Below are 71257 nucleotides of genomic sequence, written 5' to 3' on the forward strand. Positions count from 1 at the left end.
GGAGAGAAAGGGAGATCCCGGCCGTCTTTGTATCCCCGCAGCGCGGGATAGGAGTGTGTATACGCTCGGGGAAACACCTCCACTTGAGTCAAGCACCACGATGGGAAATGACAGACCTTAGGTTACATACAGAATCATAACTGTGAAATGGTAAGGGACAAATGTTAAACTTTTTCCCATTTCTTTGTGCGTCAGTGAGGGTCGGAGGGAGTGTGCCCCTCCCTCCAGGTGGTGCAACACGGACAAAGGTGCCTATGAGACGATTTGTAACGTCTGTGTTTTGGTTCATGAAGAAGGCCAAACAAGAGATAATATCGCACCCAGACAGAGAGACGACCTCGAGGCAATTTGTAACACCTGATTGTTCGCTCGTGGATTTTATGGAGGGAATATGACAACGGAATATACCGTGGGTGATGCACACAAGGACACACGGACGTACGGACACACACATGGACACACCTACACACGGACAGATCCTGACACAGTAAATCAAAAGAAACCCCGCCTTGTGGGCAGGGTCTAAAGGGATTTTTCGGCATAAAAGAAAGGACCCTGAGCATTGGAAACCAGTTCGACCAGGAGGGTCAACTCATCAGCCGAGTTCGACCAGTGGGTCGGCTCAGGAGCTCGACCGGGAGGGTCGGCTCAGGAGTTCGACCGGGAGGGTCGACTCAGGAGCGAGCTGCGACCAGCGGGTCGGCTCGACTCATCTTCAGCTCGACCGGGAGGGTCGACTCAGGAGCGAGCTGCGACCAGCGGGTCGGCTCGACTCTTCAGCTCGTCTGGGACTCAGCCGAGTTCGATCGGCTCTCGGGGCTCGACTCAAGCGGCTCCCCATCTCCTCTGCAGGCGGGCAAGACCCGCTTGACAGCTCAACTCGGCCTGCGTGGGTCAACCTCTGCCGAGTCGGAGGTCTCTGCTGCAGCTGACAATCGCGGTTTGGCGACGAGGCGACGACCCAACACTGCACGCTGCGAGCGAGCTGTGGGCGCCACCTACCGACCGAGCATCCAAACCCATTCACCACGGTGACAGGAGAGCGACTGATACGTATGACGCGCACCGCCCCCTCACCACACGACCACCAGGCGTCTGTTTGACATAAAGAACCGACTCCGAACACTGACTATTCAAGACAACTCTTACCACTCAAAAACACTCGAGACCGAGTGATGGCCATCCGTCGTTTATAAGAGTATTCGTAATTTTTATCTTTAATATTTAGTGGGCTGTACTCTTAATCGCATAAATTCCCAACAGATCCATCAATACGAATTGATTCTTGGCACCTCCTTCCGCCGAGCCACGCTCACGTGGGGAGTGGTGGCCCACCAGATCCTTATCAGGTGATCTGGTCCCCAATTAGTAAATTTGATATGAGATAACGATCTTCGGAAAAGGAGCACCGTCGCAGGCCCTTACTCCGAGCCATTCTGTTGTCAGATAACCTGCCGATGTATCTGTTGAGATTGGTGCCTTTAAGAATAATAACTGTTTTTGATTGTGTTTTTTTTATCGCCGTATAATCTTTCAAGTATCTTTCAGTCATAATCGCCGCACGTACTCGCATCCTATCAATAAGGAGTACGGTACTGCGTGAACAATATTGAGTAATCATTCATTAACGTTAAGGTTTTTCTTAGCATAGTATTTGCATGTTTTAACGACTCTCTCTCACTAACAACCATCGCGTTATGCGGGATACATGTGCCGTTGTCAAAGTGAAATCAGACAATCATTGATGATACTGTATTGATGCCGTGTTGACGTTCCGGGATTGAGAGTTCGCATACTATATCATAGTTGAGGTTGAATTAGTAATAAATTGATTAATACAGAAGTGGTTGTGTGATTCTTTCCTGAAATCTATGCATAAGATCTGCTTCTGCGTTGAGATCTGAACTTGGTGACCTTAATAAACACACTAATACATACTCAGTAAATGTTAAAGCGATAACGGGGTGAACCGGGGACCTAAAATATAAGCGAGAATGAGACGAACCTAGACAACGATGCCGAGTTAATCTAAGTTAATCTTGCATACTTACACCACACCTGCATAACTGCATACGATTAATTGCCTTATTCCGATCGATAACCCACCCTCGTCACCGAGGCGGGGTCTGGTTATCATAACGACTTGCATTATCATAATTACACCCACTCACATAATTACTACGATTACCTCTCGAATTGGCATAATTAAGGGTGCATAATTACATAAATTAACATATTTCCGGATAATTACACATTTGGCCAAATTTCATTTGATTATTATTATTTTCACTGAATATTCATAACCCACATATACAACATAACAGAGGTGGGACAAAGTCATTGTTATGCAAGTCCAAGTCGAGTCGCAAGTCATCAAATTCATGACTCGAGTCTGACTCGAGTCCAAGTCACATGACTCGAGTCCACATCTCATAGGTGGGACAAAGTCATTGTTATGCAAGTCCAAGTCGAGTCGCAAGTCATCAAATTCATGACTCGAGTCTGACTCGAGTCCAAGTCACATGACTCGAGTCCACACCTCTGCAACATAATAATTTCAACCACGCACGCATACAACACATCAAAATTTTGATACCCAACATATACAACAAGGGCTATACCTAATAAATGAAACTTGAAACTACTATCCTTAACACGGGCAATATAATTCATCATTGATTTTTGGCTTTGGCCACGTTATGATTTGGACAAAATAAATTGCTGTCGTAAAACCCTCCACCACCCGACACTGCCAAATGGCAATTGCCACGATTAAGGTTCGTTAGGTCCTTCCGTGATAACTTTCTACTACAGCTGGTAGTGCTACTGCCGCTGTCACTCGCTTGATTGTGCGAAAAACACCATTTGAAGATGTTATTTGCAAATTTTCGCAATTTAAAAAAATCTCAAAAGGTTCGTCTCCGCTGTTAATTTCTCTCCCACCTTGTGAAAAAAACGATTGACATGACTGCCTCTTTGTGCACTATCCTTGCTATATAAATATATTCAAGAATATATCTTGGTAAGACATTATTATCATACAAGCAAAAAGACACGGGTCAACATTTTTCACGTAGGCCTTTTAGTTTTCGTAGGCCCGAGGCACAGTGCCTGCTGTGGCCTCGACCGACTATAAATCACCCAGGAATGTCCTTAACGCTCGTGACGTCACTCCACATCGACCAGCCCCCCTCGTTAATATTCATGAGCAGGTGACGTCCTCCAAATGGACACCCCCCCCCCACCCCTCATGAATAATAAACAGGTCCCTGCGGGGTGGGCTGGTAGGAACAAATAACCAAAGAACATAAACATCATGTATTATTACACTTGTTTAGCCAGGAAAGCCCCACTGAGTCAAAAGGTTTTTGTAGGGTCCTGCCAAGTGTTTGCAGTAGGGGGCGATGCTGCTACACCTAATCGGACGATACGAAGGGAGAGTTTGAGGCCTAGTTCTAGGCTTTAGGCCTAGTTGTAGGCTTTAGGCCGCTGTGAGTTAATTTTTTATTTAAATGTTTTAATTATTAATGTAAAAGCTGGGCTTTAGGCCTAGCTGTAGGCTTTAAGCCGCTGTGAGTTATTTTTTCATTTAAATGTTTTAATTAAAAACTATCTCAGGGAATGAGTTATTTTTTAATTTAAATGTTTTAATTAATAAAAACTATCTCAGGGAATTATAAGGGAATGTTACACTTGTTTAGCCAGGAAAGCCTCACTGAGTCTAAAGGTTTTTGTAGGGTCCTGCCAAGTGTTTGCAGTAGGGGGCGATGCTGCTACACCTAATCGGACATCGGACGGACGATATAATCTATTGTAGGCTGGTTCACTTCGTTCCTACCAGTATGAGCGGGTGACGTCAATCAATATGGAGTCCTCCCCCCCTCACGAACAATCATGTGCAAGTGACGTCACTCCATAGCGACCAGCCCCCCTCATTAATATTCATGAGCAGGTGACGTCCTCCAAATGGGCACCCCCCCCTCCATTCATAATAATTAGCGGCTGACGTCACTCCACATGGGGGGCCGAGGCGCCTCCTCCCCCCTCCTCGGCGTCAACTTACAACCCTCACTGCAAAGGCAGAACCCTCACGTCACGTGGTCTCCGTAGCGCTGTTGAGACATCAAAGTAAAAAGGATGTCACGATGAACAAGGGATTATAACCTTAAAATGAAAGAGGCCTGTGTTACCGCGCCCTTACAAATTGCACACGAATGGATGCAATGAATATCACGTCGCGCTCTGCTTTTCGCTTGCAAGTTTCAGATTTACTGCAATACACCCGTCATTGGACGGGCAAAAGGCTAGTTGGATAACGGCCTTAAATTTAGCCAAATAATTGTGGCCTGACCCAAAACATTGGATATGAATCTTGAACCATCCTATACAACCTTATCGGCCTACTTATCATTTCATGCCCTTTAAAAAAAAGAAGCAAACTGTGGCAAAAGTGTTTAAAACTGACTTTATTTGTATACTAATGCAACTCAGCGATAATCGCAGTGTTCCAACCTTGGTAAACATGACACAGGGCCTCTCCACAGCAACGCAGAGCCCCAAAACGGCAAACCCAGTGAACAGACAGATTGCATCGAAATACGCGACGTTATAAAATGACGCGCGCGCCGGTCACCGCGCGCCCTTTCACAACGATTATCTTGAGAAAAACCAAGACGTCTCAAAAGTCGCACAAGGTGTGGTGGCGGCGGCGCGCCTGGCTGTGGTACGGGGGACACACACTTCCCCAATCGGGGTGTTCGTGAAGGTGAAATGCAGTGTGATGTGAGATACGCAACCCCGGAGGGATGCGAGATGACATGTATATTTCAGTCGTTCCGAAGCAGATGTTCTCGCCTTTGTGCTGTGCAGCTTCTCCCCCCACCCACCCCCCCCGGCCGAGCTTCTTGGGGTAGTGGCCGCGCGTTTGGTTGGTTGGCACGACGTCCAACGTTTCGCTCCACGTGCCGGGTAATTCAGTTTCACTGAAGGCGCTCCCCTCGGGACATGGTGCCGAGCGTCGGACATTGTGGCGAACGGTACCAGGGAGCCATCAAATGTGCGTTGTCGACCGCGGGCACTCCAGTTCCCGACCACATGCAAAGACACGAGGAAATGGCATACATCCATCCCAGTTGTAATAATCCCCCCCCCCCCGCCTCCAACAGATAAATAGTGACTCAAGGATAATTTTCCAGATATAAAGGACTAATTTCGAAATAAAAAGGATGGAGCGTGGTGGCGCAGTGATTATTAAAGCACTCCGCTATAAACCCTGCGACCTGAGTTCGATTCCCGACCACCGGCTAGCATCAGTGGCGAGTGTGATATCGGAACCAGTCCTGGGCTCTCACCCCCCTTCCACCAACCGGCGCGGTGAAGTATGGTCAAACAACCCCCACGACTGCAGTTATGGGGAGGCCTTCAACGAGCAGACTGACAAAGGGGATGTACATGTTTATTATTTCTGTTAATTCAATTAATGTTTTAAGGTGTCTCCAGGTGGCCCTCTCTAGTTACCAGGACGCACAGACGCGAGGCCACATCGGTGTTGTGATGCCCTAAAAAATGGTGACGCGGTGTAACAGTCAAGCACACTGGACATGCAATTCAGAGGTCGCCGGTTCGATGCCATTTTTGTGGGCGAAGCAAGTTTCTTAAATCCCTCCCCGCTTGTGTTCACCCAGCGGTTATGAATGGGCGCGTGTACCGCACTTAGTCGAGCGAGCAGGTCGCATGCGGAGGGCCTACCAGTGCGAGTACTCCATCCTCCTCCAAGACATCTGTCCAGAGCGAAAGAGTAAACCCACCTAGTCTCTAGACGGGCTCTACCTCGTGGAGACGCTTCCGTAAGAGTTGTGATATTCTCCCTCCCATAAAACGTGTGGGAGCTTCAAATCCCCGGCCCCTCCCCCCGCCCAGTAAGAGGCCATGTGCAGAGATTAAAAAAACAGGGGTCCTACTCTGGAGGGCTCGAATAGCTTGTCCGTTGGTACTTGGAAGAGGGCCTGAAAGACTTTGGTTTCTCTTCAGTGTGGCAAGGCAATAGATGCCGTGGATACTTGGATGCTGACATTTAGCTTAGGAAAGAAATACTGTCCTTTGTTAGGAGCCAATTTCAGCGAGCCAGTGTCGCCACTGAATTGTCATGGGAAGGAGGCTTCAACCTCCAGTCGCCCAATCCAAGGCCTCACGCGCTCCAATTCAGATGAAGGTTGCTTAGCCCTTGGGTCACTCTTGCAAAATAAACTGTCCTGGTATCTTGACTTCATACCTGGTTAAAACAAATAAACTTGCAAGTGTTGGATCTGTGTGGCAAATGTCTCTCTAAATATATTATCTTTCAGCAAGCTCCACCACCTGCCAGCAACTTGGCTTGACCAATCCCGAGTCTCCTCTACAGACTTAACGACATAAAAACGTTTTGGTTAAGTTGTCCTCAACCCCCCAGACGAAAATCCTGGTTAGCACAGCGTGGGTAAGATTCACGCGAGCGGCAGGAGCTACTGCTGCTGGTGGCGGCTACGCCAGTTGCGCCACCAGCTGCTGTACCAACTGCTGCTGCACCACCTGCTGTTGCCGCTGCACGTGTTCCCACCCTGTAACAGCGCCGCTGCCGCCGCCAGTGACACGTGACTTCACAGTGGAGCGGCCGACGCAGAACCCCACTTCCGACGAGAGCGAATCCGTGGATTTTAGTTTTTACAGAAACACAAACGCGTCACACGCGCGAGCCGTCCCATCGCGAGTGTTCCATCGGCTAAAACAACATCGTGGGCCATCGACGCGGGTAACAGAAACCCCCAAGGAAGGGTTAAGCGTGCGGACCGTCACCCTGCGTACGATGCTGGGAGGGGGTGGGGGGGGTGGGGGGGTGGGGGGCGAGGATTCCAGAGGGAGGGACGAGGGCCGTAGCGATGGTCCCTTGCTTGTGTCGCTCCTGGCCAATTTCAGACAGCGTGCAATTCCTACGCCAAATACACAAATTCTACGCACACTTCCTACACAGCCCCCCCGGGGCATCGCGCTCACCAGCCGCACCCCTTGCTTGCTCGCGGCAATACTACCGCCAGCACGTGGCTCCCACTGAAAACCGCCTAAGCACCTCTACGTCTAGCTTCCCTGCATGGCTTAAAGTGCATCGACGCGTGAGCCACGACCGCGGTTGTGCCGTACAACTCCCCGATGCGTTTTCGCCGGGTCGGTGCCGTTCGCTTCTTCGGCGCGACGTCCGACGGTTCGCTCCACGTGCTGGGAGCTTTTTGCAGCAACCGAAAAGGAAGCTTCCCGGCGCGTACAGCGAAACGTGGGATAATCGCATAGGACCGGACAAAGCATCGGCGAGCCTGGTTCCAGCAGTGCGATAGCGTGCCTTGTGGGCATTCAGGCCGTTCAGGCTTGGAGAAACGGCCGACTTGTTCAAATGGCCCTAGCGCGTACACTTCAGGCCTAACCAAGAGGCACGTTACCTAAAGAATTTCCGTGCTGGTCAGACCCTTCCAGCACAGAGAGAATGAACGCTTCAGAAGAAATAATATATTACACACTTGGTCACTTGGAGTTTCAATGCAAATGCCAAGTGATGGAGGGGTGCGGGGTGGGGGGGGCAGGGGACAGCTGGCCTGCGCGGATGGCTCACGGACACTGGCCCCGGTGAGGGCTCGCCTTGGTTGCGATCCATTGGAGTTCGCCTAGGAGCTGGCCCGGAGCGCTATCCCTGGGCGAGCCTCATTGGGAGGAAGCTAGCTAGACAGGGGGTAGCCACCCGTCCTGCTCTTCCCAGGATTGTCCTCTTGTTAAAGACGTCTTCCGGGTACATTAAAAGCTCGTCGTCGCGGGTGGGTTTCTTCATCGGCTGTGCAAAAAATTACCGCAACGCGCCACTGGAGACGACTCGTTCGCACGCAGCTCGCCCACCCCCTCTTAGTACAACGACAATAACCGTGATAATTTCAACTCGTAACACGCGCCCCACCGCCGCGCACCACTTGCTCCGTAGACACGGAATGACTCGGAAGCACGAGGCGGAACCGCGGACGAGCGTGAAGGCGGCCGGTGCCGCGAGATATTCTCAGTTGTCCCGTTCCTGTCGCAAGCTCGGAGGCGGCAACCCCCGGCGCTAGCCTTTGTTGAGCGTCTCCAGGAAGTCGCGGCCCACCGTCTCCTCGACGCGGCGGCGGGCGCGGCTCCACTGCGCTTCGGCGCCCGCGCCGCTCTCCCCGCTCCCCGCGTGCTCCAGCGCCGAGGACGATGACGACGCCAGGGAGCCGGAGCCGCCAGATCCCGGGGGGCGTCCCGGGTCGCACAGGAAGGCCTGGGTAGTAGTGGGGGAGAGGCAGGGAATCGTCAGAATCTTTATAATAAGAATGCAATGTATAACGCGCGCAAATTTGCGGACGTAATGGCCGCAACTCAGAGGCGCGGAGCCAAGCTCAGAGTCACTCGAAAGTGTGGTTGTAGAGGTGGGTTTTTAAGTGTCTATTGAAGGAGGCGATTGAGGTGATGCTGCGAATGTGCAGAGGGATGATAGCGTTCCAGACTGTTGGGGCTGCCACCGAGAAGCGGCGCATAGACATGACCATCCTGGATCTTGGTATCAAGAGGAGGTCGTGAGTCGCACTGCGCAGGCATTTGCCGTGTGCCGAGCTGCAAGTTGTCAATAATGAAGAAAGGTATGGCGGGCAGGCAGATGTGAAGGCGCGGTGGCAGAGGCAGGCGATCTTGTATGTGACCCTGCTGCCAATGGGTAGCCAGTTGAGGGCACGGAGACAGGCTAGTGAGTCGAGACGGGGATGAGTGTGGCTAAGTATTTAGTCGGAAGATAAAATGTGAAGCCAGGTAGAACGAGCGAGGATAATCACGACGTGACGATGCTTTACGCACGGGCGAAACGATCATCGTGGACCTCATTCGTGCACGAGATTCGTCGACAGCCGCAGCTGGTCCAGCCGCAGCGCATTCCTCATGAACCGGCGGTACACGCACCACTTCATTAGGCGTTCATTCGCTCGTGCGTTGCACTGGGTGCGATGTTCATTATGATTAACGTAAACTGTAACGGTGCGTGCCATCATCATCGCGTGTTTAATAATAATAATTTCCATTTATTTGTAACGCGCCTTCCACTCGTGTCTCAAAGCGTGTGTCACTTTACACCCTGGACATCCTTGTAAACGAGGTGCTCCATTTGCGAGGCATTATTCCGGGTGAAATATCTCAATTCGTAAAATTACATATTTATATAAATCTAGCCAGAGACAGATGGAGACAGGAAAATACAGGTGGAGATGGGAGGCGATAGGAGGAGACAGCTGGAGAAAGAAGGAGGAGACAGTGGAGATGGGAGGAGACGGTGGAGATGGGAGGAGACGGTGGAGATGGGAGGAGACGGTGGAGATGGAAGGAGATGGGAGGAGACAGATGGAGATGGGAGGAGACTGGAGATGGGAGGAGACAGTGGAGATGGGAGGAGACGGTGGAGATGGGAGGAGACGGTGGAGATGGGAGGAGACGGTGGAGATGGAAGGAGATGGGAGGAGACAGATGGAGATGGGAGGAGACTGGAGATGGGAGGAGACAGATGGAGATGGGAGGAGATGAGAGGAGGCAGTGGAGATGGGAGGAGACAGATGGAGATGGGAGGAGGAGACGGTGGAGATGGGAGATGGGAGGAGATGGGAGGAGACAGATGGAGATGGGAGGAGATGGGAGGAGACGGTGGAGATGGGAGGAGGCAGTGGAGATGGGAGGAGAGAGATGAAGATGGGAGGAGACGGTGGAGATGGGAGGAGAGAGATGAAGATGGGAGGAGACGGTGGAGATGGGAGGAGATGGGAGGAGATGGGAGGAGGCAGTGGAGATGGGAGGAGATGGGAGGAGACAGATGGAGATGGGAGGAGACTGGAGATGGGAGGAGGCAGATGGAGATGGGAGGAGGCAGTGGAGATGGGAGGAGATGGGAGGAGATGGGAGGAGGCAGATGGAGATGGGAGGAGATGGGAGGAGGCGGTGGAGATGGGAGGAGACTGGAGATGGGAGGAGACTGGAGATGGGAGGAGACAGATGGAGATGGGAGGAGATGGGAGGAGACAGATGGAGATGGGAGGAGATGGGAGGAGACAGATGGAGATGGGAGGAGAGAGATGAAGATGGGAGGAGGCAGATGGAGATGGGAGGAGACAGTGGAGATGGGAGGAGACGGTGAAGATGGGAAGAGATGAGAGAAGACAGTGGAGATGGGAGGAGGCAGGTGAAGATGGGAGGAGGCAGGGGGCGAAAGAAGGCGACAACCTGAGCACGTGTGCGTGCGCACACCTGCGCTGCCCCCACCATGGGCTTGTTGCAGAAGAAGTGGCTGAGCGTGCTGAAGAAGGGCAGCAGCTGGTCGATGGAGCGCAGCGACGCCACGGTGAGCAGCGGCTGGCCCGCCTCGCACGGGATCATGCGCGGCGAGCCGCCCCCCTCCTCCTCCGAGCTCTTCTGCACGGGACAGCGGCGGAGGGATAGCGGGAGGGAAACGAGGGGGGAGACAGCGGACGGGTGGCGAGAGGACGGGAGAGAGGAGACCGGTGGACATGGGGGACAGGTGGAGAGAGGGAGGGAAAGGAGGAGACATGAAAAATATTACAAATCACAAGGTCGTCAACTTGTAACAACAGAGTGGCAGCGAAGGTGGCAGCCAGCTCAACAGGCCGTCCACCGCGGAGATGGAGTTATGAGGCCAGCTTGTGTGGCGGAGCAGGTTGGTGGGGTGCCACGCGCACACACAACACACACACACAACACACACACAACACACGCACAACACACACGCACAACACACACGCACAACACACACGCACAACACACACACGCACAACACACACACGCACAACACACACGCACAACACACACACACAACACGCACACACACACAACACACACACGCACAACACATACACACAATACACACACACACACCTTGCACTTCTTGCGCAGGAGCTTTGTGAGCCGCACCACGTACGGACGGAACTCGCGTTGGTGGTTTCCTTGGCGACGGACCTCCAGCCCGGAGTCGTCGCACGTCTCCGGGATGAACGCCCAGCGGTACCTGCGTGCACAGGTGAGGGGACAGGTGAGGGAGCTCACAGGTGAGGGGCACACAGGTGAGTGAGCTCACAGGTGAGGGCACACAGGTGAGTGGGCACCGGTTCAGTGAGCTCAAAGATGTGAGAATAGATCAGTGGTGGAGTGTACACAGGTGAGTATGCCCAGGTTGGTGGGAAGAAGTGGTGACCATGAAGAGGTGGTGATTCAGAATGGGTGGCGACTGGACACGAAGAGGTGGCGACTGCAAAGTGTTGGCAGGGCACGGAGAGGCGCAAGAGGTGTGGACAACGCGAGCCGTGGACGGACGAGCGAGGACGCGGGGTGGGGGGCGAAAGTGGGGGGAGTGCGTGCAAGCGGCAGGAGCGTACAGCTGGAACTGCGGGAGGTGGGCGGAGGGCAGAGCGAGCGCGAGGTCCAGGAACTTGCAGGCGGAGAGGTAGAGCGCGAGCCACCGCTGCTGACTGTAGGACGACGAGAAGCCGTTCCCCCCGACGTACGTTGTCTCCAGCCCCGTGATGGACGGACTGGCGCTCCTAAACACAAAGTCGCAGGCGAGTGACGTCAACGGTTGCCCAGGCTCTGCGGGGCCCTGTAACGAGATGGCTTGGCCAACTCCGTTCGTGATTACACACGCAGCGGTGATGAGGTCGGCTCGAACACGGCCTTTATGAACCCCCCCCCGCCCCCCACCAATACTTGTAGATTCCTGCACATCCCTTCCATCTCTCATCTCACCTGGTGATGTCATCTTCCGCCATGAGCTCCTGTTCCATCTGCATGAACACTTGCACCTGTGCGAGTGAGTGCAGGGGCGGTCGGCACAAAGGCGCAGAGGGAATAATGAACACGGGAAGACGCGCGCAGGTCTCGGAGGCTTCGTCGCATTGACTGTCACGTGACGTAAGTGGGCTTGGGCAGGGCGCGTCACGGCTAGCAGGGGGCGATGGCCGGTGCTAGGGACGAGCAATGGGATGGCGGCTTGGAGAGGGAACACGCCCGAGAGAAAAAAAACACTGCGACATCACCATGCAATTCCACACTATCACCACCACCACCTGCATCACCACTATAACCACCACCACCACTATAACCACCACCAGCACAACCACCATCATCATCATCATCACCACCTGCATCACCACTATAACCACCTCCATCACAACCATCATCATCACCACCACCACTAATATAACTACTACCATCACCACCATCACTACTATAACCACCACCATCACCACCGCCACCACCACCATCACCACCACCTGCATTATCTTCACCACCACTAATATAACTACTACCACCACCACCATCACTACTAAAACCACCACCATTACCACCACCTGCATCACCACCAAAAATATAACCACCACCACCGGGATCACCACCAAAGCACACACATTACCACCGCTACCACCACATGAACTAACACCGCCCCCATTGCCACCACCAGCGCACCGAACAATACGCACGCGCTCACACACCGCGGGCAACAAAAGGAACGCTGCCCACCAGCTCGGTGATCATGGCAGGCCACAGCGCGGTGAGGTGCTGGTGCGACACGCGCAGCAGCAGCACACGGAAGAAGAGGAACACCTGGGCGTGCAGCGTGGGCACCTGGGGCAGCCGCAGGCTCTCCACCAGCCGCTCTGCTCGCGCGCAGGCACAGACAAAGATCCCCCGGGTAGCCTACACAGACTGCTGTGGCAAGTGTTTTCAAACGAGGACCCGACGAAGGCCGGCAAGGCGCACGAGCATTTGGTTGCTATAAATGTCCACGTGATGATAAGCCACTTTGGTGAGCTGTAATTTTTTTTGCCAGGTCGCTCAATGGGCCTTACCTGGTAAAATACAAATAGTTTAGTGTAGTCTTAGTGTGTGTGCATGCGTCTGTGTGCGCGTGGGTCCGTCCGTGCGTGGGTCCGTCCGTGCGTGCGTCCGTCCGTGTGTGTGTACGTATGCGTGCGCGTACGCGCGTGCGGGGTGGCGGAGACTCACCCTGGATGTCGGGCAGGAACTTGTGGTACTGGTCGACCTCGCTGGAGAAGACGGAAAAGGCGAGCCGCTTGAGCAGCATCACGCGCTGCTCCAGCTCCGCCTCGCGGTTCCCAAACAGGTTCAGGGAGCTGCTCTGTGCCACCGTCACGCGCGCTGCGCGCACACAGACAAACCGACGCCTTCATCCAGCGGCGGATTGATTGTGACCGACGATGACGATGATACACATGCACACGTACACAGAGAGACCCCGTGTGGCCTGGCCGTTACCGGTGACCTATGAAGGGCGGCACCGTGCCTGGCCACCTTTGTCTCCTCCCAGCGTCGATGTTTCCGTACCGCACCGGGGTGCGCCCAAGACTGTTGTGGATAATCGCGATGTTGGCCAGCAATCAACCCCCGAGTCGCCGGCTTCGTTGCGCAGTGCGCTAACCGCGGCAAACCCTCCGATACGTCGAACAATAATAGAGGACATGGGATCTACGGCATCAGAGAGGGCTCATATACTAACACAGGAGCCACAGACTGCACACGACACGTAAAGTTACACTGGACATTATGTACGCTCCATATACTGTGGATGATACATGTGTGCGTGCGTTTGTGCGAGCAGTTGACCTTCACTCACTCATGAGGTCGCGGAAGGTGGTCTTGTCGTGGGTCATCAGGTGGTCGATGATGGAGCGCCACCTGCGCACGAGCAGACACGCACAGACACACGCGCAGACACACGCACAGACACACGCACACACACGCACAGACACACGCACAGACACACGCACAGACACACGCGCAGATACACGCAGACACACGCACAGACACACGCACAGACACACGCAGACACACGCACAGACACACGCACAGACACACGCACAGACACGCGCAGACACACGCACAGACACATGCAGACACACGCGCAGACACACGCACAGACACGCGCAGATACATGCACGGCGATGTGTTAACCGAGTCAACCCCAACGCAGGCTCCACCAGGGCTCTCGCAAACGTGTGCGCATGTGAGCACGTAAGCGGAGAGCGAAGCACTGTGACCTGCACTGCGGTGAGTGAGTGAGTGGGTTGTTGGAACAGAGCTCTCAACACGGGTAGTGAAGGAATCAACGGTGAAGTTCACGGGAACAGTAACCACCGCAGTAGTGAGAGAGGAGCGATAGGTAGGCGACTGGCGGTTCAGCGAGAGGCCCAGGGAACTTGGTGAGACTCCCGGACGGGGTGGGACTCACTGGGGGACGCAGCTGGCGTCCATCTGGAAGAAGGTGGACTCCATGAAAAGGTCGAGCGCCTCCTTCTTCCAGGCGCGCCGCGTGTACTGGTACCCGCTCAGGCTGCTCAGCAGCTGCACGCACGCGCGGAAGCTCGGCGCGTTGTGGGCACTGCAAACGCACGCACGAGCACGCGCACACACAATACGCAATGCAACACACACGTAACCAAGAGAAAGATCCCGGTATAGCCCTAACAGATTGTTGGAATAAGTGCTGTTAGCGAGCACCTATGAAGGCCAGAACGGTACACGAGGGGGTGGGTGGCCAGCACCATGCCCGACGGCCTTTGTCTCCCTAGTGGCGATGTTTACACACCGCACCAGGTACTCATTTGAGGCTGAGTCGACCTAGGAGAGGCCCAGAACCGAATCAGATAATCGTTACTGGTGTCGGCCGTGAGCGGGAATCGAACTCGGGTCGCTGGGTTCGTAGCGCAGTGCGCTGACCGCTACACTACCGCTCACACACAACACGCACTGCAACACAGACACAACACACACTGCAGCACACAATACACACATAATACATATTGCAACACACATACAAGATATACACAAAATACACGCTGCAACACAAACACATATATATATACATTTCCCCTTGTAAGGCCACAGTGCATTATTGGCCAACGTGTTTAGTTCTTTCGCTTGTGCACCGCTGCCAGCATCGCAGTAGCAGCAGCAGCAGCAGCATCACCACGCAATCAGTTGCCGAGTTTACAGCTGCGTTTACGACCGCGACTTGGAGCTGAGTGGGGGCCAGGGGAGCGAGGGGGGGATGACGACGGGGGGGGACCCTCGCTCACCTGTGGTTCTTGAGGTAGGGCACGACGTAGTACATGATGTTGATGAGCAGTGGCACCACCTTCTCCTTCTCGTCGCTGCGGAAAACCATGTCCAGGAGATGCGCCAACACCTGCAGGAGGGAGGCACGGCGCGCCGTGAATACCGGCGCGGAGTCAGAGTTACATCCGGCACGGAGCGTGCCGCAAATCCCGGCGCGGCGCACAACCAACGCCCGGAGTGAAGTGCGGGTAAGTTCCGGGTAGGAGCATGGTGCATTCCGACATGGAGCGCAAGGCAACACATGGCATGGAGCACGGACATGGAACGCAGTCAATCTTGGCACGGGGTGTGAGAAAAACCTGGCACGGAGTAGGTAAATCCTACTCTTAGGTTTTTTCGGTAAAGTCACGTAGGTAAAAAATAAAATTAATAAAAGTAATAATAGAAATAAAATAATAAATCACGACGTTTCGGAGGCAACACAAGTCTCCGTCATCAGGTGGGACCGTCACAGCTAGATTTACTGTATCAAGAGCACGTGACGGTCCCACCTGATGACGGAGACTTGTGTTGCCTCCGATACGTCGTGATTTATTATTTTATTTCTATTATTACTTTTATTAATTTAAATTTTATTTTTTACCTACGTGACTTTACCGAAAAAACCTAAGAGTATGAATCCTTGCAGTCACGAAAGCTTAAAATCTAGAATTAGGTAAATCCTGGCATGCGTTTGAACCACAACGGACACGGACCACGTAAAAACCCGACACGAGAGCACGGACAAGACCCGGAGCGGACTCTGAGCCGGAGCACGGAGTTCCGGCGGCGCGTGGGGAGAGCGGCGGGCGTCACCTCGGCCAGCAGGGTGAGGGCGTGGACGCTGAAGACGGAGGGCGGCTGCGACACCACCTCGGCCACCGGAGAAAGCAGCAGGGCGTCTGCAACGGCAGACCGGGCCCCACACAGACGCTCGCTAAACAAACTCGCGCCGTGCGGTGCGTTCGCCGGCAAGTGCTGCAGCCCCGCCGAGTCTCAAAGGTTGAGTAAGTTCCTCGTTCGGGACGTTTTGGGTCAATTAAGTTTTGTTTGCAATTTGTTTCGTCCTCTACCTGGGTTTTATTTGCCGTTGTACGATCGGCATCGCTTCACAAAACAGAGGATCCACTGCGCCGCGAGGATCTCTGAAGTGAAGAGTGCGTGGAGAGGGGGATAGAGTGAGATGAGAGGGGAGAGGTAGGAGAGTGCGTGGAGAGGGGGGTAGAGTGAGATGAGACGGAGAGGTAGGAGAGTGCGGGGAGGGGTGGAGAATGAGATGAGAGGAGAGAGGCAGGAGAGTGCGTGGAGGGGAGTAGAGTGAGATGAGAGGGGAGAGGTAGGAGAGTGCGGGGAGGGGTGGAGAATGAGATGAGAGGAGAGAGGTAGGAGAGTGCGTGGAGGGGAGTGGAGTTAGATGAGAGGGGAGAGGTAGCAGAGTGCGGGGAGGGGTGGAAAATGAGATGAGAGGGGAGAGGTAGGAGAGTGCGTGGAGGGGAGTAGAGTGAGATGAGAAGGGAGAGGTAGGAGAGTGCGTGGAGGGGAGTGGAGTGAGATGAGAGGGGAGAGGTAGGAGAGTGCGTGGAGGGGAGTGGAGTGAGATGAGAGGGGAGAGGTAGGAGAGTGCGTGGAGGGGAGTGGAGTGAGATGAGAGGGGAGAGGTAGGAGAGTGCGTGGAGGGGAGTGGAGTGAGATGAGAGGGGAGAGGTAGGAGAGTGCGTGGAGGGGAGTGGAGTGAGATGAGAGGGGAGAGGCAGGAGAGTGCGTGGAGGGGAGTGGAGTAAGATGAGAGGGGAGAGGTAGGAGAGTGCGTGGAGGGGAGTAGAGTGAGATGAGAGGGGAGAGGTAGGAGAGTGCGTGGAGGGGAGTAGAGTGAGATGAGAGGGGAGAGGTAGGAGAGTGCGTGGAGGGGAGTAGAGTGAGATGAGAGGGAGAGGTAGGAGAGTGCGTGGAGAGGGGGGTAGAGTGAGATGAGAGGGGAGAGGTAGGAGAGTGCGTGGAGAGGGGGGTAGAGTGAGATGAGAGGGAGAGGTAGGAGAGTGCGTGGAGGGGAGTAGAGTGAGATGAGAGGGGAGGGGAGAGGTAGGAGAGTGCGTGGAGGGGAGTAGAGTGAGATGAGAGGGGAGAGGTAGGAGAGTGCGTGGAGAGGGGGGTAGAGTGAGATGAGAGGGAGAGGTAGGAGAGTGCGTGGAGAGGGGGGTAGAGTGAGATGAGAGGGGAGAGGTAGGAGAGTGCGTGGAGAGGGGGGTAGAGTGAGATGAGAGGGGAGAGGTAGGAGAGTGCGTGGAGAGGGGGGTAGAGTGAGATGAGAGGGAGAGGTAGGAGAGTGCGTGGAGGGGAGTAGAGTGAGATGAGAGGGGAGAGGTGGAGAGTGCGTGGAGAGGGGGGTAGAGTGAGATGAGAGGGGAGAGGTAGGAGAGTGCGTGGAGAGGGGGGTAGAGTGAGATGAGAGGGGAAAGGTAGGAGAGTGCGTGGAGGGGGGTAGAGTGAGATGAGAGGAGTGGGGGTAGGAGAATGTGTGAAAGGGAGTAGAGTTAGACGAGAGGTAGGAAGCGGTGAGTCCAAGGAGGATCTTGAAGACTGCGAGCGCGATCCCCGAAGTTGATGCGGGATCGGATTGCGAGGCGGTGGAGGGATCCAGGTAGTGGGGTGACACGGTCTCGTTTAGGGCGGCGAGTCTGGGCAGCCGCGCCCGCGGGAACGCGTGGACGCTGGATCCACGGAGCAGGATCGGCGAGGGCGAGCGAGTCCTCACCGTCGGCGTCGGCCTGCAGTCCCGCAGCGTCCACCGTGACCTGGGGTCCGGCCTTCACCTCGAGGTTGCGCCGCAGCCACGTGGTCTGCTCCAGCGAGGAGCCGGCCACGTGCGTGACTGCCTCCACCAGCCGCTGCGTCACATCCTGCGGCCGCGCGTCGCACCGCGAGCGTCACAACTCCGCGTCGGAGCACCGAGTATTTATTTATTCAATGCTCTTTTACCATCGTTCCACGCGCCACCCGGTCGCCTTTACCTGGAGGTCTCGCAGATCCTTCTTGCTCTCCATGGGGGGCATCTTCATCACAAACTCGTTGAGGATTCTGCAGCGGGAATCGCCATCGACAAATTAAACTGGGCCACGTTTCTGTGCGTGCATGTGTGGTGCGTGCAAGTCTGTGTGTGCGTGTGCATGTGTGTGTGCGTCCAAGAGTGTGTTTGTGTGTGTGGGTGTGTGTGCGAATGTGTGCGTGTGTGTGCACTTGTGTATGTGTATGCCCATGAGTCTGTGTGTGCGTGTGTGTGGGTGTGTGTGTGTGCACTTGTGTATGTGTGTGCACGTGTCTTTGTGTGAGTCCATGAGTCTGTGTGTGCGTGTGGGCGAGTGTGTGCGTGTGTGAGTGTGTGCGCATGTGTGTGTGTGTATGTGCGTGTCCATGAGTCTGTATGTGTACCCCAGCAGCAGGAAGTGACCGGGGGGAGGGAGGTTGAGAGCGGAACAATCTTTGAGCAGTGACAGCAATGAGGGCCAGCTGTCCACAAACTGAGACACAGCTATCCTGTATGCACACAGACAAAGACAAAGAACCCCCGTATAGCCTCAACAGACTGGGGGGACAAGTGCTGTTCGCGAGCATGAATTAACGGTGGCAGGACACACGAGGGGGTGGGCGGCCAGCACCACGCCCAGCCGCCTTTGTCTCCCCAGTGGCGATGTTTACACACCGCACCAGGTACTCACTTGAGGCCGAGTCAACACACACCCGTAACACGCAAATACAGAGATCATCCGTGTAGCCTGTAACAGACTGCTGGGGCGAGCGTGGTTAGCGAGCACCCATTAAGGCCAGCACGGCGCAGAAGGGCTTTCTGCGGCCACAACCATCCCCAGCCAACTTAGTCGACCCACACACAGCAACAACAACAACAACAGCCACCACTCTCCACTAAGTGACGCTTGTGCCATGTTAGGTCCACGTTGAGGCTATCGTGTACGGTGCGGAAAACTCACTGGTGCTCTGTTTACAATGCCGACAAAAAGACAAAAGGTCCCCCTCTAGATAGCCTCAACAGGCTGTTGGGGCAAGTGCTGTTAACGAGCACCTTTGAAGGAGAGCTACGCACACAAGGGTGTCCAGCACCACACCCAGCCACCTTTGTCTTCCCAGTGGAGATGTTTACACACCGCACCAGCTACTCACTTGAGGCTGAGTCGACCTGGACGAGTTCAACACTGTTGTTGGTCGTGAGAGGGAATTGAACTCGCGTCGGCGGGTTTGTAGTGTGGTGTGCTAACCGCCGCTCCACAACAGCACTCACACAGAGCACATATACAGCTCCTACACAGCTTACACTCGCTCACACACACACACTCGCACACTCGCGCACACTCCCCCCAAGAGCGCCTCACCTCTGCACGTAGGCGAAGAAGAACTGCAGCACGCTCACCTCCAGCGGCACGCTCTTCTGCTGGCGAAACGACGAGAGATCAGCGGGGAACGCCACATCACGCCCACCCGGCTAAACGCACCCGCACCGCACCCGCGCCGTGCGAGTGGCGCCCCGCGCGCGTGCGTGGAGGCGTTCCCCGAGTGATGCGTCCCTCGCTTCGGGTAGAGACGGCGATCAGAAGCGATCGGAAGGTTGAACCGCCGTGCCGTGAGATTGAATTGAAACCGGCGACCTCCGGGATTGCAAGTCCAGCGAGCTGGTGACCGTTACACCGCGACAGTGGCGGCCGCAGCTTGCCGAGTGCACAACGGGCTTCACCATCAAAATACCGGGGACGATTCCTAAAATTACTCAACACATTCGTCGACGATACGGAGTGACCGGAGGACGGCGGGTGGGGGGGGTGAGGGGGCGAGGGGTTCACCACCTCCTTGGGCGAGGGGGCCGGCCCGCTCGGGGGCTGCCGCACCACCTCCTTGACGGTGCCCACCACGCTGTCGGTGCGCATGCTGCTGATGCCGCGGATCAGGTCCACCAGCAGCTGCTGGTCCACATTGGCGGCCGCCAGAACCTGCGGACAGAGAGACCCCCACCCCCGTGTAGCCTCCGACACGGACAGTCGTGGAGAGCGTTGTCAGCGAGCACCTATTAAGGTTGGCTCGGCTAGTGGGTACAGTTCAAGCTCGCGTTGACGCCGCTCGGCAAGGGGAAAGGGCGGTGGATCGCCGATGAACGCAGTTAGCCGTGGGTGAGTGCGGTTAACCACGCGTGGGTGAGCGCGGTTAACCACGCGTGGGTGAGCGTGGCCGAGTGTGGGTGAGGAGGGCGAGTGTAGGCGGGCGTGGACGTTTTGGCGAGCGCGGTTAACTGTGGTCGAGCGAGGTTGCGCGCGGTTGTCCGCGGCTGACGAGCGGGGTCGATCGTCGACCTCCGCGGCACACACCCGGCTGCGGGAGGCCGCGGGCCGCCCCCTCGTGCGCTCGCTCCACACGCGCGCCACCGCGGCCATGAAGGCGACGCCGTGCTGCAGGCTCAGGGGGCTCAGCAGGTCCAGCACTTTCTGGCGCAGGATCTGAGACGGGCAGCGGGAGAGACGGAACCCAAGCACACACGAGCGGCGTGACGGATGAATCCGTTTGGAACTCTTGCAGAGCAGCGAGTCTCTCGGTGTTAGGGAATGTCCCAGAGAAGCGGTTATCATACGCTACGGGTTACCGTGTTATGCTACCTGGTTTCTGTGTGAATATACAAGTCTCTATATGAGTCTACGGGTCTCCATCATGAGTATATGGGTCTCTAGCCCAGTCTACGGGTCTCCATCATGAGTCTACGGGTCTCTATATGAGTCTACGGGTCTCGAGCCGAGTCTACAGGGCCCTATATGAGTCTACGGGTCTCTATACAAGTCGGCGGGCCTCTAGCTGAGTCTACGGGTCTCCATCATGAGTCTATGGGTCTCTCGCCCAGTCTATGGGTATCTATATGAGTCTACGGGTCTCTATATGAGTCTACGGGTCTCTATATGAGTCTATGGGTCTCTAGCCCAGTCTATGAGTCTCTATGCGAGTCTTCGGGTCTCTAGCCGAGTCTTTGGGTCTCTATGTGAGAACCCCCAGTTTAATCACAGGTGGCCGCCTGGATTCAATCCCAGCATCTCAGCGGTGCCGGCTCAGCGCTCCGAGCCACCCGTCCACCTGAACCACCAGCGCGACGGGAGAGAGACTTACGCGGGGAGAGAGTTCGTTGAGAGCGGAACGATCACTCGCGCTCACCTTGGTGGAGCCCAGCCCAACCGAGGAGGGGGCGGCCGCTCCTCCCGTGACCCCGGCCACGACCTCTACCCGCTGCCCCTCGGCCTTGCCCAGCAGGCTCCAGAGCAGGGCAGCCGTGGAGAGGACGCAGGGCAGCACGCACAGCATGGCGGCGCGGGCCTCGGCACGGCTAGCGGAGCTCGGCGACTGCACGCGCAGGCGCACGTACGTACGCACGCAATAACACAGACACGCGGGCGCACGCAAAGCACACGCACACATGTTACATAAACGCACACCCATGGACACATGCACAAGCGTACGTGCACACACGTGGAGTCGGACACACACAAAAGCATGCACACGCACGCGCACCGTCACGGCAAAAGGCACATGTCCACACCCAAACACACGCATACACGCGCACACGCGCGCGCGCACGCACGCATGCCGTGTCCCTCTCACGTGGATGTGCGTGGTGGAGCTGTCCAGCAGGCAGTAGTGCACCACGGTGGTGAGCCCCTCCAGCAGGCACAGCACGTAGTCGGGCGGCACACTCTCCAGCAGCACGTCCGGCCTGCATCGCACAGCACCGCATGCACCACTGTGTACCACCAACAAAGAAAAAGGTCCACCGTATAGCCTTAACAGACTTTTGGGGCAAGTACGGTTCGCGAGCACAAATGAAGGCCGGCACGGCGCACCAAGGTGGCCAACACCACGCCCAGCCGCCTTTGTCTCCTCAGTGCCGATATTTACACACCACACCAAGTACTCATTTGAGGCTGAGTCGACCTACGGGAGGTCTAGGTCGGGTTCAGATAATCATCACTGGTGTTGGCCGTGAGTGGGAATCGATTTCAGATCGCCAGGTTCGTAACACCACCACCATCCCACCTGCATCACCATCACCAATATAACTACCATCACCCCTATAACCACCACCACCGGCATCACCGCCAAACCACACACATTACCACTGCTACCACCACTATAACTAACACTGCACCCATCACTACCACCACCACCAGTACTCCGCCACCAAACATTCTTAAAATAACATGCAGGACCACGTGCTACAGATCCACATGACACAACAAAGACAAAGATCCCACGTACAGCCTTAACAGATTGTTGGGGCAAGTGCTGTTAGCGAGCACCTGTGAAGGCCGGCACGGCACACGAGGGGGAGGACCCATGATCGGTTCAGACAATCGTCACTGGTGTTGACCGTGAGCGGGAGTCGAACCCGGCTCGCCGGGTTCTTCGCGCAGCGCTCTAACCGCTGCACTACCACCACCGCACACGCCATCACCGCACACACACCACCGCACACACCACCACCGCACATACCACCACCGCACACGCCACCCCGAGCCAGCGTCGCTCACCGGTCGGCCGCGAGGGCGCTCTCCCAGGCGTGCTGCTGCGCCGCCGCGTCCAGGTTGCGGCACACCTGAGCGACGACGGCCACGGCGAGCCGGGCCAGCGCGCGGCCCAGGTAGGGCAGCGACGCCGTGACGGCGCCCACCCAGCGCGGGTGAGCGGCGCAGCTGGCGCGGCCCGGCGGCGCCGACACCAGCAGCGCCCGCGTCACCGCCCAGCCGAGCATCTCCTGCTCCGCCAGCGGGCGGCTCGACACGAAGCGCAGGGAGGTGGGCGCTGCCGGGCCCACGGCCTGCTCCTGCTGGTGCTGCTGGTGCTCCTGCTGGTGCTGCTGGTGGTTGGAGGGGGGGTTTTCTGGCTGCGCTGCCACTAGTTCGGTGAATCCGCCCTCGGGGTCTTCCGTGCAGGCCAGCACCTTGTGCTCCAGCACCATTAGGGCCTGGCGGTGAAGAGAGACCGGTCGCGCGTGGAGACTTCGTTGAGTTCGGCGAATCGGGACGATTACGTTCATAGCGATCGCCCCCCCCCCCCTCCTGAGTCTTGAGACTCGGCGAGGCTTTCCTGAGTAAACGTGCATAATCATTATCGGCCCGCGTATTTATCCGGTCACATTTTGTGTCGTGTAAACCTCCACCCACCCGACGCAGCCACACATATCATGTTAAATCGTCACGTGTCCAAGCATTTAAGCCCGCCAGTTATTCCTGTTGTTATTGTTGTTATTCCAACAAGTGCCCATCCTCACGTGTCATGAAACCAGGAAGGCGGAATGATGAAAAAGATGTGGCCAGATCACCCTGGCACCTTTTCTTGCCAGTATTAAAGTATAAGAATAACTTTTACCCTTTCTGCCAATAAAACAGGAGGTGTTAGGATGTTCAAACACCAAACAAAAACCTTGTGCAAGGAATCATGTCTGCATTAACCACACACAATTGTGGTGAACATGCAAACAAAAACATGCTCTGGTAATATGTGCATATATGCATTGTCTTTGAAACTGATTGGTCCACACCAGAGACAGCCAACCAGTGTTAAAACAAGAGAATGCCAAAAGGCGAACAGCACAAAGAAAATGCACCATCAGGGCGTTCATACCTCGGGGTGAGCAGCTACAACATGGTCACCCTGCGGCCTAACCCACGAATCAATATCGAATCCTAATAACATTGGCCGCGAAAACCTCCTGCCGAGTAAGGTAATATGATCTGTGCCGACGCAATGAAACCTGCAGCAGGCGCAGCAGCTGGGCCTGCAGGGCCCCGCTTGTTCCCTCTCCGCTGGCGCCGGCACTCCCCTCCCCCGACTCCTCCTCCTCTTCCTCTCCGTCCTCAAAAAAGTTCACTTTTCCCTCCATGGAGAGGCCCTCTTCAGCGGCCGGGTCGTTGCGCACGGAGAGCACTGCACGGGCGGCACCATCGGCACAGTCGCCGCCGTCAGCGCCGTCAGCGCCGTCGTTTGACACCGCGACTCCCACGCGGCACGTCCGCCGGACGTGCACGACGGCGCCGGCCAGGCGGCGCAAGCTTGGCGGTAGAGAAATTCCATAACCGGCTACGTGCACGACATCGCACACTCGAAAGACGTGGGCAATGACGTGGACGATCGTGAAGTGGCTGCACGGGCATCGTACGCAAAGTAGGGCTGCAATTAACATTGAAACAATTGCCCACCTTTCTTTCCTTTTTAGGGAAAATCGCTCGTAAAATACGTCGGTGTCGGACGCGCTCGGACGTGGGCGTTGATGATGCGTTGGGATTCGTGTGTGCGGCTGACCATGTGTGACGAGCGTGCCAATTGTGGTGTGGTGATGGTGGAGTAGCGAGTGTGGCGTGATGAGCGTATTGGTGCTGGTGTGATGATGGCAAGGCACTAGATCGATTGCAGGTTACTGGGCGCGACTCAACTTGCTAATAAGCTCAACGCTTGCGGGCCGACTGGCTGACGGACCGAGCAACGAACCGACCAGTTCACCCACGGCCTCACCGCCTCGTCGTGCGACGAGGCCGCGGGCCGCCACCCACCGTGCGCTTGTGCCCTGGCGTGCGCCCCCGCCACTCCGGCCACCAGGCAGTGCAGCACCACCTTCTGCGCCTTGCAGCGCGCCAGCAGGTCCAGCAGGAAGCTCGCAAAGCCCGGGCCGGAGCTCGAGGCGGAACCCGTACCTCCGGCGCCGGTGCAGCCCGAGTCCACGAGCCGCGCCAGCGCCGACACCAGCAGCGTCAGCACCTCGGCGCTGGCGAGCTGAACAGCCCCAGGGAGTAACGAGGTGAGAGACAGGCAGGGCTGTGATGCGGCCCTTCCTGTACATGCGTGTGTGTGTGTGTGTTAGCGTTAATGGTTATATACACCGAGCGAAGGTAGGGTTTGGGATATAATCGCGTTGAGTTATGGGTTCAGGTTTCGTGTTTTAAGACTCAAGTCAGGTTAGGGTTAGAGTGAGACTATATTTAGGGTTTTAGGGCTAGCATGAGAGATAATAGTCGGATTATGGTTCAGTGCTTGGGTTAGGATTTGAGTTTGGGACAAGGGCAAGAGTTCAGGGTGACGATTCGCGCAAAATAATTCGGGGTACTCAGCGGCAATGGTCTTCCGCTGGGCCCTGTCAACACAAGCCGATTCTCACGAAGCTGGACCAGTGGTTGAGGGGCCTTGCCTGCACGTGGCGGTTCTCGGAGAGCTGGCGCGGCGACGCGCGCACGTGGTGCGGGTAGTACGAGCGCAGGAACGCGAGCCCCAGCGACAGCACCACCTCCAGGTACATGGCGTTACGGAAGCCGCCCGCCTGCGCCCCTCCGCCCTCCGCCGACACAACCACGCCCGGGCCTGCAAGCAGCCAGCACCGGCGGCGGCACAAACCACACAAAGACAAAGATCCTCCGTATAGCCTTAACGGGCTGCTTGGGCAAGTGATGTAAGCGAGTAGCACCTATGAAGGCCGACACGGCACATGAGGGGGTAGGTGGCCAGCACCACGCCCAGCCGTCTTTGTCTCCCGAGTGGTGATATTTACACATCGCACCCAGTACTAATTTGAGGTTGAGTCGACCTATCAGAGGCCCAGGACTAGGTAAGATTATTAGTCATTGGGGGTGTTCGTAGCGCGGCGCGCTAACCGCCGTGCCACCGCCCGCTCTCTCCACACATCCTCCAGTCGCCACCGACCGTGGGCGCTGGCGTAGAAGTCTCCGCCGGTGAAGGAGGCACGGTGGCGCGCCAGCAGGTTCTGCAGCAGCACGAGGCGCGGGGCGCGGGCGCCGCTGACGCCCGTGGTGGCGAGGGCGCTGACGAAGGCGGCCGGGATGGAGCGCAGCACCGAGCCGAGCACCGCAAGCGCGTGCAGCACGCGGCCCGTGTCGTACACCTGCAGGCGCAAGCGAGGGGGGGGGGGGGGTGTGTACGCGTGACACCTCTAGCGGGGATTGCTCGAGATAATGCACGCACCGGGAGGTGGCTGGCCGTCACTGTTCAGGCTTCAGGTTTAGGGTCGTTGTCGTTCGTGCTAATTGCGTCGCTAGCAATCACCGAGTAGCCACAGACGACAAGGCAGCAGCAGCAGCCAGGCGGTGAGGAGCCAGAGCTACCAACAATTGCCCAAGCTCTGCAGTCCTCCATATATTAAGATGTCATCAGCCAATTAATTAGATTGGAAACCGGAGCTCCCGGAGAAAAAAACCCGCACACACGAGGGAGCAGCACTCGATTCCAAGTGACAGATGAAGATTAGGCCGCACTTTGCTGCACCGCCCTCTTCTCCCGGTGAGCCAGAGTACGGGCTCCTCCTCGACGCCCAAGAGGCGGGTGCATCGTAGCATCCGCGTGTGATCCACCAACCCTCGCTGCTGCTGCTGCTGCCTGCATAGCGCTGGGTTAGAGGCCACGCGCGCTGCCACCGCTGCCTGGTTGGCCTGTGGATCTGGTCACTCGGGAGTTACAAATAGAAACTTCCGGGAGGCGGGTGGGGGTGGGGGCGGGGGGGAGGGGGGTTGGGGGGGGTGGTGGGGGTGGGGGTCTCACGGGGGGGGCGATCTGCCATTGGTTACTAAGCGGTGCTGCTCTGCGTGAAAGTGCAATTCTGAAGCTATCTACTCACCGGTTGTAAACGTCGTCGGTGTTAATTACGTGTAAATGTAATGAACCCGTCGTGAGTTATTAATTATCTCGTTAAATATTCGGCCTACGGTGGGTGGGGGGCGCGGGGCAGCTGACAGCGCTGATCGGGGGGCCCACGACAAGCGTGAGGTTGGGGAATCGCCGTGCCAGAGGAAAGCTCCCCCCGCCTCTAGGTCAGCTCAGACTGAAATGAGAACCTGCAGTGGGCTTCACCTAGGTCAGCTCAGACTGAAAACGACTGGGCCGTGCTCACCTGCAGATAGAGCAGCACGTGCTGGTAGAGGGGGTGCACGGTGGCCACGCTTCTCTCTGTCACCCCCAAAGACGAGGAGGGGGCGGCCGCGTTGCCATGGTTACCTCCTCCCATCCTCCGGGTAGCCCTGGGAGACACAGCACCACCGCACTCACCACGTGGTACACGCGCGGCCCCTGTCCGTGTTTCCGCTGCTGGATGAGGGCCTCCCCTTGCTGGCTGCGTCAGTTCCGGACATTGTTAATTTGACAATACTTTACCATGCTGGTCACGGCAGATTGGCGAAGGTCGGGGAGGAGCAGCAGGAGGAGCACACAAGTGCAGCACAACAATATATTATTCTGCACCGCACTCTGCTAACAACGTAGCCCCGCAGCCGCCCATAGCCACCCATTGTGGTGGGCGCCCGTACAAGCACTATCCAGGCTCATTCCTGCTTAGCCTGCTTCGGGCGCTTGCTGGGCGACTTCGCCATCGGCTCTCACGACGCGACGGTCCACACGCCAGCCCACAGCGACTCCGGGCATCGTCACGACCCATTTGCACCAAATATTTAGTGCAGTGGTTCTTAACCTTTACTGCGGTCCTTGCACCGCTTTGGTTCTCAATAGTAAATAAATAGGCAGGTTTAATTAAACGAAGTAGTTGTACTTACGTGCCCGTGATTAATTTGTGCTTCGATTATTTACCTTCTAAAAAAACCTGCCCATGTCTTGCACCCGCAGAAAGGGCATCAGGTTAAGAGGAAGAACCACTGCTTTAGTAGAATGGCAATTTACAATTTTACACAGAAATACGCAAATTGGGGACGATGCAACAACGGAGTCACGGTCAGCAGCGCACTGGACGCACAATCCTGAAGTCACGCCGGTCCAATTCTATCTCCCGAGAGTTCATGAAGCTCCCTGCCCCGCCCCCAACCGCCTCTGTCCACCGAGCTGTGTGAATGTGAAAGTTCCACCACAGGTGGTCTATAATCGTCGGTCGTGTGTGGCGGTGGGCACTCCGACCTCGATCCAACGCATCTGGCCAGCGTGGAAGTGCGGACCAAATAGCCCTCTGGAGCGGTGCGATCGCGGAGGCCTCTCCATCAGCAGTGACGTGAGCGAGCAATTGCAGGGCTGCACCTTTGCCGTTTGCATGCTAATTATTTGCTCCAGGAAAACTGAAGCCGATGACCGTCTCAGGTGCTCTGTGGTGCTGCTGGCTCCGGAGCCCAACCTGCGCGGCGGGCACGAGTCGCTGTCCCCCTCCTCCTCCTCCTCCTCGGACGACGAGTCCCTGTTGGTGCCGTCCCCCTCCCTGGCGCCGTACCACGCCTCCAGCCCGCCGGCCTCGCCCAGGTACGCCGGCGGCAGCCGCATCGGCAGGTCCTGGAGGGCCGGCGCCGCCGGCGCCGCCGCGGCCGAGACCCCCCGCGCCGCTCCGTGCCGGACTTTGGGTCGCGCCCCACCGCCACCTTGGTCCAGCGTGCTGCTGCTGCGGCTGCGCGGGGCGCCGGACTCGACGCCCGGCGCCAGCAGCGGGAAGGAGCTGGGCCGCGGTAGCACGGTGCCGCACGGCGCCGTCACCGCACCGCCTGCCGGTGGCGAAAGGAGTCGCGGGTAAATACTCGGCTCTCGCGTTCATTGAACGGCACACCACGGACGCCAAGAATAGTGGGGTGCGCCGTCGAACCGTGAGCACGAGGACTGGGCGAGCGAGCATCGAACGAGAGACGGCACAAACGTGGCTGAGAATGGAGTCGGCAAAATGAAACCGGTACAAACGAGACGCACGGTATGAACAAGACCAGAGATCAGGAAATTAAAACGAGATGGACGCTACAATCGCAACAACTAAAATAATGACCCTTGGGATCCGCCGGAACGCTCCGCGTGGTGGCGGCAGTGCCGCCGGACTTGCCGCGGCTCTCACCATCGACCGCGTCTCCCGTCTCCGCTTCCCCTCCACCCTCCAGTCTCGCGACGGCCTCCACCACATCCTCCAGTAGCCGGCACACCTCCGGATCGATGTCCCGGCAGACCACCCTACCCTCCTCCTCCTCCTCATCTTCGTCCGCCTCGTCCGCCTCGTCCACCTCCTCGTCGGCAAGGCTCGAGTCGCCCGTGCGGTCGCTGACCCCGCTGTCGGAGCGCGACCTCGTCGAAACGCCGTGCGTCGAGCCCGTGTCGTCGTCGTCGTCGCCGCAGCCGCCGTCGTCCTCGTCGTCCGCAGCCCCGGCCCCCTCCTTGGCGTGGCTGGCGCTGGGCGGGGAGGAGGAGAGGGGGCTCTCCGAGTCGGCGCCCAGCGGGTTCACGGTGAGGCCCACGGGGACGCGGGGCCCGCCGTGGGCCACGCTGGACCCCCCCCGCGCCACCCGCTCCGTCACGTAGTAGCCGGCGTGGTCGCCGGACGCGCGCACGCATACTGGGCGCACACACACACACATCGTCGTTAACATCATCGTAATCATCATCGTCCGTGAAGCAAGTGCTGTAAGCGAACGCCACAATCCCACTACCTACACGGCAAACAAAGCACACGCAGGCTATCACGGAAAGTGCTATTATCGAGCACCTGCTAAAGCAGGAAAAGTGCACATGGAGGTGAGCACCATACCTGGCTAGCACCATGCCCGGCCGCCTTTGTCTCCACAGTGCTGATACACCGCACGAGGTTTTCAGGAGAAGCCCAGGAACGATTCAGCTATTCACCGCATGACTCGCCACGTACGTTGGCCGGGGCCAAGAATCGAACCCACGCACCCGAGATTCGTGGCACAGTGCGCTATCCGCTGCCAAACTCCTCCTACAATCACCCACAGCGGGGCAACCCGCGGCATCCCCAAACTCACCGCTCACTCCAGTCACCTCCCGGGCGCCGGCCTCGCTGGCCAGGAACGCCCCTTCCACCACGCAGCTCCCGCCATTTCCCCGCATCCCCGGGTCTCGCAGCGCCATCTCCCCAGCTCCGTCGGCGCCGGTTTCCAGCGGCTCGCCGGCGCGCGGATCGTCGCCGAGCTGGCGCAGCGAAAGGGCGCGGGAGCCGGTCCCGGCGCCGGACTGCCGCAAGGCGACGGCCGCCAGCGACACGCGCTGCGTCTTGGGGTGCAGCAGCAGCAGCAGCGGCGGCTCGAGCAGGCGCGGCACGTCGTGGCGCTGCACGGCGTGCGTCAGCCACTCGTGGCACACGGAGGCGCACTGCCCGTCCGACTCCACGCAGCGCAGCGAGTCCAGCATGAGCAGCAGCGACCTGCCGGCATGCCGGGTCGCTCGGTCGGTCACTCGCTTAGCCGGGCGTTCACTCGCTCAGTCACTCAGCCGGTCAGTCACATGGGAGTGAGGGGAGGGGAGAGGTGAGAGCCAAGAAATGGGGAGAAAATAGAGAAAGGGGAAATGGAAGAGTAGGCAGAGAGGTTCGAGGGGAAAGGTGGAGGGGGGAGAGTAGTCGGGGTCTCCTGTATTTAAGCAGGGGATGAGTTGAACTCATTGCAAGGGTGCCCCGATCGGAGCGACGCGTGGAACAGAAACGAAAGCTGACAAGTGCGCAGCGAAGCACGGGCAGGTGCACGCGTGCAATTGCACCGAAAGACGGGAAGAGGACCACGTGGGTTAGAGAAGACACGTCGATTCGAGGACGTCGCACGGACCGCTAAGACAAGCGAGCGGGCTCGGGCAGGACGCTTTTCGACAGGGAAAGACGGTGGGCGGTGGAGATTTATCGACAGAGCGAACGCGCCCGTGGGGGCGTCCGCCGCGGAAACGGAGCGGCGAGGATGCGACCGTTGCATCGCGAGACCCGTGAGAGCTGCCAACGCTCTCGGATCGATGACGTGCGTACCTGTCGAAGGTGCGCGTGAAGGCCCAGTTCTTGCTCTGCTGTAGGTCGCGCGTCAGGTGCCAGAGCAGAGCGAACTTCCTGTACGCCTCCACGCGCGTCGCCTACGCACACGCGCGTGCGCGCACAGGTAAGCAAACACGCACACACGAGGGCACGCGCACACAAACACAAGCAGGCACGTGTGCGTACAAACACGCACACGCTTAAACGCATGTACACACAGGGAGTGCACGCACATGCACAGATACACCTACGATTAGCACGGTTGGCTACGCACGGCGCGAAAGACGTTCAACATAGTACATAGACCAGCAGATGAGCCCAGCCTACCTCAACGAACAGTGCCAACAGGGGAGAGCCGACGGACTCCGGAGAAGAGGGCACGGCTAGTCGGGGAGCAGCAACGGAGCTTACAGAAGGAACCGAGAGGCACGGAAAACGTCCGGCAGAGCGGATCAACAGAAGGGTCACAAGGAAGGGGGGGCCCAAGGGGCCTGCAGGGGACGGGGGTCTCACCGGCACGCGGGACGCGAGGTCGCGGGACACCACGTCTTCGCACACCGAGGGGCCGGGCGCCAGCCCGTGCAGCTGCTGCAGCAGCTCCACGCAGCGCCGGTGGTGCCGCCCCCCTCCGCCCTCGCCCAGCTGGGCCCACAGGATCGCCGCCACCATCTGCCCGCGACGCGCGACACGAGCGGGCGGGAGTTGAGCCGGGACCGCGGCGGCGCTCCCTGCCGCGCCGTCGTCTTTAATATCCGCCGACGCTACGGTCCACGTCGTTAACGGTTTCCACGCGAGGATGAACGCATTCATGCATTAGCTCTGTCCGCCAAGATGATCCAATATGATCAAAAATGTAGCATAAAGTTGCGTGGCACACACCCCGCCCCTCACCGCACGCCCCACCACTCACCCCACCATTATCAATACCCGGCATTTGCCACTAAGTGACGGTGACGTCACCACGGCACCTGTGCCAGGCCAGGTGTACTGTCGAAGGCTCGCTGACAGGAGGTCACGGGACAGACCCAGGTGCCATGGGTCGACTGACTGATATAACTCCGATACACCACCTGTGCCCTCTACTGTGCCAACTTGCTGTGTTTTAGCCGCCCGGCACTCCGCTCGTTGTTGTGAGCGTCGCTCCTCCGCCCTTCGTTGTTGTTGGAGGGCGACTGTCTCCAACTGCCCAGCAGCAGCGTCCTTCACGAGCCTCCTCACCCCACGCCCCGCCCCTCGCCAAACGCCCCGCCCCTCACCCCTCACATCTTACCACGTGCAGCTTGCGTAGTCCATGACCAGCGTTCTGATTTGGCTTTTCACATTTATAATTGGGAAGCCTTCCAGCTGACCCAAAAATCTGGCTAACTCAAGTCCGGCCGACTTTGTGTTGCACCCACGTTGAATTCGGCTGCACTGTATTATAGCTGTATACATCTCAAAGCTGTATTGAATTACACCGCCTCGTACTCCAGCTGTTCTGTACCGCGGCCGCACAGCGCCGCACCGCGCCGTCACCGCGCGGACACACACCTGAAAGAAGCGAGTCTTCTCCGCCAGGTAGCGTAGGTGAGCGTCGGTGAGCGGCGGCACGATCACCACGGCGACGCGCCCGGGGCTCGCCGGGCTCGGGTACGCCATCGCCGCCTGCTGCTGCAGCTGCTGCTGCGGCGAGGAGACCGCCACCGCGGAGACGGAGCGCGCCAGGTGCAGCAGGTCCAGGAAGCAGGCGATGGCCGTGCCGCGCACGGGGAACGCCTCGCTGCCGCTCAGGCCTGCGTCAGAGCCGCCGCCGCCGCCGCCGCAGCCGTAGCAGCAGCAGGCCAGGAGGGTCTGCAGCCACTCGGGGAGGACGCCCGTAGTGTCGCCTGCACGCAACGACGACGACACAACGGCGATGGCATCGGTGGCATCGCGATGCAGTGGCGAGCGCCAACGAATGCTCCGCATCATCTCAAGGCATAGATTTTCCCAGCCGATGTTAGTACTCGTAAAATACTTTTGGGTGAGGCCACGTAACGATCCGGCCAGATTTGTGTTGTAAAACCCTCCACCGGATGGATTTGGGAACAAAACCCTGGCCAGATCAGGAAGTGTGGCCTAATCCCAAAATCAATCATGAATCTGGGTCGCCCGCATCGCGAACGACGACGTCACCACCACCGCGCCAACGCCATCGCGCGGCACGCCGACGAGCGCCGCGCCGACAGACAAACCTGTGCCGGCGGGCAGCGCTCGGTGCGGCGAGGCCGGGCTGCCCTCGGCCACGTACACGGGGAAGCTGGAGCACTCGAGCAGCAGCTGGCACGCCGCCGCCAGCGCCGCCAGGTGGCCCTCCGAGAAGCCGTCCGCGGCAGCGGCGGCGGTGCCGTCACTCCCCCCGTCGTCCTCCCCACGCGGCCCCCCGCCTCCCGCCTCCCCGTCCGCCGTCCGTCCGCTGCGCTTGCCCCACACCGCAAGGGCGCCGGCGCCGGTCAGTGCCCCCCCCAGCGAGATGTCGCGCACGAACTGCGCGGGGGCTCCGTCGCTGCGCAGCACGTAGCGACGCGAGAAGAGCGTCAGGAACTCCTGGAAGCGCTCGCAGCACCGCTGCATCGTCGTCTTGTGCTGCCGCTGGCGCCGCTCGCCCTCGTCGCCCTCGTCGTCATCGCTGTCCTTGTACACCTCCTCGCCCCCGTCGTCCACCTCCTCCTCTTCCCCCTCCTCCTCGTCTTCGTCCGGGTCGGCGTCCCCCGTCCCGGCCAGGGCGCCGTCGTGGCGGGCCGGGTCTCCGGGGCGCCGGCGCGCCGCCGGCGGAGACTCGGAGGACGATCGCGAGCGCTCCGAACCGGAGCCGGCGCCGTCGGAGCAGCCGCGCAATTCCTTCGGCGATTCCCGGGCGCCGCCCTCCTGCCGTTCCCGCGAGCCCGTGCCAGCGCCGGGATGCTCGCCCCTGCCGCCGCTGTACTGCACGAACTCCGTGAAGCTGCTCCCGCCGGGGGGACCTCTCGCCGGGGCGGGCCCTGCGGCGGGCTGTGCGGGGCGGGGGGAGGGGCCGACAGGTACGCGTGTGACTGTGCGTGCGTATGCAGGGAGCGGTGGTGCAATGGTCAGCGCGGTGCGCTACGAGCTCGATTCCCGCTCACGACCAATAAGAGTGGTGAATATTTTAACCGGTCCTGGGCCTCCCCTAGGTCGACTTGGCCTCAAATGATTACCTGGTGCGGTGTGTAAACATCGCCACTGGGGAGACAAATGTGGCCGGGCGTGGAGCTGGCCACCCACCCCCTCGTGTGCCGTGCCGACCTTCATATAAGCACTTGCTAAAAGCACTTACCCCAAAAGGTCATACAGGGGGGGGTCTTTGTGGAAGACGTTAGCAATCGAGTCACTTCTCAGATGCCTTAAAAGTGATCTCTGATCCCCACAGCAGAGGGCAGCACATTCGTACAGGCTCTGCACTCGGCATTGCACAGCGAGTCCATGGGTCTCTGTGCGAGCCATCGGAGACCAGGCTGTGACCATCAACTCGCCAGACTTGTGAGCCCGCTTCCGGCTCAGCGACGCCACCCTGCCTCGTACCGCTGGGCCCGAGTCGCCGCCCACTCCCCCGGACGCCTCCCCCCCCCTCCTCCGACGGCTCCGCCCGCTCGGCCGTCGCCGTGCCAACCGTCGCACGGTGATCGTCGCCGGGGCCGACCGGCATCGCGGCGGTCGCCACGGGGACCAGCGGCGGCTGCACGCGGCTCAGGATCTTGGAGCAGAGGCGCAGCGAGTCGGTGAGCTCGGTGAGAGAGAGCGACGCCAGGTGGCGCGTCAGGCAGCCGATGAGGCGGCGCAGCAGCCGCGGGAGGTGCTCCGTCTGGATCTCGATGTACGACTCCTGGGGAAGGGGGACCGCACACGCGCAGCGCGCGGCGCTCGTTAGCCTCGCTAAGTCGGAGCCGCAGGCGCCGCCGCCGTTACCAGCGGTGGGCGCCGTCGTTCTCGGATGCCCGCGAAGAACGGCGCCGGAATGATGAGGGTGGCGACGGTGGTGACGGTGACGATTGCCTGGTCTCAATTTTCATTTCGATAGGATTAGAATCATCGCAATGCACTTAGTGGTGCATTCCTGTGCTCAATTGTCATTGCAATAGGATTGGAATCAATGTAATGCACACAAGTGATTACTGATTGAGTTTAACTCTCATTTCAATAGGATTGGAACCAGAAACATTCACTTGGTGATGCATTCAGTCTCGATTCTCATTTCAATAGGATTGGAATCGGCAGATTGCATTTAAGCGATTATTTAATGGGGTTCAATTCTCATTTCAAAATAATATTCATCGGCATCATGTACTTCGTTATGCATTCATGGGCACAAGTGCCATTACAGGGACTGACAAATGCTGAACCCTGCCACGCGTGACGTGACCTGCACGCGTGCGACGTGAACCAACGTGCGTTCCGGCGGACGGTCCCCTCTCCTCTACAAGACCCTATGGTGGGGGAGGGCCAGGCTCTCCGTGGCCCAGCTGAGATTTGAGTGAAGGTGAGGCAACAGCGTTCAGCCGGAGCACGAGACGGCGGCGGCCTTCCGTGCGCTTGCTCGACCCGTTCCCAAATATGGATTGATGTATGTGTGTGTTGAACTTCTTTCATACCGTACGTAGCCGACCATGCTAATCGCAGGTGCTGCTGATGCTGCTGCTGCTGCTGATGCTGCGGTTACTGCTGCTGCTGATAATGAAGATAATATGTTTGGCCGCACAGCTGATGGTGGTAATGACAACACGGATGATAAGAATTTTGACAATGAACGATGACTATAACGGTGCTGACGATGACGAAAACGAAGATGCGGATGACGATGGTGACAACCATAATGCCGCCGGTGATGAAAACGAGCCGGCGTTAATCTTCCTCCTCGCACCTCGGAGCCCAGCGTCCACGCGGGCGGCGCCGTCATCGTCCCGACGGCCGCCAGTCAGAAATCCATCCTCCAGCCGTGACCCCAGGGTTAGTAACCACGGTGACCCCCGAGTAACCGCAATGACCCCCGAGTAACCGACACGGCTCCACGCTCCCCAGCCGCCACGAAGAGACGTGGAGACACGGCAGACGCTCCCCCAACACCGACACGATCGTCCCGCGAGTCGCTCGCTCGCTCAGCTCAGCGCTCAATTTATTTCGTTTGACAGCAACGTTGTCGGCCCACTGCTGGATCCACCCGCCCTTCCTTTCCGTCGTAACGATGCGTCACCTGTTCAGCCTGTGACCGCGATACGTTCCTGATGTTCACACCATCCCCCCCTCGCCTCAGAGTTCGTCCGATACCCATCGCTCGGAGCCTATCCTAACCGCAGAATGACGATGATCGTCCCTTGTGCCGATCCACTGCTGGATGAGTACCGTGTCGGTGTTGTGCGAGCGTCTGCCCCCAGGTTAACGACGCCCGTCCCACACGCGTCCGCCGCGGCGCCCCTCATTGGACACAAATCAACGACACGGAAGGATTGGTCAGCGATTAGTAGCGGGCAACGAGAATATTTTAGAGACCACGCGCGAGGATTGCAGAAAGAGGATCACGGAGAAACAATTTCTGTGTTGGCAATCACCAGCTGATTGCGGATTGGAGGCGTCCCAGTGGAAAGCTGCATGCAGAGATGGCGAGCGAGCACACGCACGCAACACGCGCCCGCACGCGCACACGCACGCACGGCCTACCTGACACAACGCGGCCATCAGACTCGGTGTCGGCTGGAACACGGCCAAACACACGTGCGCAAAGCATCGGTCACTACCGCTGCGCGGGCCGGGCCACAACCCCGCGGCAGCCACCGCGGCACGCAAGCGCGCACGCACACGCACGCACTCGCGCGTAAGCGCATGCACACACACGCACGCAGGAACACACACGCACCTGCACACACGCAAACACTCGTGCGTGAACGGACGTTCGCACGAAGAACACGCGCACGCTCGCGTGCGAAAACATGCACACGCGGGTTACGCATGAACACACTCGCACACGCGTGAACACGTGCACATATATGTCAGCACACACGAGTGTGAGCGCATACACACTTGCACGCGCGCACACGGGCACCCGAGCACACGGGCACACGTACTCACGCGTACATGGTAACACGCGCGCCAGCGCTTGCGCTGGCATTGCATAGGTGGATGCACGCACTCAAGCATGAATGCACAATAGTAGATGCGCAAGACACACGCACGCAAGCACGCCCTCACACACTCGCACACATCCATACACAATCACACAAAGGCAAAGATAGGGGGGGAGGCCCAGGTCCAGTTCAGATAATTGTCACTGGTGTTGGTGGCCATGAGCGGGAAGTGAACTCGTGTTACCGAGTTTGTAGCGCAGCGCGCTAAGCGCTACGCCTACTGCAGCCATCACGCACAAAAGCACATAGACACAAGCAGGTACACACTCACACGCATGCATCTGCGCACACACACATGGACAAGCACGCTCACGCACGCTCGCACACACAGAAACGCACGCACACACTCGCACGCACACATGCTCGCACACACGCGCTCGACAACACACACACGCGCTTTGTTCGCACACACGTGCTCGACAACACACACGCTCGCACCTCTTCGTCCCTGCCACCCACCGAGGCGGTCACGGCCATGAGCTGCTGCTGCCGCTACTGCTCTGCCAGGAATGAAGCGCCGCGCTACACACGCACACATCACCTGCCCGTGCCTTCGTGCGTGCGCGCGCGCGCGTGCGTTTATGTATACGCGCGCGTGTGTACGTACGCACGCGCACGTGTCTTCTGTTTTGTGCGTGTGTGAATGCATGCATGTGTGCGCATGCATGTGTGCGCATGCATGTGTGCGCATGCATGTGTGCGCATGCATGTGTGCGCATGCATGTGTGCGCATGCATGTGTGCGCATGCATGTGTGCGCATGCATGTGTGCGCATGCATGTGTGCGCGTGCGTCTGTGTTCATCTGGCTGTAAGGGGTGGCGCGTGACCATGAGTGTTGGCGAGTGCTGGCGAGTGTTAGTTTAACACGTAGGCTTGCGAGTGTTGTTGGCGAGTGACTGCGTGTAGCCGCCCGGGGTCGTGCGCGCGTGCGCACGTACGTGCGTGAGCACACGCGTGTGCGTGCAAGGAGCGGCGACCCCACCAGAGAGACGACGTCGAGGAGGAAGTCGGCCAGGACGCACAGCTCGCACACGGTCAACTCCTGCTCGCTCATGCCGCTCGGCCTCCGCGCCCTCCTCACCCCGCGCCGGGACCGCCTGCCATCGCCGCGGCAACAAGCGGACACAGGGGAGCACGGTGGTGGGGGGGGGAGGGTGGCAGTGACGACGATGATCAGCGACAAAGTGACGGCTGCGCTAAACCCGCAGCATGAGCGCGACGGAGAAGAGCAGTGCGATCGCACGCGTTCGTATGTATCCACATACATATTTACACACGTGCTCTCGTGAAGAACCGGGGATGGCGACCGTCAACCCTTCACACGCTCACAATCTCACTCGCCTACACTCACACACACACACACACGCTCACCGCCACTCTCACGACCTCGCTCACCACCACCGCTCTCACGCCCTCGCTCAGTCTCGCTCGCTCGCAACCTCACAGTCTCGCCCGCGCTCTGGCCGGCACCTGCAGCAGCTCTGGAAGAGGCGCGCCAGGTAGTCCCACAGGTAGTAGGGCTCGAACGAGTTGAAGAGAAGGTTGGCCGTCTTCACCACCTCGGCCGTCTGCTTGTTCTCCCTCATCTTGCTGCGTGCAAAGAGCCGACGCGCGCAGGTAACGCACACGCTCGCCACGGCAGCCCGGGGACAAGAGCCTCCAGCTACCCCCTCCTCCTCTACGCGTCAGCGGCACGCACCCGTTACGACCGCCACCGTTAAGCTCCTGGTGGCGTTGCTGCCACTCGTGGACGCTGTGACGGGCGCCCTGCCCCCGAGACCGCGGGTGCCGCCCAGCGCTCGCGGTGCGCTAATCCCCTAGGTAAACGCGCCCGGTCGCCACCTGTGCCGGCCCGCACCGCCCCACGCCGCGCAAGAATCCACGCTGTCGCTTTCACTGCCCGTCCCCTCTGCGGGTCGGTGCACGCGCGTCACCTCGCGCGCGCGCGCGCGGAACAACACAGACGGCAGCACGCATCCGCGCGTGGTTGCGCGTCAATGAGCGCGGCTCCGCGCATTGCCGGCGTGTGAGGGTAAATCTGTCGCCGCATGTCGGCGAGTGCCATCGGTGGGTGTTATTGGAGAGTGTCATCAGTGAGTGTCTTCGATGAGTGTTGTCAGTGAGTGCCGGTGAATCTGCATGGGTTCATAATGTAAGACATGAAACTAGATTTGAAGTTTTCGTGACTGCAGGGATCCATACTCTTTGGTTCTTTCGGTAAAGTCACGTAGGTAGACTTTAAAATAAATTACCATAGCAAGAAACAATTGTTTCTTGAATCTAGAAACAATTGTTTCCTGCTGTGATTTAATTTATTTTATTTTATACCTACGTGACTTTACCGAAAGAACCAAAGAGTAAGACATGAATGTTGGTGACTGCGCGTTGACAGTGAGTTGCTGTTACGAGTGACTGATGATTTCGTACACTGTTGCTCCGTTTCAGAGTTGTTGATGAATTGCTGGTGAGTGACACGCAGCTGCTTTGAGACGCCAAATTGCCGTTGAGCTACCGTCGCTAATTTGCGGTACATTGTGGGCAGTCGTGAGGCCGCCACGCGGGCCAGCACCTGCTGAGCTGGCTACGGTCCTTGCTGAAGAGCGGCTGGATCCCGGTACCCAGCTCCATCTCGCACTGCCCGTGGAGCGCACGGAACACCTCCACCAGCACCTCCTCCAGGATCGCCGGGCCTGTCCACGCAGCACCACCGCACCACCACCACCATCACCACCGCCACCACCGTAATAGCCACCATCACCACCGCCACCACCATTGTCACCACCACTTGCCGTAACCACCACCACCACCAACAACACAGTGACACCACAACCACCACCACAATCGCCACCGTTCCTGGAGAAGCTCGCAGCACGCGGGGAGGATCGTGGGACAAATCGTGCTGAACAACACGCGGGTACGACCCCCGGATGGCGTCGGAGAACCGCGCCGCGTGCACGCGCGAACACCCGGGCCACGGGAACGCGCCCGGCCTCACCGATCTCAGGTTTGTCCAGCAGACTCAGGAGGATGCGGAACGGCCTCAGGTCCGGGGAGACGGAGCCGCCCTCCTCCCCGCAGCCGCCCCCGCCGCGGCCCTTCAGGATCCCGACCATGGCCTGCGAGTGCACGCACGCACACACACGCACGCACGCACACGCACACACGCGCGCACACACACGCGCACACGCACGCACGCGCACACACGCACAGACGCATGGACATACGTACAGATGCATACATATCAACACAACCATACACAACAGCATGGATCGCCCACTTTACGGGTTAACCACGCTCCATTCGTGCCGCCTGTGAAACGTGCGCACACCGATTCTACTATTCGCCACAGACGTCATCAGCAAAGGTTGCAAAATAGTGAGATTAACAACTTATACCTGGTGTACACGAGCGTAAGCGCGCACACACACACACGCACACACACGCACGCACACGCACGCATGCACGTACACGCATGTACCTGCACAAGCAGCTCGCGGGAGTAGGTGCTGAAGTAGCGCGCCCCGTGTTCCTCACGGGACTCGTCGCGCGCCATGCGGGGCCCCAACGCAGTGCCATTATTGTCGAACCCTGCAGTCAGTCGCGCGCACACACACACACACGGTCACGTGCACACACACACGGTCACGTGCACACACACACGGTCACGCGCACACACACGCGGCCACGACACAGACAAACACGCTATTTAGTTTTCATTGAAATTATCTCTACTCATTGTGAACAATTTCCTGCAAATGTTGAGTGCAAAAGTGCGCGAGTTCAGTATGGAAGTCTAATCGGGGGGGGGGAGGGGCATGCGTATGCCTGATTGTTATTTCTGTTATTGGAAATGGATACTGCTCCTGTCTGGGTGTGTGTGGCTCAATGAGTCACACTGTGGCTCAATGAGTCACACTGTGGTGAGTGAAACTAACCAGTGATTGTGACCGACACCTGTCTTCTCACTGATGGGTAACAGTCACGGACGGTAGTGCTGTCACACACCATGTGCCAATGCGCGTGTGTGTGCCGTGCCGGCCTTCATAGGTGCTCGCTAACATCACTTGCCCCAAAAGTCTGTTAAGGCTACACGGGGGATCTTTGTCTGTGTGTGTGTGTGAGCGGACCCAGGAGCCAGGCGTAGAGGCGGCGGTTGAGGGACATGTCACGCCGCAGCACAACGTGCAGCACGGCCGACAGCAGGCGCACCGTGTCCAGCTTGGTGACCTGCGTCACCACGCCACGCGGCACCGTGCCAGACCACGTACGCACGCCATACCACACACCGCACCACATCAATGCACCGCACCACATCGCACCACAACACACAGTACGGCACCACGGCAATGACTGATGGTCTCTGCCCGGTCACCGATGACGGCACAAAAAAAACCCCGTCACATTAAGTTTGGCTCCGCACTTAAAACTGGCTAAATCCCAGCTCTGAGAATTAAACACACCAATTTGACTGCCAGGCCACGAACGTTTCTCTCAGTGACGGGGCGCGTGGCAAAAGTGCGGCCCTCTATGCCGAGCAAACCAGCGTTCGCATGAAGAAGGGATCCATAACACCAAGGGTCGTGCACTGCTTTGCAAGATTTCCGAATGGACTCTCCGTCTCGTGACGACGCGACGCCGGGGGCGCGATCGCGGTCACGTCGCCGAGTGGTCAGATTCCATCGACCGTCCGTCGCGCTGTGCACAGCCCCTGGCCAGGATCGGAGCCACGGTGCTGGGCATCGACCCCGTGGAGGAGAACGTGGGCTCAGGTCCACAGTTAGCGTCGCTTGACGTCGTCGCCCTCGCGGTGAGGGTCGCCGCGACGACGTGCGGGATTTTGTTTGAAGGGACACCGCGTCCAGGTGGGATGAGAGGATACGAACCTGGCTGTGGTGGAAGGGGAAGCAGAAGAGCAGGAGGTCCAGGGTGCTCCTCTGCACCAGCACGCTAGAGTCCTGCACGCACGCGCACACCGCCTCCACCTGCACGCACGCACACACACATACAGAGATCCCCCGGATAGCCTTTAACAGACCACTGGGGCAAGTGCTGCGAGCGATCGCCTACGAAGGCCGGCACGGCACACGACGGGGTGGGTAGCCAGCACCACGCCTGGCCACAATTGTCTCCCCAGTGCTGATGTTTTATACACATTGCACCGACTACTCATTTAAGGCTGAGTCGACCCAGGGGAGGCCCATAACCACTTAAGATAATCGTCACAGGTGTTTGTCTTGAGCAGGAATCGAACTCGAGTCGGCAGGCTCATAGAGCAGTGTGCTAACCACGACACCACTGCTCCCCACACACACACGGACGCACGCACACGCACACACTGTGTTCTCCCCAGATCTCTTGTTATTGAGCATGCCACATGCGGCATTCTAGGCCTGTAACAAACAGTACCACCCCCAAGTCCACCGCGGCTCCCACCCCCCGAACACACCGCCCTCCCACAACCGACGTACCCCCCCCCCCCCGCCCCCCACCCCCACTAACCATGAGGTCGACGTCGGTGCCAATGACGTGGAGCTGGTCCTCCATGGAGAGCTTGCGGTTGAGGTGGGTGAGCGTGTAGGTGACGGCGGGCAGCCGCACCGCAGGGCTGGTGAGCACGCTGCCCCAGAGCGCGCTGAAGAACACGCACGGCTCCACCGCCAGCGACGTCTTCTCCAGCAGGCAGTTACTCCTGCACGCAGGCGCCGACAGGCTCGGTTAAGGCCCGCCCGGCACAGGCCCGAGGCATCGCCGGTGAAGCTGGGAGCTTTGCCGGAAATGCGGGGATGCATGCCCGTGGCAGCCACCCTCCCGGTTGACTGTCATCGCATCCCGACTCGACTGTTGCAGCTCCCTCTCCTCTACGGCCTCCACCAATCCCTCACCTCCAACCCCCACGCAATCTGCAACGCGGGCGCCAGACTCCCCGCCAGTAAACGAGACCACGTCACCCCCTAGACCGGACCTCTCCACCGCCTCCCAATCCGATCCCGCATCAACTTCAGGGTCGGACTCACACAGTCTTCAGGATCTTGCATGGACTCACCCCTTCCTAAATCTCCCCTCTAATCTCAGTCTACTCCCCTCCACGCACTCTCTGCTTCGGCAACCAAGGCTTTCTGATGAATCCCTCAATCGAATTTCACTCAGTGGGAGGTTACTCAATCTGCTATGCTGCCCGCAAAGTCTGGAACTCCCATCCTTCCAGCCTCCTGTGTTGTCAGCTCCCAGCCCGGGTTCAAGTCCAGACTCAAGACTTTCCTCTTCGCCTCTGCAGCTGCAGTCACACCGAGGTGCTGTATAAACCCACGTGGTGTGTTTGTGCTATCATTGTGGTATGGTTGTGATGTGGCTGCTGTGCAATTGTGACATCTTTGTGATACGGTTGTGATACAGTTGCAGTTCGGCTGTGGTACGGTTGTGGTACGACTGTGGTGCAATGGTGGTGTGGCTGTGGTATGGCTGTAGTGCGGTTATGGTGCAGCGGTGGTACGGTTTTGTTACAGCTTTGGTACCACAGCCTTAAACCATCTAGGTCACCCTTGCCAAAGATGACATGTTGGTTCATTGCTTCATTTCCTGGCAAATTAAAGGACAGAACCACAACAAAATAACCACAACAACCACAACAACTGCATCGCACCGGTCATAGTACTCGGAGCCCTCCTCCAGCCCGGGCAGGATGGCGGTGACGAGGCCCTGCAGGCCGGGCTTCAGCGTCTTGCCGAGGGGCACGTAGTAAGTCTCGTAGAGCTGCAGCAGCGCCGGCCTCACCGACATCGCCGCATTTGCCAGCAGCGGAAAGAGGCCCGCACTGGGAGGGCGGGGGGTGAAGAGAGAAAGAGTTTGTGCGATTTACGGGGAGCAGTAGCACAGCTGACACGAGTTCGATTCCCACTCACGGCGAACATCTGTGACTCGGCCCGGGCCTCCCCTAGATTGACACAACCTGGCACTGTGCGTGCGCGAGTGCGTTACGCGGTGCGCCACCTGTAGAGGAAGAGGTCGCGCGCCAGGCGCTTGCTGCCGATGATGCGGAAGATAATCTCGTACGTCTCCAGCGCCTTGAGGTGCACGCCGCTGGGCAGCGCCGGGTGCAGGCACTGCGCCAGCCGCTTGCCGATGGTCAGCTTCCGCGGCAGAACCGGGTACTTGCTGCTGCCCTGCAGCACCTGCCGCGGGGTCACACGGAGATCATTCTCGGCGAAGACGTAAATAATGTCCCCGGGGGTTAGAATGACAACGTATTGTTTCAATACCGCCGGAGGTGAGCATTCTATTATGGTAATATGACTTCCCTCCCGTGAACAAAATTACCCCCCTTAGGTCAGACTCGGGCTTTATTATTTCAGCTGGCGAGGCCCCATTGACCAGGAGGCACCACCCACACCGGTTTCAACTTTAAGAGTCTCATCAGCAGAGTCGAGCCACGTTGACCAAACGCTGCTTTCATTTTATCCGGGTCGCCACTACTCCCCCCCCCCCCCACTATTACCCAGGAAAATCGAAACTTCACCGTATTACAGATTGGCCAACCCAGCAGCCGCCCCCAGCTGGGAGACAATGGTGCAGGCCGTCCCTCCCACTCTACCCCACCCCCCCTCCGTCACGCCACCTTGTTGAGCTTTCCCAGCGCGGAGATGAGGTCGGCCCACTCGCTGCTGTACTCGAAGCTCTTGAGCGCCTTGTCAAGGGTGGCCGCGTAGCTGCGGTACTTGGGGTCGTTGAGCAGCTCCATCTCCTCCGCGTTCATCCTGACGGCGCCCGTCGGCATGCGGGCCCGGCGATCGGCGCAGCTCCTACCGAATCCTCGCGCACCGCGCTAACGCCGCGCGCTCGTCGCCTGCAAGTCAAAGGGGTCAAGCGGTCATCGTGGAAATTCCGTCGATTGAAAATAAACGCTCAAAACTTTTCTGCAATATTATCTGCCTTTGCGCGATCGGTGTCATGTCGCGAAATGAGGAAGTCATGGTGGAACTCAAAATGTCCTCTGCTGCCCACAACGTAGCACAACCCCGCAGTCTATAATAACCTAGATTTGAAGTTTTCGTGACTGCAGGGATCCATACTCTTTGGTTCTTTCGGTAAAGTCACATAGGTATAAAATAAAATAAATAAAATCACGACGTTTCGATTGCAACACAAGCAATCATCATCAGGTGGGAAAAACCACAGCAAGAATTTTTTTTCTCTCTCCCACTTCAGCAAAAAAAAATGTTCTTGCTGTGGTTTTCCCACCTGATGATGATTGCTTGTGTTGCAATCGAAACGTCGTGATTTAATTTATTTTATTTTATACCTACGTGACTTTGACGAAAGAACCAAAGAGTATAACAACCTGTTATGCATGGTGGTCACCCATCCAAGCACTAGCCAGGCTCCACCCGGTGACCACATAGACGATTGGAATATCGTGCATACGGCCACATCTTCCTAAATCCCTTCTCGCGGCAGTGCTCTGACAGTTGGGAAACGCACAAATAAACATAAAAATAAGGAGACGACACACAGGTTATCGCAGACAATATTACATAAACAATAATAAATGGTGCGTTAAACCAAGGATGGGGAACCTTTTTTCTGCCAAGGGCCATTTGGATATCTACAACATCATTCGTGGGCCATACAAAATGATCAACTTAAAAATTTGCCTGCTATATTTGGACAAACATTTAATTAACTCACCCCTAATGTGATGGCTGGAACTGCTTCTCTTTGATGAGGCATGTGATGTTAGCTGGTATTGATGATGTTGCTACTCGCAACTGCTTTTCAGGTTTGCTCCAAGACTTATTTAATTTAGAGTCCCACCTGCGGTTGCCTTGGCAGGGCCAGACCAAATTATTTTGCGGGCCTTACATGGCCCGCGGGCTGGATGTTCCCCACCCCTGCGTTAAACACTTGTGCATGTGACAATTTAATACATTTGGCCATATCGGGTGGTTAGTGGAATTACGACACAAAATTTGGCCAGATCCTTAAGCGGCCAAACCCGAATAATCAATCATTAGTTAAAACAAAGCGTCGCGTTTGCAAGCCTCACCGACTCAAACCGTCGTGCCCAGATGCTGGCAGGCGCGGAGGTCATCAGCCGTCACGACCCGGCACGGCACGGATCGACAAACACCGAAACGCACGCCCCACACGCGGACTCCGGACCCTCGCGAGGACCAACACAAAGATTCGTCTCACACCGACCTCCCACCTCCAGCCAAACACAGCCTGACCACGGTCTGAGTCAGGCCTGGAGCCAATTACAGCTGTGATCCTGTCACCCGTAATGCACTGCAATCACAGTGTGTTTTGTCACTGCCGTAAAACTAATTATAGCCTTCTGCAGTAAGAATGGCACAAACAGCAAATGTAAAAGATAAAGGCGAAGCCCTGCCTATGCTACTGCTGAAGGAAGTGCCTCCACTAGAGGGAGCTCTAGAAACCCCTTCTAGAAGGTAATTGGCCTACTATTCCCTGATAGTCAGACAACTCTACTAGATTAGAATATTACTTTTACAAATGAGCCCCAGTATGGTCCGTAAAGGACTGCGAGTTGGCCAGTCGATGGCAGTAGAGCAATTTATTCTTGAATACATCCGTGTGGAGCTTTGAGTGTTACCCCCCTCATAAAGCTAAACCCTCATTACGAATTTAATTCACGGCCAAACATCCCAATGTAATGGGACCCTTCGGGAAAAAAAGAGCCTTGAGACTCGGTGAGTCTCCCCTGGGTCAGTAAAACCCATTATTGTTAGTATTACAATCCGGGCTACCGTCAAAATTAGTGGGAGCGATATCCGAAACGGTCCTCGACAAACCGTTTCTTCAACACGCACTGACCAGTGTGGTGAAGTATGGTCAAGAACCCCCCATGACTAACATGACCTCGTGAGGCCTCTATAATTAAGAGGTGCTATTCTAACCGGAACACTGACACCGACACCAATCTCCTGGCATCCTGTCCTGGCGAACATTCTGGCACCAAACGGAGTGTCCGCAGAGACGTGAAAACTGCCAATGGCAACCTTCCCCCATCAACCAAGACCTCGACAATGTCCCTCGCTGACAACTCAAGACCCGATCCCCCTTCTAGGATCTCACCATCCTAGAATCTCACCCAGATCCAGAAGAGCATTGACGAACAGAGTGGACCAACGCGGCCGTCCAGAATAAACACCTCACTGGAGACCCAAACATTGCACCTCCTGGTTTTGACATTCCTCCGTGAAGACACTGGCGTAAGCATCAATCCCATCAGAACATCCGACAGGCCAATGCACACATCTCGCGCATGTGTGTAAAATCAAAGACAAGCCACAGTGTGATTGTGGCCATGAAATCCAAACCATTGGCCATGTGGCAAACCACTGAACCAGAAAGAGAGGAAGACCGAAACAGAGAATGGCTAGACAACATCAGAGATTGGTGCCAGAAAGACGTGGCCACGACTTGAGCATATTGGCACAAGGCAGAGGAAAGTGGAAACAAATAACGAAATGCGCAGTGGATACCTACAGGCTATTTGCCTATGGATCGCGATGATGATGAAACCACTGTAGTATGGCACTCCTTCAACGGAGGAGAAACAGCAAAACAGCAAAACATCACCGACTCTCTCCTGAATCCCTCTCGTGGCTAGTAGAACTCAGACATTGGCATTTAGCTCCTGAACGTATTACCAACATACGCAAGAATAGTATAAACGTATTAAGATCAGGTAGTCAATGTGCCAATACCAGAGTTTCACTTTTCAGTACCACGTCTGTAAATAACCAAAGGGCGTACGTAAAGCATTCCATGACCTTTTAAAATGAATCACATGATTGACTTGTTGTGCCACAGGAACACGTAAGTACTGATAACATTTATCCGCCCTAAGTGGCATTGGTTTCTGTTTTGCCCCTGGGACTCGGGCAAGTTTTCCCCGAATGCAATCCTCGCAAACCCGCAACGGTATTCACCGAACCCACGTTCATCATTCGCTTTTGTTCAAGCGCTACTGCGTCTTTACGTGCACCGCACGAGCCTGATGATTGGCAAACAAGTGACACAGAGATCGCCGGATCGAATGAAGACTGAGCTCTTTGTGTGTGTACGTGTCCCCCACGTGATGTTGAGATATTGTGTGCGTGCACATAACAATGAACTCGACACATTCGTCAATAACAGTGTGTGGTCTTAAACAGGATAATATATATGCCAGGCGACGCTTCGTGGCCCATTGATGCTCTGTGCTGTGCATGAGGGTCATGCTATTTGTGCTGTGCACCACTGTGCGTGCGTGTGGAGGTGTAATCCATGTGACGTTGGCGAGAAGCTGATTCAAATTAACATGTCGTGTGTGTGTGTCTCATGCGACAAGAACGCACCGATTGAAATCTCACAACTGCAGGGTGTGTGTATGGGCACTCTGGCCTGCGCTTAGCTGTTCCCATACAGTATTGTAAATATTGTAAATATGATTGACCTTTTACAGGGGCTTGGTGTGTGCGGTGGCTGTTTAATACTGCGAGCCGTCACTCAGAAATGTGATTCATCAGCTCCACGAGGAATGCCTTGACTGCTCGGCCCTAAACAACACTGTACCTCCCTGCCTAATGCCTTCACTCCCTCCGTCTCTCTCCTTTCCCTGCCTGCTTCCCTCCGTCTCCCTGTTTGTTTCTCTTTGTCTCCCTCTGTGTCCATCTCTGTCTCCATCGCACTCCCTCTCCCTTCCTTCCCTGCCCTGTTCTATCCCTGCCCTCACGCCTCCCTACCCCGCTGCCCACCTCCCTGTTGTTCCTGCCTCTCTTCCCACCTCTCTGCCCTTCCTGTGTCCCTGTCCTGCTGCCCGCCTACGTGTGCACTAAGGGGCCCAACAGGGCAGCCTTCTGTCCCCCTGTGTTGCTGCCCCCCCTCCTGCCTCGCCATCTCGCTGCCCTTATCCCTGCCCTCCTGCTGGCTGTGAGCGCGATGATGCATCAAGTCTTCTTCCACCTGTCTCCCCACCCCCCTACCCCCCTCTGCTGCCCTTCTACTGATGTCCTTCTACCTTGCTGCCCACACCTAATATGCAAGATAGACCCCCGTCAAGCCCTCCACCTGTCACCCTGCCCTTCTGTCTTCCTACCCTCATCCCTGCTGCCCTCCACACCGCTGCCCTTGTATTGGGGCCCCGTCAGACCCTCCTCCTCTACCTGCACCCCTACCCTCCTCTGTCTCCTTCCTCCCTGCCCTGCTGCCTCCCTGCCCTTGTCATCTATTGCACTCTGCTGCCCCTCAACACACGAATGACGGCGTGAGGGCCTCCACCTGCCTCCCTTCCGTCTCCTACCCTTCTGCCTCCCCCCCTACCCTACCCTTGCGTCTATCTGCTGCCCTTCTGTCTTCTCGGCTGCCCTCTCAATCCTCTGCCACCCTACGACCATCCCCTCCGCCGTCATATCGTCTCGCTTGCCCTTCTCCCCGCTGCCCTATCTACTCCCCCTCTCGTGTCTCGCTGCCCTCCCTGTAGCCTCGCTGCCCTCTCCCGGACCCTCCCTGCTCTGCTGCCCCCCACCCACCACCGTGTTACACGGCGGCCCCGACAGGGCCTCCACCTGCCCCCCTCTCTCTCCTGGTTTACCTGCCGCCCGAAGCGAGGGCTCCCCGGCAGCCATAGACGCCCCGGCAGGGTCCCCGCGTCTCCCGGCAGCGACGACGCGAGGGAAATTAAAATAAAAACGATGACTGTGGGAGGTGGTGGTGGTGGTTGATGGTTGTTGTGGTGGTGGTGATGATGATGGGGAATAGGGGAGACAAAGGCGGCCGGGTGTGTATGTGAGAGTGAGAGAGGTAATATGGAGTTGATGTGAGATCCGTTCCGGTGACGACGTCACGCGGCGTGACGTGACACGTGACGTCGCCTCCACGAGCACGCGCGCGCGTTCATTCTGTGCTGGTGGTGTTGTGGTTGTTGTTGTTGACTTAGTGTGGTGTCAGTATTGACCAGAGGTGTGGACTCGAGTCATGTGACTTGGACTCGAGTCAGACTCGAGTCATGAATTTGATGACTTGCGACTCGACTTGGACTTGCATAACAATGACTTTGTCCCACCTATGGTATTGACGAGTGTGTTGTTGTCAGAGGTGGGACAAAGTCATTGTTATGCAAGTCCAAGTCGAGTCGCAAGTCATCAAATTCATGACTCGAGTCTGACTCGAGTCCAAGTCACATGACTCGAGTCCACATCTCATAGGTGGGACAAAGTCATTGTTATGCAAGTCCAAGTCGAGTCGCAAGTCATCAAATTCATGACTCGAGTCTGACTCGAGTCCAAGTCACATGACTCGAGTCCACACCTCTGGTTGTTGTTATTGTCTTAGTGTGGTGTAGTGCACGCTACGGGTCCCGCACTATCAAGGGCCCTGCGCTAAATACTTTCAAGCTATCAATTCCGGTTCAGTGATTCTGCACTTGCTCTATGGCTATAGTACTATACCGCCTTCAACTTTTATGAACGACCGGGTGTTTAAGGTTAGCGATTTGTCGTATTATCTGGCTGTATAGCAAATGAAACAATACAATTACTTTACTTTGCATTTTATATTTTTTTTATTTAGTTCCCCTTTATAACAACAAATATGCTACAGGCCCCGCATTCGCCTAATCCGGCACTGATTTGACTGCTGTAGATTTCCACGCGAACTTTGTCGAGCTCATCGTTTGTGATGGTCAGGTCGCTTCTGAAAAAAAAAGATACACAACTCAGTGGGCCTTAACCTGGTCAAATAAAAAAAAAGATCTTTTTGGTTCTTTCGATAAAGTCACGTAGAATGGAAATAATAAAATAATAAAAATAAAACATAATTAAATCATTCTCACGACGTTTCGGCCACAACTCAAGCAACCGTCCTCAGGTGGAGAGCAGGATTCATCTCTCGAGTAGACAGACTCTGTCTACTCGACAGATGGAATCCCTGCAGTCACGAAAGCTTTAAATCGAAATAAAAAAAAATTAGTTTCGAATTGCCAACTCTTTGCCAAGGGGGGGAGGAGTGGTGGGAGGGGGGGGAGTGGTGGGTGGGGGGGGGAGTGGTGGGAGGGGGGGGAGTGGTGGGAGGGGGGGGAGCGGGGGGAGTGGTGGGAGGGGGGGGAGTCGTGGGAGGGGGGAGGAGCGGGGGGAGTGGTGGGAGGGGGGGGGAGTGGTGGGAGGGGGAGGAGTCGTGGGAGGGGGAGGGGGAAGGCTTCTTCTGTGTGAGATCGTCCGGGCTGGGCATGAGAGGGCGCCACTGAGCCCGACTCAGCCCAGGGCAGTGGCAGTGAGAGACATCAGCCGTGGTAGCGATGGCTGCATCGGGCCTGCGATCCAGGCATCTCCATCGTCTCCTGCCGCCGCTGCTGCTGGTCAGGTCACGTGCCCTCTCCTCCTGCTGCTGCCCGCGCCGTTGTTTCGCCTCCTCCACCCAGGGGCCCCCGCGGACCCTTCAAGAGTCCCCTGGCCCTGCCGCGGGGTTCGGCATCGCGGCCCGGGTTCGGGGTCTCGGGTGCGTGTGTGGTGGGGGTGGTGGGGGGCAATCTCAGAGGTCGTGGCTCAGAGTCAGAATATTAATTTATACTGGAGAAATCCGATGAGCTATGAAGCTCTTTTTCATTGATGTCCAGTTAATGTGCTCTGTGTGTGTGTAGGAGCGTGCACGTACGTGAGCGTCGCAGAGTGTTTGTGTCTGTGTAAGTTGGGATAGCAGTCAGTCAAACACATGGCACCTACTGGGTCTGTCCCGTGACCTCCTGCACATAGCCTGGCACAGCAGTCAACCCATGGCACCTGCAGGGTCTGTCCCATGACCTGCACCTAGCCTGGCACAGCAGTCAACCCATGGTACCTGCTGAGCCTGTCCTGTTACCGCCTCCTGCACCTAGCCTGGCACAGCAGTCAGCCCATGGCACCTGCTGGGTCTGTCCCGTGACCTGCACTTAGCCTGGCACAGCAGTCAACTCATGGCACCTGCTGGGTCTGTCCCGTGACCTGCACTTAGCCTGGCACAGCAGTCAACCCATGGTACCTGCTGGGTCTGTCCCGTGACCTCCTGCACCTAGCCTGGCACAGCAGTCAACCCATGGCACCTGCTGGGTCTGTCCCGTGACCACCTCCTACACCTAGCCTGGCACAGCAGTCAACCCATGGCACCTACTGGGTCTGTCCCACGGCCTCCTCCTGCACCTAGCCTGGCACAGCAGTCAACCCATGGCACCTGCTGGGTCTGTCCCGTGACCACCTCCTGCACCTAGCCTGGCACAGCAGTCAACTCATGGCACCTGCTGGGTCTGTCCCGTGACCACCTCCTGTACCTAGCCTGGCACAGCAGTCAACCCATGGCATCTGCTGAGCCTGCCCTGTTACCGCCTCCTGCACCTAGCCTGGCACAGCAGTCAGCCCATGGCACCTGCAGGGTCTGTCCCGTGACCTTCACCTAGCCTGGCACAGCAGTCAACCCATGGCACCTGCAGGGTCTGTCCCATGACCTGCACCTAGCCTGGCACAGCAGTCAACCCATGGTACCTGCTGAGCCTGTCCTGTTACCGCCTCCTGCACCTAGCCTGGCACAGCAGTCAACCCATGGCACCTGCTGAGCCTGTCCTGTTACCGCCTCCTGCACCTAGCCTGGCACAGCAGTCAACCCATGGTACCACCTGGGTCCCGCGACCTCCCGCCAGCGGGCATTTGACACTTTATTGATCACTTGTCCATGTCGTGGTCCAGTCTCGACAGAAATAGCTGCCAGATTCATCTAGTGCGGGGCCTGTGTGGTATATGTTATGAATAAAAAAAAATGTAAATATTAAAACATAGATTTTTCACGTGCATTGTAAAGTAATTGTATTTTTTCATTTGCTATACAGCCAGATAATACGACAAATCGCTAACCTTAAACACCCGTTCGTTCATAAAAGTTGAAGGCGGTATACTACTATAGTTATAGAGCAAGTGCAGAATCACTGAACCGGAATTGATAGCTTGAAAGCATTTAGTGCGGGGCACGTAGCATATGCTATGTTTGCTACTTGGATGATCCGGCACTGAGTTACATCGTGGACTATAGATCAGTCACAACACGCGTTGCCCATCGCCTCGTAGAGCCCGTGGCCGCCTCTCAGGAGGCTTTGGCGATTTGGAGGCAGCGGATTCGTTTTCAAGAATCGACACGTGCCACCCCCCCCCCCCCACTGGCTCCGCCAGCGTTTACAAGTGGGAGGAAACGGAAGCACCCGGAGAAAACCCACTCGCGCAGAGGGAGGCAGCAGCACTCTATACCAACCCCACCCTCCGTACAGATGGAAACAGGTGGCGATTAGTCCACTTGCTGGACTGCTTTGTGGTAAGCAAGGTTATGGCACCTCTTCGACGCCATACGGTGGTTTCACAAACGCTCGTGCGATGTTCCACCGCACCGCTGATGAGTCGCAGTCGGACAACGCTCACAACCAACCCAGTGTGGCCGGAGCCCTCGTTCACAGCCAACATCGGTGACGAATATCTGAACCGGTGCTGGGCCTCCCGTAGGTCGGCTCAGCCTTAAATAATTTTCTGTTGGGGTGTACGTGTGTGTGAAAAAATCAGCACTGGGGAGACAACGGCGGCCGGGCGTGGTGCTGGCCACCCACCCCCTCGTGTGCCGCGCCGGCCTTCGTAGGTTCTCACGAACAGCACTTGCCCCGACGGTCTGTCAATGGCTACGCGGGGGATCTTTGTCTTTGCGTTTCCCTTGGACAGATCCCGCGGGCTCGCGACGGAGGCCACAGGGGACGCGGAGCGCAAGTCCAGCAGCGTGAACCCCCACGAGCTGGCCAAGTTCCAAGCCCTGGCCCACAGGTGGTGGAACGAGCGAGGGGAGCTGGGTGCCCTGCACAGCCTCAACTCGCTCCGCGTGCCCCTCATCAGGTGCCGCCTAAGTTCAGCACCCGCTCGCCACGACACTTCCGCACCCCCGGCGGCGTGGCGACGGCCGCTCAATGAGGGGTTTAGAAGCGCCGCGCGGAGAAATGTTTGCCGGATGAAGGCCTACCCGTCTCTTCACGGCCCTGCAACGCAGCGATCCGCCCCGGCACTTTGCGCGCGAGCTGATCTCGTCGCTCCATCTCCTCGTCGAACGTCCCGTCGGACACGTTCCGTTCCTCTGCCGCCACTCCATTACTGTTCTTGCCCATCGGCCCGCTCGAAACGCGGCCTACCCAAGCCCACTCAATTTTCATAACAGTCCGGGTGATGTCAATGTTAACATTGCAATGTGCTCTCCAATCCAGGTGCTCCTCTCTCCAATCCAGGTGCTCCTCCAAATGCAGCGTCTCCTCGTGCTTCTTCGCGCACTTTTCCCGTTTTCATTCCAACTTCTTCGTCCGTCGCAGAAGCGTTTGCAAAAAAAAAAAAACAGCACCACCGTGGCCGAGTTAAGCTCCACGTGATGACGATCGTTACCAATGATTACCCCCCACCTCCTCAACCGCGGGTGACACCGCGCGGGTCGCGTGTCTATCCGTGTGCCCCGCAGGGACGGGCTGCTCGGTGCCGAGGCCCCAACCCGTGGCGCGCTACCTCTCAAAGGCTTCCGCATCTTGGACGTGGGTTGCGGAGGGGGCCTGCTATGCGAGGTCGACACTGCCCCCCCCCCCCCGCCACCTCACAGTGACACACTGACACACTGGGGTCCCTCCTCTCACGCAGATTTGGGCGCAGCACGGTGGCGCGGTGGTAACGCTCGTGCCTCGCAGCTTGAAGTCCCTGGGTTCGATTCCCGACTCGGGTGCCTCTCTGTGGTGTGGGCTTTGTACGTTCTCTCCCCCTGTTCTGCATGGGTTTTCTCGGGCTTCTTCCGTTGGTGCTGCCTAAGCGTCCCATTGTAGCGGGACCCTCCTTCGGGCTCGAGTGTGGCCCCCCTGGGCGAAAAAATTATTGTTGCGTGGTTGTGACCCCGTGGCCACCTCCGCGATCGATTTGAGTGCAGCGACAAGGCCAGGCGGTAGCCCGTTTGCCGCTTGTTGCAGACACTTTCGGTTCGAGCCCAGTGGCCGCGCTGGTTAATACTGGGGGGTGTAATAATTACCGCTTCGCAGTGAGCACGTTAAAGAATCTGTGACGATATTCTAAACGGAGTAGTTGGCCGTGTGTGCGTCAGCATCACGGTCCAACGTTGCCAAATTTGATCCGTTACTCGCTTGGCTGGGAAGAACCACTCGCGGAATTTTGCGAAGTAATTTCTGGCCTACAGTGAGACCGTGAACTCACGACGCTTGAGAACCCGGTTCAATCACGGTGGCGCGCCTCAAAGTCTGGCTCAGAATCTCAGCGGTTCTTGGCTCAGTGCTGTGTCACTCACACAGATTCAGAAGCAGGACCGTTATATCTTCTTCTGTGGGCTGTTCGCTAGCACGCGGGCCGATGCATCGTCAGGGCCGCCCCAAGGTTCCTGGAGGTGGTCCGTGGCAGGAGGCCATGTGCGGCCAAATTATACATCAGCGACAAAAAAAAACCTTGTCAACCTTGCTCTCCCACTCTTGCGTGAGGCCCGGGTAAAATCATCTCTTGTGCCTTCCTTACTCTGGGCAGCCCTGTGCACCGCTGTTGCGAGATTTCCGAATAGATTCTCCGTGTCGTGACGACGCTACGCCGATGGTGCGATCGCGGTAACGTTGCGGAGTGGTATGATTCCATCGTCCGTCCGTCTGTCGCGTTGTGCGTAGCCACTGGCCAGGATCGGAGCCACGGTTCTGGGCATCGACCCCGTGGAGGAGAACGTGGGCACGGCACGCGTCCACGCGCGCTCCGACCCCCAGCTGGCGTCGCGCCTCCGGTACGTGCGGCCGTGACGACGCGATCGAATCCCCGGGTCTATTTCAAGATCGCGAACTCGCCGACCTCGAGGTCCCGCGTGGCCTTGCCCCCCCTGCGTCTCAGTGCGGCCGCGTCTCGGGACGCAGGACGCAGACGGCGGGCGCATCGGTTCTATGGCGGCCCGTCGGCGAGAAGCGCGACGGGAAACCTTGAGCCTGGACTAGAGCGGGGGCAGGGAGTCGAAGTGAAGGTGGAATGAGTGACCTCCCACTGAGCGAAGGTCGACGTAGAGCTTTGGCTGCTGGAATAGAGAGCGCACGTGGAGGGGAGCAGAGTGAGGTGAGAGGGGAGAGGCGGAGAGTGAGGTGGGAGGGGAGGAGAGTGAGGTGAGAGGGGCGAGGCGGAGAGTGAGGTGGGAGGGGAGTAGAGCAGAGGTGGGACAAAGTCATTGTTATGCAAGTCCAAGTCGAGTCGCAAGTCATCAAATTCATGACTCGAGTCTGACTCGAGTCCAAGTCACATGACTCGAGTCCACATCTCATAGGTGGGACAAAGTCATTGTTATGCAAGTCCAAGTCGAGTCGCAAGTCATCAAATTCATGACTCGAGTCTGACTCGAGTCCAAGTCACATGACTCGAGTCCACACCTCTGGAGTAGAGTGAGGTGAGAGGGGAGAGGCGGAGAGTGAGGTGGGAGGGGAGGAGAGTGAGGTGGGAGGGGCGAGGCCATGGAGGGTGTGGTAACGGTGAGTGTGCAATCTTGGAGTTGACCTGGGATGTGACCGGACGCCGGTGGAGTTAGCGCCCCTAGTGGCTGGGTGACACAGCCCACGTGTACCTACTGAGGTTTACAAGGTGGTGAACCTGTAGATACGAGGTGGACACGGTGGAGGATCTGGCGGAGCGCGAGGGGCCGGTGTTTGACGCGGTGGTGGCATCCGAGGTGGTGGAACATGTCCACGACCCGGCCGCCTTCATCGCCTGCTGCTGCCGCCTTGTCAAGGTGAGATGCCAGCTGCTGCCGCTCTCACACGCTTTCCCACGCTCTCTCACGCACTCTCTCCCATGCTCTCTCATGCTCTCTCTCACTCTCTCATTCTGTACCTCTCACCCACTCACCCTGTCTCGCTCCTGCGCTCGCTCTCTCTCTCACGCTCTCTCCCCCACTCACTCACTACCTCTCTAACTCTCACTCTCTCATTCTGTACCTCTCACCCACTCACCCTGTCTCGCTCCTGCGCTCTCTCTCTCTCTCTCATGGTGACGTAGCGGCAGCGCTCGTGCCCCACAGCAAGGAGGACCTGGGTTCGATGCCGCGTCTCGGGCGTCTCTCGGCGCGGAGTCCGTGTGTTCTCCCCCTGTTCTCCATGGGTTTGCTCGGGGTTCTCCGGTTCCCTCCTCGCATAGCTAAAATGAAAGCGCGCAGTGGAGCTGGTGGTGGCCAAAGAACAACACCGCCCATTGCTCAGAAATTACCTGAAAGTTACTCAGTTGGAATCGCGTAGCGGCAGCAGCAGCAGCGGCGACATCCACCCGCCCCCTAATGTGAACATCTTGGCAGGACCCTCCTGAAAAAGAGTTTTGAGACTCGGCGAGGCCGTCCCGGGTGAACACTCGGAACCAACCCGCACCTCCGATTAGCACGGCTGGATACGTACGGTGCCAAAGAAGTTCAACACACACAACACACACCACATGGCATCACCCAGCATAGCCATTGATCGCCCTCCCCCCGTGCTCGTTTGCTTTGTGCCGCGCGTCGTGCGGCTCGACGTCCGACGTGTCTGCCGGGAACGTTCCGTCCGCTCCACGTGCTCTCCCCAAAACGGGGCTCCTCGCCTCCCCTCCGCCCCCCCCCACCCCCCCGCCCGCAGCCCGGGGGTTCGCTCTTCTTGACGACCATCAACAAGACGGCGGCCTCCTTTGCCTTCGCCATCGTGGCGGCCGAGTGGCTGCTGCGGATCGTCCCGCGCGGCACGCACGCCTGGGAGTCGTTCGTGGAGCCGGGCTCCGTGCGCTCTGCCCTGGAGGAGAGTGAGTGGCAACCCCGGCACCACCGCCACCACCGTCGCCGCCACCGCCACCACCGCCACCACCGCCACCACCGCCACTACCACCGAAGCCACCGTCGCACCCACGCTGCTTCTGCTCCCATGGCACCGGTCGCGGGCGGCTCGGCCGGTAGGGAGCGAGCGGCAGTCGTGAGGCCGCGGGTTCAAAGCTCCCGCTGGAGAGGTGTTGACCCAAGCCCATCATCGTCATTATCATCCCTAGAGGGTCGATAAAATCAGTGCCAATTTGCGGAGAAGTTCCCACTGTGGTTCTGTTCTGGTTTTGCGCCATACGGCAGCAGAGCTCGATGTCAATGTCGAGGTCTTGCTGCTGGCCACGACGCGAGGGCTTCAGCAGAGAGAGAGAGTTCGTGTCATGTCACTGTTCCTCCTCCGTTAAAGGAGGGCAGACCGCGGTGGGTTTACTATGCGGTCCGTAGTTTGGGCTGCACGGCCACAATCGCACGACCGTGGCTTGTCAACGGCGGTTGTCCTCTGGATAACCTCGCCCCCTGCCATAGGAATAGGGAATTCCCACCACTGGCTCAGGGCTGTTGACGGGAGATGAGCACCAACGCCTCGGTCGGGTCGCGCGTCGCTCCACGACATTTCCGACCGGATCCTCCTCGGTGTCGCGACGACGACGATGACGACGACGATGACGACGATGACGACGACGACGACGATGACGACGATGACAACGACGACGACGATGACGACGATGACGACGACGATGACGACGACGACGACGATGACGACGACGACGACGATGACGACGATGACGACGACGACGACGACGACGACGACGATGACGACGACGACGACGATGACGACGACGACGACGACGATGACGACGATGACGACGATGACGACGATGACGACGATGACAACGACGACGACGATGACGACGACGACGACGATGACGACGATGACGACGATGACGACGATGACGACGACGACGACGATGACGACGATGACGACGATGACGACGATGACGACGACGACGATGACGACGATGACGACGATGACGACGACGATGACAACGAGGACGCGACGACTCCGATAGTGGCACGATCGCGATCACATTGGCGGGGAAAATTTTTGCCTCTTTGTTAAAAGAAGAGCGGTGAGGTTTGTCGGGGGTGGGGAACGTCGTGACGATGGCGGGTCATGGCAGCGGCGGCGGTTTCCCCGACGGCCCTGTTCCTGCAGACGGGCTGAGCTTGGTGGAGCTGCGCGGGATGACCTACAGCCCCCTGCGGGGCAGCTGGCGCTGGAGTGACTCCACGGACGTGAACTACGCTGTGCACGCCCTCAAGTAGCACGCGGCTGGGGGTCACGCGCCGCGAGCTCCTCCTTCTCCTCACTGCGACTACCTCCTCACCATGTTCTCACCACGACCACCGCACCGCAACCACCTCACCACGACCACTTGCTCGCCATGAACCCCGCACCAGGACCTCACCGTGACCTCACCACAATCTACTCCACATCAGGAACTCCTCCCCACCGTGATCTCACCGTGGCTACTTCACCACGACCACCTTCTTCCCATGACTACCTCCTCACCACAACCTCACCACGACCACCTCACCAGGACCACCTCACCACCACCTCACCATAATCTACTCCACACCAGGAACTCCTCCCCACCGTGATCTCACCGTGGTCACTTCACCACGACCACCTTCTTCCCATGACTACCTCCTCACCACGACCTCCTCACCACGACCTCACCACGACCACCTCACCAGGACCTCACCACGATCTCACCACGACCTCACCACGACCACCTCACCATAACCTCCTCACCGCAGTCTTCTCCACACCAGGATCACAACAACAAGTGAAACCCAGTTGAAGAAGAGCTTTTACCCTTTCTGGCAATAAAACAGGAGGTGTTAAGATGTTCAAACACCAAACAGAAACCTTTTGAAAGGAATCGTGTCCGCATTAAACACACGTCCTTGTGGTGAACATGCCAACAAAAGCATGCTCTGGTAATAAAACCCAGTAAGTCGGAAGAAAGAATCCTTTATTATGACTTCCTGGATCGTGTCCTGAAGATGATTGATGCAATTTCAAGTGAAACGTCGCGAATGTAATCGCTGCTAAAATTGGTTGTGAGAATTGTTCTGCAACTTAACCAGTGAGTGGTTGGGTGAGTGGCTGGTGGGTGAGTGAGTGGGTGAGTGGATGAGTCAGTGGTTCAGTGAGTGAGTGGGTGAGTCAGTGGTTCAGTGAGAGTGGATGAGTGAGTGGATAAGTGAATGGTTTAGTGAGTGGGTGGGTGAGTGAGTGAGTGGAGGAGTGAGTGAGTGGATGTGTGGGTTCAGTGAGTGAGTGGGTGAGTGAGTGGTTAAGTGAGTGAGTGGATGTGTGGGTTCAGTGAGAGTGCTTCATTGAGTGGGTGGGTGAGTGGTTCAGTGAGTGAGTGAGTAGGTGAGTCAGTGGTTCAGTGAGAGTGGATGAGTGAGTGGGTTAGTGAGGGGAGGAGTGAATGGTTTAGTGAGTGGGTGAGTGAGTGGAGGAGTGAGTGAGTGGATGTGTGGGTTCAGTGGGTGGGTGAGTGGTTAAGTGAGTGAATGGATGTGTGGCTTCAGTGAGTGGGTGGGTGAGTGAGTGGGTGGGTGAATGGTTCAGTGAGTGAGTGGATGTGTGGCTTCAGTGAGTGGGTGGGTGAGTGAGTGGTTAAGTGAGTGAGTGGATGTGTGGCTTCAGTGAGTGGATGTGTGGCTTCAGTGAGTGGGTGAGTGAGTGGATGTGTGGGTTCAGTGAGTGAGTACTTCAGTGAGTGGGTGGGTGAGTAGTTAAGTGAGTGAGTGGGTGGGTGAGTGGTTCAGTGAGTGAGTGGATGTGTGGGTTCAGTGAGTGAGTACTTCAGTGAGTGGGTGGGTGAGTGGTTCAGTGAGTGAGTACTTCAGTGAGTGGGTGGGTGAGTGAGTGGGTGAGTGAGTGGATGTGTGGGTTCAGTGAGTGAGTACTTCAGTGAGTGGGTGGGTGGGTGAGTAGTTAAGTGAGTGAGTGGGTGGGTGAGGCGAAACGGTCACAATCGGCGCGTTGAGAAACGCTCCCGCACCACGTGCAGCAGCCGCTGCGAGCTGAGCATGAGTACGATCCCGGGGAAAACAGGACGGGTGGCAACCAAAGCTCGAGCGTGAATGCGCGCTCGCGATGACTGCCGGATTTAAACACGCGGGTGCCTTAAGCCATGGGGCGCGTCGAGTCGAGGCGAATTTAATTCGGAAGCAAAACTCAACGGGTTCGTCCAGAACGCCGTTGCGGCCTTGAAAGGAAGACTGCACAGTAGTGGACGTTTCGGGCAACAGGCCTTCGTAGCTCGCACGCGGTGTTGTTGGCTCCAACGTGTCGCGTTGTCTTCTTGGTTCTTTCGGTAAAGTCACGTAGAATGAAAATAATACAATAAAATAATTCTCACGACGTTTCGGTCACAACGCAAGCAGCCGTCCTCATGTGAAGACCAGGTCTGAAACGTCGTGAGAATTATTTTATTATGTTTTATTATTTTATTATTTCCATTCTACGTGACTTTACCGAAAGAACCAAGAAGATGAATCCCTGCAGTTACGAAAGCTTTAAATCGAAAGTGTCGCGTTGTGTTGTTGATTGTGCCGTGTGCACCACTGCCGACGCGTCACCGACGCGTCACCGGTGACGCGTAGCACGCACGCGGTGTTGTTGATTCGGCGTCTCGTGTCGGCTGATTGTGCTCTGTGCACCACTGCCAACGCGTCGTGGATAGCACGGCTCGTGTGTTCCGTGACTTACAAGCGGTGGCGGGCACGGAAGGGCACCGCGCGCGACTCCGCAGCGAGTCGGTGCGTCCTCCGTGGGACCCACAGGCCAGAGTTGGCCCTCGCGAGGCCGGAACCGTGAAGGACGGCGTCTTCCGATGATCGTCCCTCATCCCCGCCACTCGCCTCCTCGTCACCCTGGTTGATCCTCTATCGCTCCGAGAGAGAGGATTCCCTATCACTGGCCCTGCCCATCTCTAAAGCTCGTTTTTTCAAAACCTCGATTGAAAACTAATTTATTTTCGACTGCTGAACGCGTGGAAGGCTTTCGCGACTAATGTTATCTGTGATAAGAGGGGGGGGGTTAGATCGCGTAAATATTAATGTGTCATTAAACCCGCTACTAGTTCAGCACACCGGTGTGTTGGAGACCCAAGCCACAACATTTACAATCTGAGTACGACGTTTCGCCAATAATTACAACTAGCTTCATCAGGCGACAGCCAGATTTGTGCATACTCTATTTGTGCACAATCTATACCAATGCATAATCTATTGTTGTTACCGCTATAAACTCTGCTATGGAGAGAGCGCCTTGATCTAAGGCTCCCAATGAATATAAGACAAGATCTCGCCCTACTTAATAGACTCGTAACGCTGCTCCGCTGTTAACGTGGGAGGGAGTGAAGCAGAGGTCGCAACCGGGTACCCGATACCCGTACTCTACCCGATACCCGGCCGGGTACGGGTACCCGTTTGCGACCCTGGTGCGGCCGGGTACGGGTGGGCCGTGAGTCACTGGTGAGTCACCGTTTGTCACTCATTTCCCAACGTCTTGTCTCTTCTCACAATTCAAGTTCCTAGAATCAACCCACCCGCGCCTGCAACATGGCTTCATCCCAGAGGTCGCAATCGGGTACCCGATATCCGTACCCTACCCGTACCCGGCCGGGTACGGGTAGCCGGGTATCGGGTAGGGTACGGGTACCCGTTTTGGACCCTGGTGCGGCCGGGTACGCGTACGGGTAAGGAATCAAAACCCGTTTGCGACCTCTGGAGTGAAGGTGTGTGTGTGGGGGGGTGTATTAGATGCTTCTGAAGCTAATCCCCGTAAACTCGCGGCCACGTGTGTAGCCGCAGGTGGGAGGCCCAGCACAGGTGCGAGCGGTGTGTCCGGCGCAAACACACACAGCTGCCGTATACCCACACACACGCCAGAGTGTGCGTGTGTGTAGGGGGGGGGGGTGCTTGTGTGTGTGTGTCGTGTGCTCGCTAACAGCACTTGCTATCAAAAGTCTGTTAAGGCTATACGGGGGGTTGGGGGTGTCTTTTGTCTCCACGTGTAGGAGAGACTGAGTGTGTGTGTACAGGTCGGTGCGTGTGTGCATCTGTGTGTGTTTTTAGTGGGGAGCGGTAGTGTAGCGGTTAGCGCGCTGCTCCGGGTTCGATTCCCGCTCACGGCCAACACCAGTGACGATTATTTGAACCGGTCCTGGGCCTCCCCTAGGTCGACTCAGCCTGAAATCAGTACCTGGTGCGGTGTGTAAACATCGCCACTGGGAAGACAAAGGCGGTCGGGCGTGGTGCTGGCCACCCACCCCCTCGTGTGCCGTGCCGGCCTTCATAGGTGCTCGCTAACAGCACTTGCCCCTACAGTCTGTTAAGCCTCTGCGGGGGATCTTTGTCTTTGCGAGTGGTAGGGTAGCGGTTAACGAAACCCCGACCGCCCGAGTTCGATTCCCACTCACGGCCAACATCGGTGACGAGTTTCTGAACCGGCCCCGGGCGCTTCGGGTGGCAGATTTGTGCCAGGAAGGCGCCACGTGTTAGACAAACATTTAATTGACCTCTTGGTTCTTTCGGTAAAGTCACGTGGAATGGAAATAATAAAATAATGCAAATAAAACATAATAAAATCATTCTCACGACGTTTCGGCCACAACGCAAGCAGCCGTCCTCAGGTGAAGAACAGGTCTGTCAGACGCTGTCTTTCCGACAGACCTGTTCTTCACCTGAGGACGGCTGCTTGCATTGTGGCCGAAACGTCGTGAGAATTGTATTTTATTATGTTTTATTTTTATTATTGTATTATTTCTGTTCTACGTAACTTTACCGAAAGAACCAAGAAGATGAATTCCTGCAGTCACGAAAGCTTTAAATCGAAATTTAATTGACCTGATTAGTTCGCTCGGTCTGAAATGAGTACCTGGCGTGCAGTGCCGGATTAAGCGAGTGCGGGGCCGAAACCTGGTATTTTAATCATCACCTTGCAAATATTCACATGTTTTCGTTTGTGTGCTCACAGCTAATATTTTTTTTATAACTTGGTCTGCATTGATGTATTTGTTATTGTGTCAAATCACGTTGATAGAAACCTATTTTTTCCATTTTCAGCCTTGCAACTATTACAATCGTAATGTTTGTGTGTCGACAACTAATATTTCTGTTCCTTGCTTCTTCCACTAAACTCATGTACATAAAATGTGTGTGTAAGTCGATGTGTGTGTCTGTCTTTTTCGCCCGTGCAACGCCGGATACTTACCAAAATAACAAAAACACACAAATATTAAACATCAACATTTTGCATTCTAAAGTAATTGTATTTTTACGTTTGCTCTACAGCCAGATAATACGACAAATCGCTAATCTTAAACACCAAGTCGTTCATAAAAGTTGAAGGCGGTAAAGTACTATAGTAATAGAGTAAGTGCAGAATCACTGAACCGGAATTGACAGCTTGAAAGCATTTAGCGCGGGGCCCTTGAAAGTTCGGCGGGGCCCGTAGCTACTACACATGTAGCTACTACACATGTAGGCTACTACACGTGTAGCTGCTATACGTGCAGCTGCTACACGTGCAGATGCTACACGTGCAGCTGTTACACGCGCAGCTACTACACACACAGCTACTACACATGTAGTAGCTACACACTACACATGTAGCTACTACACATGCAGCAACTACACACGTAGCTACTACACGTGCAGCTACTACACGTGTAGTAGCTACTACACGTGCAGCTACTACACGCGCAGCTACTACACGTGCAGCTACTACACGTGCAGCTACTACACGTGCAGCTACTACACGTGTAGCTACTACACGTGCAGCTACTACACGTGCAGCTACTACACGTGTAGTAGCTACTACACGTGTAGTAGCTACTACACGTGCAGCTACTACACGTGCAGCTACTACACGTGCAGCTACTACACGTGCAGCTACTACACGTGCAACTACTCGGATCACCCGGCCCTGCTGCTGGCGCGGTGTGGACACAGCAACGCCGGGGAGACAACGGCGCGTTGCCCGTCTGTTGTTGTTGGTGCTCGTCGAACAGCACTTGCCCCGACAGCCCCGTGTGCGCTACCCGGGGAATCTTCTGCTCGCGACTGAGCACGTGGCCGCGGGCATTCAGGTGTGAACCCGACACCCGGTCGGGGCCAGGTGCCCCTTGTCGCCGCCTTTGTCGACACATTGCCGGCGTCGGTTGTGGCCCCCGGGCACCCGACATCGAAGTCAAAGAACCCCCCCCCCGCCCCCCCCGAACGCTTCCATCGAGTCCCGTGCACAGTCGTGGTCGATCCACTGGTGTGGTTTGTTAAATGTGCAGCTGTAAAGAAGGGCCGTTGCCCGAAACGTCGCTTCTCTTCGAAGGCCCACGGTGTTATTCACGAATGTGTTTTTAGGAATGTCGTGTGTACAGGACCGGTTCAGATAATTGCCACTGATGTTGGCCGTGAGCGGGAATCGAACTCGGGTCGCCGGGTTCATAGCGCGCGCACACACACACACGTGTGTACACGCACACACACACTCACATGTGTACACTCACGTGAGTGTACACACACGCACACACACACGTGTGTACACTCACACACACACGTGTGTACACACACACGTGCGTACACACGCACACACACACACGTGCGTACACACGCACACACACACACGTGTGTACACCCACGTGTTACCCACTCACCCACGCACGCAACGCCGCTGCTCCCACGGTGGTGGAGGAGGTGGGGGGGGGTCGCTAGCCCCCCCCCCGCGACCCCCAAGGAGGGGGCGGGGCTCGAGGGGTGTGGGGGTCTCGGGGGACCCCCTTCCTGCCATTGTTACCCCCCGCGACCGGGGCCCGGAGCGGACGCGGGAGTGGCCGCGGTGAGTCCGGTCTAGAGAGGGTGAGTGGACTATAGAGTGGTGGTGATGGTGGACTATAGAGTGATGGTGGTGGACTACAGAGGGTGGTGATGGAGTATAGAGTGGTGGTGGACTATAGAGGGTGGTGGTGGTGGACTATTGAGGGTGGTGGTGGAGTAAAGAGTGGAGATGGTGGACTATAGAGGGTGGTGGTGGTGGACTACAGAGGGCGGTGATTAAGTATAGAGTGGTGGTGGACTACAGAGGGTGGTGATGGAGTATAGAGTGGAGGTGGTGGTGGACTACAGAGGGTGGTGATGGAAAATAGAGTGGTGGTGGACTTTTGGGGGTGGTGGACTTTTGGGGGTGGTGGACTTTTGGGGGTGGTGGAGTCTCGCGGATGATTGTTGACTCAAGGTGCTGCTAGCGAGCACCTATGAAGGCCGCCACGGCACACGAGGGGGTGGGTGGCCAACACCACGCCCGACCACCTTTGTCTCCCCAGTGGCGATGTTTACACACCGCACCAGGTACTCATTTGAGGCTGAGTCGACCTAGGGGAGGCCCAGAACCGTGTCAGATAATCGTCACCGGTGTTGGCCGTGAGCGGGAATCGAATTCGGGTCGCCGAGTTGGCAGCGCAGCGTAGCGCTAACCACTGCGCCACCGCTCCCCACCACGTACACACACACACACGCAGAGAGACACACACACACGTGTACACACGAGTTGAAAAGGGAGGTGGTCTGGGGGATGGGGTGAGGTTTGGGGGGCTCTCACAACACTGAATTAAATACCCGGGACCCTAAGTAGAGGATTATGTAAATTCCTGACCGGTGCGCGGTTGTGGAGGCTGCGTGTGTGTGTGTTGGGGTGATGGTGTATGTGTGTGTGTTGGAGTGATGGTGTGTGTGTGTGTTAGGGTGATGGTGTGTGTGTGTGCTGGGGTGATGGTGTGTGTGTGTGTGTGTTGGGGTGATGGTGTGTGTGTTGGGGTGATGGTGTGTGTGTGTGTGTGTTGGGGTGATGGTGTGTGTGGAAGCGAGTGTGTATCTGAGTGTATGTGAGTGTGTATATGAGTGAGTGAGTGAAAATGAGTATGTATATGATTGTGTAGGAGTGAGTAAGAGTGTGTGACTTGAGTGAGTGAGAGAGTGTGTGTGTGACTGAGATTAAAAACTGATTTCCTTACAACTGCTTTTCGTGTTTAGTTTGTTATCCTTTTCTCGCACCTCCAATTAGTACGGTTGGCTCCGTACGGTGCGAAAGAAGTTCAACATACATCCAGAGAGTGCGAGCCAGAGAGATAAAGAGTGTGGCAGCGAGGGAGTGAGTGTGACGGTGAATGAGAGAGTGTGACAAAGTGAGTGAGAGAGTGTGACAAAGTGAGTGAGAGAGGGAGTTCTATGTCCGCGTGTCTGGCCACGAGAAAAACGCCCACCCCACGACCTTCCTCCCTCTCCCCTCTCACTTCTCCCCCTCTCACCCCTCGCTACCCTCTCCCCACGCTCCCTTCTCCATCTCTCGCACTCTCCCTCCCACTCTCCCCTCGCTCCCAGTGTCTCTCTCCCCTCTTCCCCCACTCTCCCCTCGCTCCCAGTGTCTCTCTCCCCTCTCCCCCCACTCTCCCATCGCTCCATGTGTCTCTCTCCCCTCTGTCCCCTCTCCCCACGCTCCCTTCTCCATCTCTCGCACTCTCCCTCCCACTCTCCCCTCGCTCCCAGTGTCTCTCTCCCCTCTTCCCCCACTCTCCCCTCGCTCCCAGTGTCTCTCTCCCCTCTCCCCCCACTCTCCCATCGCTCCCTGTGTCTCTCTCCCCTCTCTCCCCACTCTACCATCGCCCCCTTCTGCCGGTCTCTCCTCCTCTCTCCCAGGTCGCCTTTGCAGAAGAGTCGATGCTGTTTCATGTCTTTCAGCGGGTTCAGCAGCTCCTCGTTAAATTAAGGACACCACGACTCTCCCGCTTATCCTCTCCCCCTCCTCTCCCATCCCTCTCTCCACTCGCCCCCCCAATCCTCTCCAATCTCTCCATTCTCTCCATCTTCCTTCTCACCCAAATCTCCCCCCCCCCTCCACCAACCCCACCGTCTCTCCCCTCTCTTCCCCGTCTCCCCCGTCCCTTGTCTCTCTCCTCCCCACCCCTCTCCTCTTCCCCTCCCCCCCACCGTCTCTCCCCTCTCTTCCCCGTCTCCCCCGTCCCCTGTCTCTCTCCTCCCCACCCCTCTCCTCTTCCCCTCCCCCCCACCGTCTCTCCCGTCTCGTGCTCCTCAGCCAATAGCGAGGCACTTCTCTCCACCCCCCCCCTCCCCGAGTTCCCAGTGGGAATCTCGGTGCCCCGGGAATTCTCAAGTTCCCCGCGGCGGCGGCGGCGAGACGCTCGCATCCCGGCTCCCAGCATCATCCCTGGGGGGGTGGCGGGTTGTTTAGGGGGGTGAGGAAGAGGGATCAAGGGGGGCCCTGGGGGTGTCTCGGCTGTGTTACTTGCTTGGGGGGGGGGTCCTGGACTGGGACAACAACACATCGACCGCGAGAAGCAAGTAAGTTTCACTGCGCTCACTGCTGCGGTTCAACAGGTCCGCTAGAGCGATCCTCGTGTGCGCTCCGTCGCAGACTGTGGGCACACACTCGTGTGGTTGTGTTGCATTCAGACACACACTCACACACTCACACACCACACAATCACACACACCCCACACAATCACACACACACACATACACCACACAATCACCCACTCACACACTCGTGTAGTTGTGTTGCATTCAGACACACACCACACACTCACCACTCAATCACACACACCTCACACACACTCACACAATCACCTACTCGTGTGGTTGTGTTGTATTCAGACACACACACACCACACAATCACACACTCACACACCACACACACACACCACCACACAATCACACGATCACACGCAATCACACACACACACTCGTGTGATTGTGTTGCATTCAGACACACACACCACCATACACACACACCACACAATCACACACTCGTGGTTGTATTGCATTCAGACACACACACTTACACCACCACACAATCACAAAATCACACACTCACACACTCACAATCACACACACACCACACAATCACACACTCACACTCGTGTGTTTGTGTTGCATTCAGACACACACACACCACACACTCACACAATCACACACTCGTCTGAATGCAACACAATCACAATCACACACTCGTATGATTGTGATTGTTTCTGAATGTGAGTGTGTGTGGTATATGGTGTGTGTGGTGTGAGTGTGTGTGGTGTGTGTGTGGTGTGGTGTGTGTGTGGTGTGTGTGTGGTGTGAATCTATGTGGTGTGAGTGTGTGTGTGGTGTGTGTGTGGTGTGAGTGCGTATGATGTGAATGTGGTGTGAGTGTGTGTGTGGTGTTTGTGGTGTGAGTGTGATGTGTGAGTGTGTGGTGTGTGTGTGTGTGGTGTGAGTGTTTGTGTGGTGTGTGTGGTGTGTGTGTGTATGGTGTGTGGTGTGTGTGGTGTGAGTGTGTGAGTGTGTGAGTGAGTGTGTGTAAGTGTGTGCGTGGTGTGTGTGTGTGGTGTGTGTGAGTGTGTGTGTGAGTGTGTGTGGTGTGTGTGTGGTGTGAGCGTGTGTCTGTGTCGTGTGTGTGGTGTGTGGTGTGTGTGGTGTGTGAGTGTGTGTGTGGTGTGAGTGTGTGCGTGGTGTGTGGTGTGTGTGAGTGTGTCTGAATGCAACACTGGGTGACAATTATCTGAAGCAGTCTTTGGCCTCCCCCCCCGGCAGATCAACTCGGCATCGAGTGAGTATCTGCTGCCGTGGTATTAACATCGCCGCTAGGGAGACAAAGGCGGCCGGGCGTGTTGCTGGCCACTCACGACCCTTGTGTGCCGTGCCGGCCTTAGTAGCTGCTGCTGCTGCTTCTTAACGGCACTTGCCACACAAAGTCTGCTAAGTCTCCACGGGGGGGGGGGGGGGGGGCTCTTTGTCTCTGAGTGATTGTATACGGCACAAGTGCTCGCGATCCACACTTGCCCCAGCACTCCGTGGAAGGCTATACGGGCGAGCTCTGTCTTGGTGTGCACGAGTTAATGTGTGTATATAATAATGTGTCAGTGTGTGTTTGTGGACGCTTATTGATGTGTTGTGAGCTCTTAACGGGAAACCCATTATACCACCAAAACAACACAGACAGACACAAAAAAACAAAGATTCCTCCGTGTAGCCTTAATAGACTGTAGGGGCAAGTGCTGTTAGCGAGCACCTATAAAGGCCGGCACGGCACACGAGGGGGTGGGTGGCCAGCACCACGCCCGGCCGCCTTTGTCTCCCTAGCGGCAATGTTTACACATCGCACCAGGTATTCATTTGAGGTTGAGATGACAGACATACATACACTCATACACACACACAAAGGCTAAGATCCCCCATGTAGCTCACTAGGGGCTCTTCATGCCCGGCCGCCTTTGTCTCCCCAGTGCCAATGTTTTATACGCCGCACCGAGTACTAATTTATGGCTGAGCCGACACAGGTATTCGCCACTGTTTTTGGTCGTGAGCGGGAATCGAACTTGTGTTGCCAGGTTCGTAGCGCAGCGCGCGAACCGCTACACTACCACTCCCCACACACACACTGACACACACACACAGACACAAAGACGCACACACAGAAACACACACTGACACACACACAGACATACACACAGACGCACACACAGAAACACACACACAAACACACACTGGCACACACACAGACATGCACACAGACACACACAGACACACAGAAACACCCACATAGACACGCACACATACACACAGACACACACAAAGACACACACAGAGACACACACACAGAAACACACATACACACAGACACACACAAACATACACACAGACACACACAAACAGACACACAGACACACACAAACAGACACACAGACACACACAAACAGACACGCACACAAACAGACACACACACAGAGACACACACACACACAGAGACAGACACACACAGAGACAGACACACACAGAAACACAGACACACACAGACACACACAGAACACACAGACACAGAGACACACAGACACAGAGACACACAGACACAGAGACACACACACAGAGACACACACACACTCCCTTACACACGCACGCCCTCAGTCTGAGCGAGATGAAAGTTTTGGAGGAATACATCACGTGGTCGTCTCTGTACAGCGGCGCTTGTGGCGCTGCTGATGATGATGACATTGAAGGATGGGGTCGTGGTGGTGATGATGAAATATGTGCGTGGTGACCCAACAGTCTCTGAAAGGCTACACGAGGGATCTTTGCTTTGCATGTATCGAGAAGATGGATGATGATGATGGAGGTGGTGGTGTATCGGCCTTTATAGGTGCTCGCTAACAGCACTTGCCCCAACAGTCTCTGAAAGGCTACACGGGGGATCTTTGCT

General features: G+C 56.9%; 2 protein-coding genes across 2 annotated transcripts; one reads left to right on the top strand and one right to left on the bottom strand.

The window, feature by feature from the left end:
• Positions 1-4449: 4449 nt before the first annotated feature.
• LOC144734259 (protein DOP1A-like) lies at positions 4450-49959 on the bottom strand. The gene is given in 47 exon segments (XM_078616385.1): positions 4450-8311; positions 10312-10476; positions 10957-11086; positions 11454-11618; positions 11821-11876; positions 12595-12731; positions 13081-13233; positions 13709-13770; positions 14324-14473; positions 15171-15280; positions 16006-16091; positions 17942-18086; positions 18198-18264; positions 18616-18720; positions 19572-19630; positions 20040-20183; positions 20481-20684; positions 21385-21570; positions 21829-21940; positions 22755-23188; positions 23978-24150; positions 24774-24993; positions 25406-25575; positions 25915-26113; positions 27116-27242; positions 28337-28694; positions 29033-29524; positions 29952-30349; positions 30938-31038; positions 31454-31609; positions 32471-32805; positions 33154-33949; positions 34499-34543; positions 34545-34799; positions 36629-36661; positions 38076-38190; positions 38564-38683; positions 39663-39783; positions 40089-40209; positions 40572-40681; positions 41221-41320; positions 41977-42075; positions 42593-42782; positions 43734-43904; positions 44081-44262; positions 44706-44933; positions 49689-49959. Coding segments are annotated over 46 exon segments (8211 nt in total). The 5' UTR covers positions 44865-44933; positions 49689-49959; the 3' UTR covers positions 4450-8116.
• Positions 49960-51304: 1345 nt separating this feature from the next.
• Positions 51305-59954, top strand: COQ3 (coenzyme Q3, methyltransferase). The gene is made up of 7 exons (XM_078616216.1): positions 51305-51589; positions 53818-53985; positions 54593-54692; positions 55782-55891; positions 56743-56875; positions 57747-57906; positions 59136-59954. Exons 1-7 carry the CDS (start codon positions 51390-51392, stop codon positions 59243-59245), a joined length of 981 nt encoding a protein of 326 aa, XP_078472342.1. The 5' UTR covers positions 51305-51389; the 3' UTR covers positions 59246-59954.
• The last annotated feature ends 11303 nt before the right edge of the window (positions 59955-71257 follow it).

This window comes from Lampetra planeri, chromosome 50 (assembly GCF_965212315.1).
Source record: "Lampetra planeri chromosome 50, kcLamPlan1.2.h2, whole genome shotgun sequence".
NCBI classification, from domain to species: Eukaryota; Metazoa; Chordata; class Hyperoartia; order Petromyzontiformes; family Petromyzontidae; genus Lampetra; species Lampetra planeri.

Coding starts and splice junctions, on each gene's coding strand:
- COQ3 (XM_078616216.1), top strand. CDS start 51,390: ATGGCTGCATCGGGCCTGCGATCCAGGCATCTCCATCGTCTCCTGCCG. Junction 55,892..56,742: donor CAGCTGGCGTCGCGCCTCCG/GTACGTGCGGCC, acceptor GTGAACCTGTAG/ATACGAGGTGGACACGGTGG. Junction 57,907..59,135: donor GCGCTCTGCCCTGGAGGAGA/GTGAGTGGCAAC, acceptor CTGTTCCTGCAG/ACGGGCTGAGCTTGGTGGAG.